A 72,089-nucleotide genomic window follows, 5' to 3' on the forward strand; every position below is an offset into this window, starting at 1 on the left:
AGACCGGATGATCAAAACATGGTCTTTCAACGGGTCCCTCTGAATCACTGTCGGTGCCCATCCATTCCTACCGTTCTTCTACATCTGCTAGCACCGTCTGTCCAGAGTCGCCGCGTTGTCCAACCAAGCCAGAGCCCATAATGACTTGTGGCTGTGCAGGTAAGCCTTGGTTCTTGAAGCCTCCGTCCGTCTCTTCGAGCCTGGGTGAAGCTTTCTGCAAGATGTCATGGCCGTCTCCAGCATCCCGGGTCATCCACTGGTTTCTCTAGGGAGCCGATCAACCGTCCTTCACCCAGAGTTGCATTGCATCACGAGGTCTTGAAAATCTTGTCTTAACCGGTCCTGGTTATTTAATCAACCTCGCATCACTCGTGTTATGCACTCAACCGAAATCCCGTCTACTCAAGCATAGCAATAAGAAATTTGTCGTCCCGGGGCCAAGTATCGGGGTTGTTGTGTGCCTACCACATGATACTACAACCTATACTAAAATTTCCAAGTACCTAAGCAGCATGCAATTGGGCAAAGAAAGGTGAAACTACCATGCATCGAAAAACATAGGAGATAGTATGATCAAAATGACTTGCCTTGATGATACTTGTCTTGATCGAGCGCTTCTAAGTAACAAGCTTCGCACTCCGGGTGATCTACCGATACAAACAAATACACACCATAAGCACTACAATCAAACAACAAGTAAAATAACATCACAAGTAAATAGTTGCTATGGCCTAAGTGGAAGAATTCACTATACGTCACTAAGGCAGAAACTTGTTTCTGTTAAAACCCCAAGTAAAAATATTTAATTTTTTTTGAACCTTATACCACAGTAAGATATAATCACTAGGAAGCAGTAGCAAAAAGAATCAAATCAAAATCATTTTTTAAACTCCTGGAATAAGAAAAACAAGGTTTAAACTAAATCTGATCTAATTCAAATTTGAAAATATCAAACATAGACAAATTATATGTTTTTACAAACTACAGACTAATTGTGATCTACTGGAACAAGTTTCAACTCCATTGGAATTCGGGATCAAAAGCAATGATCAAAACAAATTTGAAACTTTCTCTGTTTTGGAATTAAATAGAAAAAGAGAAAACAGATTCTAACACACAGTGGAAAACTAACACACGGCCGCAATGAAAAGAAAACTACCCGGCTCAGTTTAAGTGACAGAAAAACCGGTTCGGTTTTTTTGTAAGACCCGAAGGGGTATGCACATCTAATCTAACCCATTGATCTAAGATCCTACGGTGGAAAAAAACAACAAGGAGAAAACTAGAGGAGGGAGAGGCTCACCGTGGCTGAGAGGAGCTGGGCAGCTCCGGTGGCTGCTCCGGCGCGGGGGGGGGGGGGGGGGGTGGGGCTGGTCCCCGGCGGGGTGGTGTGGCGGAGGAGGGGGCACTCGGCTCCGGGGCATCGGGGAGGCAGCAGGGGAGGCGTCCGGGGCGACGGGGAGGCAGCAGGGGAGGCGTCCAGGGCGACGGGGAGGCAGCAACAATTTTTCTGCTGCTAGCTCGAAGGGGAGCTCCGGCGGCTGTGCGGGCATGGCGTGGTGGCTGGGCAGGGCGGCGTGGGGGTGGAACGGGGCGAGGGCGTCGTGGGGGTTCGGTTTTTATAGGGGGAGGGGGTGGCCGAGGAGGAAAGAAATCAAGGGCTGCCATGGAAGGTGCGAGCTCCTGGGAGAAAAGCAAGATCACGGGAGAATAGAGAAGGAAGGAAGAAGAAGAGGGAAGGAAAGAGAGAGAGAAAAAAAAAGAAAGAAAGAAAAGGGGAAAGAAAAAAAAGAAAGAAGAGGTGGCGTTGTGGGGGTCTCGTGCTGCGGATTGCTAGGGAATTTCCTGGCTTCCTGGCGATGGGGAGGCAGCAGAAATATCTCCCGCTTCCTTTTTTTATTTTTAACAGAAACGAAATGAAAGGAAACAAATAAAATAATTAATATAGGGTATTATATACCAAAATGATCACAAAAATATCCTCTACCCGATTAACATTTTTCCAAGGCAAAAATAAAAACTTAAAAAAATGTTTTTTTTCAGAAAAAAAATTCCTTATGCTATATTTTCTTTTTGCAGTTATTTTCACGATAAAACTTTGGCTTTCTTGGCTCAAAATATTTCAAAAATGCCTCACACTTTGGAGGGTCATTTTCCTCCGCTCTCTCTTGCGTGCAAGAGATTATTTCCCGGCACTTCTCGTGTGAAGAAAAAAATAGAAATGCAAAAGCAAAAGTCGAAAGAATTCAAATGCAAACTTTATTTAAATCAATATGCATAGATGCTTAGCTACAATGTAAAACCTTCCCAATTAGGAAAATTGGGATGTTACAGGAGCCCATTCGAACAGAACTCCGAGGTTAAGCGTGCTTGGCTTGGAGTAGTTCTAGGATGGGTGACCGACCGGGAAGTTGGTCCCGGGTGCGCATGAGTGAGGACAAAGTGCGCAGAAAAGACTAGTATTGATATGTGGGGCCAGTCTAGATCCCGCCAGGAGTAACGACCGCCGGCGGGTCTGTGCGGGGTGTTACACCTTGCTCCATTAAAGGCAACTACGTTACAACTGCTTTATTTGATCTTGGAGTCGGTGTTAGTGTTATGCCTCTCTCTCTTTATCGTAGGCTTGAATTGGATAAGTTGACACTCACTGAAATCTCTCTGCAAATGGCCGACAAATCATCTGCTTTCCCTATCGGCATTTGCGAGGATTTGCCAGTTGTGGTTGCAAATGTCACTATCTTAACAGACTTTGTTATTCTGATTCAAATAACGGACATTTGTTCCTAAAGAAACAATAATTCCTAACATATATAGATCAATGGAAAATAGCGTGATATGAGAGCAGCATTTTGGCTCCCAGACTCAGATGAGCCCTGGAGTGAACAGTACCATGATTTAAAATAGTAAACAAATCCAAAAACTCCAAAAAAATTGTCATGAAAGATGTTTAAGTGTGTGATGTCCATGCCAAATTCTGGATATCCTCGAGGATGATGCCATGGCGTTCATCCTTGGAAGACCCTTTTTAAACACTTGAGGGGCTGTTATAGATTGCAACAAAGGCAATGTCACTTTCCATGTCAATGGTAATGAGCATACGGTGCACTTTCCGAATAAACAATATCGAGTACATTGTGTTGGAATTATGCCCCAGAGGCAATAATAAATATAGTTATTATTATAATTCCTGTATCAAGATAATCGTTTATTGTCCATGCTATAATTGTATTGAATGAAGGCTCATTTACATGTGTGGATACATAGACAAAACACTGTCCCTAGCAAGCCTATAGTTGGCTAGCCAGTTGATCAAAGATAGTCAGTGTCTTCTGACTATGAACAAGGTGTTGTTGCTTGATAACTGGATCACATCATTAGGAGAATCACGTGATGGACTAGACCCCAATTAATAGATGTAGCATGTTGATCGTGTCATTTTGTTGCTACTGTTTTCTGTGTGTCAAGTATTTGTTCCTATGACCATGAGATCATATAACTCACTAACACCGGAGGAATACTTTGTGTGTATCAAACGTCGCAACGTAACTGGGTGACTATAAAGATGCTCTACAGGTATCTCCGAAGGTGTTCGTTGAGTTAGTATGGATCAAGACTGGGATTTGTCACTCCGTGTGACGGAGAGGTATCTCGGGGCCCACTCGGTAATACAACATCACACACAAGCCTTGCAAGCAATGTGACTTAGTATAAGTTGCGGGATCTTGTATTGCGGAACGAGTAAAGAGACTTGCCGGTAAACGAGATTGAAATAGTTATGCGGATAATGACGATCGAATCTCAGGAAAGTAACATACCGAAGGACAAAGGGAATGACATACGGGATTATATGAATCCTTGGCACTGAGGTTCAAACGATAAGATCTTCGTAGAATATGTAGGATCGAATATGGGCATCTAGGTCCCGCTATTGGATATTGACCGAGGAGTTTCTCGGGTCATGTCTACATAGTTCTCGAACCCGCAGGGTCTCCACACTTAAGGTTCGACGTTGTTTTATGCGTATTTGAGTTATATGGTTGGTTACCAAATGTTGTTCGGAGTCCCGGATGAGATCACAGACGTCACAAGGGTTTCTAGAATGGTCCAGAAACGAAGATTGATATATAGGATGACCTCATTTGATTACCGGAAGGTTTTCGGAGTTACCGGGAATGTACCGGGAATGACGAATGGGTTCCGGGAGTTCACCGGGGGGGAGCAACCCACCCCGGGGAAGCCCATAGGCCTTGAGGGTGGCGCACCAGCCCTTAGTGGGATGGTGGGACAGCCCAAAAGGACCCTATGCGCATTGGAAGAAAAATCAAAGAGAAAAAGAAAAAAAAGGGGAGGTGGGAAAGGAAAGAAGCACTCCACCCACCAAACCAAGTAGGACTCGGTTTGGGGGGGGGGAGACCTTCCCCCCTTGGCTCGGCCGACCCCCTTGGGGCTCCTTGAGCCCCAAGGACTCCCCCTCTCCCACCTATATATACGGAGGTTTTAGGGCTGATTTGAGACGACTTTTCCACGGCAGCCCGACCACATACCTCCACGGTTTTTCCTCTAGTTCACGTTTCTGCGGAGCTCGGGCGGAGCCCTGCTGAGACAAGATCATCACCAACCTCCGGAGCGCCGTCACGCTGCCGGAGAACTCTTCTACCTCTCCGTCTCTCTTGCTGGATCAAGAAGGCCGAGATCATCGTCGAGCTGTACGTGTGCTGAACGCGGAGGTGCCGTCCGTTCGGCACTAGATCGTGGGACTGATCGCGGGATAGTTCGTGGGGTGGACCGAGGGACGTGAGGACGTTCCACTACATCAACCGCGTTCACTAACGCTTCTGCTGTGCGGTCTACAAGGGTACGTAGATCACTCATCCCCTCTCGTAGCTGGACATCACCATGATAGGTCTTCGTGCGCGTAGGAAATTTTTTGTTTCCCATGCGACGTTCCCCAACAGTGGCATCATGAGCTAGGTTCATGCGTAGATGTCTTCTCGAGTAGAACACAAAAGTTTTTGTGGGTGGTGATGTGCGTTTTGCTGCCCTCCTTAGTCTTTTCTTGATTCGGCGGTATTGTTGGATTGAAGCGGCTTGGACCGACATTACTCGTACGCTGACGAGAGACTGGTTTCATCGCTACGAGTTACCCCGTTGCTCAAAGATGACTGGCAAGTGTCAGTTTCTCCAACTTTAGTTGAATCGGATTTGACCGAGGAGGTCCTTGGATGAGGTTAAATAGCAACTCATATATCTCCGTTGTGGTGTTTGCGTAAGTAAGATGCGATCCTACTAGATACCCATGGTCACCACGTAAAACATGCAACAACAAAATTAGAGGACGTCAAACTTGTTTTTGCAGGGTATGCTTGTGATGTGATATGGCCAACGATGTGATGTGATATATTGGATGTATGAGATGATCATGTTGTAATAGATAATATCGACTTGCACGTCGATGGTACGGCAACCAGCAGGAGCCATAGGGTTGTCTTTATACTAACGTTTGTGCTTGCAGATGCGTTTACTATTTTGCTAGGATGTAGCTTTAGTAGTAATAGCATGAGTAGCACGACAACCCCGATGGCGACACGTTGATGGAGATCATGGTGTGGCGCCGGTGACAACAAGATCGTGCCGATGCTTGGTGATGGAGATCAAGGAGCACGTGATGATGGCCATATCATGTCACTTATGAATTGCATGTGATGTTAATCCTTTTATGCACCTTATTTTTCTTAGAACGACGGTAGCATTATAAGGTGATCTCTCACTAAACTTTCAAGACGAAATTGTGTTCTCCCTGACTGTGCACCGTTGCTACAGTTCGTCGTTTCGAGACACCACGTGATGATCGGGTGTGATAGACTCAACGTTCACATACAACGGGTGCAAAACAGTTGCGCACGCGGAACACTCGGGTTTAGCTTGACGAGCCTAGCATGTGCAGACATGGCCTCGGAACACATGAGACCGAAAGGTCGATCATGAATCATATAGATGATATGATTAGCATAGGGATGCTTACCACTGAAACTATACTCAACTCACATGATGATCAGTCTTGAGCTAGTGTAAGTGGATCATGAACCACTCAAATGACTAGTGAGATGTAATTTTTGAGTGGGAGTTTAGCGAATAATTTGATTAAGTTAAACTCTAATTATCTTGAACATAGTCTAAGTCCACTTTGAATATATTTGTGTTGTAGATCATGGCTCACGCGACAATCACCCTGAATTTTAATACGTTCCTAGAGAAAGCTAAGTTGAAAGATGATGGAAGCAACTTTGTAGACTGGGCTCGTAATCTTAAGCTAATCTTACAAGCTGGGAAGAAGGATTATGTCCTTAATGCTGCGCTAGGAGATGAACCACCCGCTACGGCTGATCAGGATGTTAAGAACGCTTGGTTAGCACGTAAGGAGGACTACTCAGTAGTTCAATGTGCAGTCTTGTATGGCTTAGAACCGAGACTTCAACGTCGCTTTGAGCGTCATGGAGCATTTGAGATGTTCCAGGAGTTGAAGTTTATCTTTCAGAAGAACGCCCGGATCGAGAGGTATGAGACCTCCGATAAATTCTATGCTTGCAAGATGGAGGAGAACTCGTCTGTCAGTGAACATGTGCTCAAAATGTCTGGGTACTCAAACCGTCTAGCTGAGCTGGGAATTGAACTCCCGCAAGAGGCTATCACTGATAGAATCCTTCAATCACTGCCGCCAAGCTATAAAGGCTTTGTGGTGAACTACAACATGCAAGGGATGAACAAGTCACCCGGCGAGTTTTTTGCGATGCTGAAAGTCGCAGAGTCTGAACTCCGTAAAGAGCATCAAGTGTTGATGGTGAATAAGACCACTAGTTTCAAGAGAAACAGCAAAGGCAAGAAGGGCAATTCAAAGAAGAGCGGCAAGCTTGTTGCCAATCCGACGAAGAAACCCAAAGCTGGACATAAGCCTGAAACAGAGTGTTACTATTGCAAGGGTATGGGTCACTGGAAGCGCAATTGCCCCAAGTATCTGGCAGATAAGAAGGCGGCCAAAGAAAAATCAGGTATATTTGATATACATGTTATTGATGTGTACTTAACCGGCTCTCGTAGTAGTGCCTGGGTATTCGATACCGGTTCTGTTGCTCATATTTGCAACTCGAAACAGGAACTGCGGAATAGACGAAGGCTGGCGAAACATGAAGTGACGATGCGCATAGGAAATGGTTCCAAGGTTGATGCAATCGCCGTCGGCACAGTTTCACTTCAGTTACCATCAGGATTAGTTATGAACTTGAATCATTGTTATTTAGTGCCTGCGTTGAGCATGAACATTACATCTAGATCTTGTTTATTGTGAGACGGTTACTGTTTTAAGTCAGAGAATAATGGTTGTTGTATTTCTATGAGTAACATCTTTTATGGTCATGCACCCAATGTGAGAGGATTGTTCATATTGAATCTTGATAGCGATACACACATACATAACATTGAGACCAAAGAGTTATAGCGCCATATTTTTGTGGCACTGCCGCTTAGGTCATATTGGTGTAAAGCACATGAAGAAACTCCATGCCGATGGACTTTTGGAGTCACTTGACTTTGATTCACTTGACACGTGCGAACCATGCCTCATGGGCAAGATGACTAAAACTCCGTTCTCCGGAACAATGGAGCGTGCAAGTGACTTGTTGGAAATCATACATACCGATGTGTGTGGTCCGATGAGCGTAGAGGCACGCGGCGGATATCGTTATTTTCTCACCTTCACTAACGATTTGAGTAGATATGGTTATGTCTACTTGATGAAGAACAAGTCTGAAACATTTGAAAAGTTCAAGCAATTTCGGAGTGAAGTTGAAAATCATCGTAACAAGAAGATCAAGTTCCTACGGTCTGATCGTGGGGGTGAATATCTGAGTTTCGAGTTTGGTGCTCAGTTAATACAATGTGGAATTGTTTCACAGTTGACACCGCCTGGAACACCACATCGTAATGGTGTGTCCGAACGTCGTAATCGTACTTTATTAGAGATGGTGCAATCTATGATGTCTCTTACCGATTTTCCGTTATCGTTTTGGGGTTATGCATTAGAAACAGCTGCATTCACTTTAAATAGGGCACCATCAAAATCCGTTGAGACGGCGCCATACGAACTGTGGTATGGCAAAAGGCCAAAGTTGTCGTTTCTTAAAGTTTGGGGATGTGATGTTTATGTCAAAAAGCTTCAGCCTGAAAAGCTGGAACCCAAAGCGGAAAAGTGCATCTTCATAGGTTACCCAAAAGAGATAGTTGGGTACACCTTCTATCTCAAATCCGAGGGCAAAGTGTTTGTTGCTAAAAACAGAGTTTTCTCGAGAAGGAGTTTCTCTCGAGAGAATTGAGTGGGAGGAAGATAGAACTTGACGAGGTTGTCGAACCTCTCATCCCTCTGGATGGTGGCGCAGGGCAAGGGGAAACCTCTGTCATTGCGACGCCTGTTGAGGAGGAAGTTAATGATGATGATCATGAAACTCCAGTCCAAGTTTCTGTCGAACCACCCAGGTCGACGAGACCACATGCTGCTCCAGAGTGGTACGGTAATCCCGTCTTATCAATCATGTTGTTGGACAACAATGAACCTGCAAATTATGAAGAAGCAATGGTGGGCCCAGATTCCAACAAATGGCTAGAAGCCATGAAGTCCGAGATAGGATCCATGTATGAGAACAAAGTGTGGACTTTGGAGGTACTACCTGAGGGCCGCAAGGCTATTCAGAACAAATGGATCTTTAAGAGGAAGACGGACACTGACGGCAATGTGACCGTTTATAAAGCTCGACTTGTGGCAAAGGGTTTTTCACAAGTTCAAGGAGTTGACTACGATGAGACATTCTCACCCGTAGCGATGCTTAAGTCCGTCAGAATCATGTTAGCAATAGCTGCATTTTTCGATTATGAAATCTGGCAGATGGATGTCAAAACGGCGTACCTTAACGGTTTCCTTAAGGAAGAATTGTATATGATGCAACCCGAAGGTTTTGTCAATCCTAAGAATGCTAACAAGGTGTGCAAGCTCCAGCGATCCATTTATGGACTGGTGCAAGCATCTCGGAGTTGGAACAAACGCTTTGATGAGGTGATCAAAGCATTTGGCTTTATACAAGTGGTTGGAGAATCTTGTATTTACAAGAAAGTGAGTGGGAGCTCTGTGGCGTTTCTAATATTATATGTGGATGACATATTGTTGATTGTAAACAACGTAGAGTTTTTGGAGAGCATAAAGGATTACTTGAATAAAAGTTTCACTATGAAGGACCTAGGAGAAGCTCCTTACATTCTAGGCATTAAGATCTATAGGGATAGATCAAAACGCCTGATAGGACTTTCACAATGCACATACCTTGATAAAGTTTTGAAGAGGTTCAAAATGGAACAGTCCAAGAAGGGGTTCTTGCCAGTTTTACAAGGTACGAGATTGAGTAACACTCAGTGCCTAGCAACTGATGAGGATAGAGAGCATATGCGCTCCGTCCCCTATGCTTCAGCCATAGGTTCTATCATGTATGCAATGCTGTGCAGTAGACCGGACGTTAGCCTGGCCATAAGTATGGCAGATAGGTTCCAGAGTAATCCAGGAGTGGATCACTGGACAGCGGTCAAAAATATCCTGAAGTACCTGAAAAGGACTAAGGAGATGTTTCTCGTGTATGGAGGTGACGAAGAGCTCGCCGTAAAAGGTTACGTCGATGCAAGCTTTGTCACAGATCCGGACGACTCTAAGTCACAAACCGGATACGTATTTATTCTTAATGGGGGTGCGGTAAGCTGGTGCAGTTCCAAGCAAAGCGTCATAGCAGATTCTACATGTGAAGCGGAGTACATGGCTGCCTCGGAGGCGGCTAAGGAGGGTGTCTGGATGAAGTAGTTCATGACGGATCTTGGAGTGGTGCCAAGCGCACTGAATCCCATAACCTTGTTCTGTGACAACACGGGTGCCATTGCCTTAGCAAAGGAACCACGGTTTCACAAGAAGTCCAGACACATCAAACGACGCTTCAACCTCATCTACGACTACGTCGAAGGAGAGGACGTAAATATATGCAAAGTGCACACGAAACTGAATGTACCAGACCCGCTGACTAAACCTCTTCCACGGCCAAAGCATGATCAACACCAGAACTGTATGGGTGTTAGATTTATTACAATGTAATTCACATGATGATGTGAGGGCTAGATTATTGACTCTAGTGCAAGTGGGAGACTGTTGGAATTATGCCCTAGAGGCAATAATAAATATAGTTATTATTATAATTCCTGTATCAAGATAATCGTTTATTGTCCATGCTATAATTTTATTGAATGAAGACTCATTTACATGTGTGGATACATAGACAAAACACTGTCCCTAGCAAGCCTCTAGTTGGCTAGCCAGTTGATCAAAGATAGTCAGTCTCTTCTGACTATGAACAAGGTGTTGTTGCTTGATAACTGGATCACGTCATTAGGAGAATCATGTGATGGACTAGACCCAAACTAATAGACGTAGTATGTTGATCGTGTCATTTTGTTGCTACTATTTTCTGCGTGTCAAGTATTTGTTTCTATGACCATGAGATCATATAACTCACTAACACCGAAGGAATACTTTGTGTGTATCAAATGTCGCAACGTAACTGGGTGACTATAAAGATTCTCTACAGGTATCTCCGAAGCTGTTCGTTGAGTTAGTATGGATCAAGACTGGGATTTGTCACTCCGTGTGAGGGAGATGTAGTTCGGGGCCCACTCGGTAATACAACATCACACAGAAGCCTTGCAAGCAATGTGACTTAGTGTAAGTTGCGGGATCTTGTATTGCGGAACGAGTAAAGAGACTTGCCGGTAAACGAGATTGAAATAGGTATGCGGATACTGACGATCGAATCTCGGGCAAGTAACATACCGAAGGACAAAGGGAATGACATAAGGGATTATATGAATCCTTGGCACTGAAGTTCAAACGATAAGATCTTCGCAGAATATGTAGGATCCAATATGGGCATCCAGGTCCCGCTATTGGATATTGACCGAGGAGTCTCTCGGGTCATGTCTACATAGTTCTCGAACCCGCAGGGTCTGCACACTTAAGGTTCGACGTTGTTTTATGCGTATTTGAGTTATATGGTTGGTTACCGAATGTTTTTCGGAGTCCCGGATGAGATCACAGACGTCACGAGGGTTTCCGGAATGGTCCGGAAACGAAGATTGATTTATAGGATGACCTCATTTGATTACCGGAAATGTACCGGGAATGACGAATGGGTTCCGGGAGTTCACCGGGGGGGAGCAACCCACCCCGGGGAAGCCCATAGGCCTTGAGGGTGGCGCACCAACCCTTAGTGGGCTGGTGGGACAGCCCAAAAGGACCCAATGCGCATTGGAAGAAAAATCAAAGAAAAAAAGAAAAAAAAGGGGAGGTGGGAAAGGAAAGAAGGACTCCACCCACCAAACCAAGTAGGACTCGGTTTGGGGGGGGAGACCTTCCCCCCATGGCTCGGCCGACCCCCTTGGGGCTCCTTGAGCCCCAAGGCAAGGCTCCCCCTCTCCCACCTATATATACGGAGGTTTTAGGGCTGATTTGAGACGACTTTTCCACGGCAGCCCGACCACATACCTCCACGGTTTTTCCTCTAGATCACGTTTCTGCGGAGCTCGGGCGGAGCCCTGCTGAGACAAGATCATCACCAACCTCCGGAGCGCCGTCACGCTGCCGGAGAACTCTTCTACCTCTCCGTATCTCTTGCTGGATCAAGAAGGCCGAGATCATCGTCGAGCTGTACGTGTGCTGAACGCGGAGGTGCCGTCCGTTCGGCACTAGATCGTGGGACTGATCGCGGGATAGTTCGCGGGGCGGGTCGAGGGACGTGAGGACGTTCCACTACATCAACCGCGTTCAGTAACGCTTCTGCTGTACGGTCTACAAGGCTACGTAGATCACTCATCCCCTCTCGTAGATGGACATCACCATGATAGGTCTTCGTGCGCGTAGGAAAATTTTTGTTTCCCATGCGACGTTCCCCAACACATTGTATCAATGCTATCGAAAAAACTTCATCGATTCTTATTGGGAGCTTTGAATGCCCTATACCTCCTGTTAAGATGAAGTATGATTTGATTGTCGGGGATATGCACATCCCCATTGAGGTGACCTAGTGACTATTCGAAAATTGTCCGTTCTCTTTTGCGATTCGAAAATGTTTGTCAAGGAGACTTGATCAACCTCATTGACAAATTTCTTTCGATGACCATGAGATGGACGAATCGAGGAGTCACAAACCTTTGTTCCAAGCTTTCACCTTCGGTTGCTTAGTAGAAAAATGATAGATTTAGTTTAGTTTTCCCTATTTTCTGTTTTAGCGTCCCGTGGAAAAGTACCCCAAAAATAAAAGTTCTCCGGATGCCGTGAAAATCAAGTATGATTTTTTCTGGAATTTTTGAAAAATACTGAGACGAAGAGCTAGTCTGGGGGCTACACCAGTGGGCCACAAGCCCTGGAGGCGTGGGCACCCCCCTGGCCGCGCCACCCAGGCTTGTGGGGCCCACGTGCACCCCTCCACTCATTCTAGCTCCCATCTGCTTCTCCTACCTCTAGAAAAAATCGTTTCGCAGATCAAACCCGTGTTCTTGCTCTTCTTGCTGGGATTTTTGATCTCCTTGTGCAAAGCACCATTCACCAAACTGTTTTGGGGGAAATTGCTCCTTGGTAAGTGACTCCTCCATTGGTCCAATTAGTTTTTGCTCTAGTGCCTTATACGTCGCGTATTTTTGCTGCCATGGTGACCCTGTTCTTGAGCTTTGCATGCTAATTTTAGCTGGTCCCAAGTAGTTTTGATGCGTAATATGGCCTCTAGGCACTTGTGAGAGTAGTTGCTACGAATTTCGCTAGACCTTGTTCACTTTTCCTTAGAGTCGCTGAAAATTTCAGAAAAGGAAGATGTTCAGGAGGAACTAACATGGTGGTTCCTCTAGCAAAAGAGGTCCCCGTCTCGCGATTCGGGAGCCCGATCCTTACCAACCAAGGAACACACAGGTACAACCATGTGAATGGCCTTCTGATGAATTCATGATTGAGGCAGGTTTCAAAGACGAGTTTGATACACTTGTTCACAATGTAGGACTCGAAGAATTCATCTGCGATAAATGTGAACAATATGTTACTCTCACTGCCTCTTTTGTTCATAGATTCATATTTTCAGTTGGCCGTGACACATTCGTACTATTTGATCTCTATGACAAATCGTATACCATGGATTTAGAGGATTTCAATAGAATTTGCAAGATACCTATTTGGGGTAGTCTCAATGATCCTCCTAAATCTTCGGTTAGAGATTTTTTTCTCTGGTATAACTGTTGGAGAAACTAGAGATATTACGCAGGCTACCATGGGGAGCATTCATTTTCCTACCTTGCATTACTTTACCCTCTTCATAGGTCGATGCATTAATGGCAAGATTGAGCATTGTCACCTATACGCACCCAACCTTAGTATTCCTAAGAGCGCAGTAATGGGTGATAGAAGTTTCAACATGGGAGCTATAATAGCAAGGAGACTGAATAATAATGCTAATGAAGGGGATTTCTTTGGTGTGATCTATGCCACTCGCAGAGCAAATTTTCTTGGAGTACCCATCCGCGAAGGAGATCCCCCGCTCCATACAGCTTGCCTTGACCGCGCCGCTTTGACACGCTACCAGTTCCTTGAGAGGGATGATGAATCCCTCCTATACCGTTTAATATTTAACCGACAACTTGTTTTCCATATTACCCTTCCTGCTCCTACCTTCTTTGACTTTCAGGTAAAACGGAGATATTACATAAGTAGAGGAGAGGCAGAGGAGTATGACAGGGAGGCAAGGGCTGCTCATCTCCGTGAGTCAGCTATTCAGGCAGCACTCCCATATAACCCCCATTATGATTTTGGGTATCGCCCGGACCATCCTGGGTAGTAGACCAACTTAGGCCAAAAGCCTAAGCTTGGGGGAGTACGTGTTTCTCACCGACTTTAAATTCTTGCGTATGCTTTCACTTTGTTCGTCGGTGTTCACACTTTGCTACTGTATCATCCATGCTAGTTTATTTTCTTTTTCTCGTTTTCTTTTCGTGTGTCTGTCTAGTTTGAGAAAACCCAAAAAGATTTTCCTTTTCTTCTTTTTCTTGGTGGGAGCTTTCCCGTGTAAATAGTTTTCTTTTTCTTTGGGTCAAGGTAGAAGACCATGGTTACAATGTTTAGTGGCTCTCGCTTGCATATCTGTTTATCTATCAAAGAGCCATATTACTTTGTCTTCTCCTTTATGTTTACCTGCAGATTCCAGCTTAGTCCAATGCACGAGCACTCTTATTATTGTTCACATCATTCGGTCGTGCAAGTGAAAGGCAATAATGACAATATATGATGAAGTGATTGAGCCTGGAAAAGTTGGTATGAACTCGATCTATTTTGTTTTTGTAAATATGACTAGCTCATCGTTCCTGATTCAGCTTTGTTGTGAGAGAAACATGTTTGCAATGACAACTTAGATATCATAGTTTCTGATGCCATGCTTAATTAGCTAGGAGCTTATAATGGTTTGCCATGGTGTTCTTTTTGCGCAGAAATAAAAGTTCTCGGAATGACCTGAAAATTTAAGGAGAATTTTTGTGGAATATATGAAAAATACTGGCGCAAGAATCAGCGCAGGAAGTGGAGCGTGGAGTCCACAAGCCCACCAGGCGCGGGCTCCCGTGGCCGCGCCTGGCAGGCTTGTGGGGCCCACAAAACTCCACCGCTCCAAATCCAGCTCTATTTAGTCCGTTTCGCCCGGAAAAAAATCAGAGAGAAGAGTTCATCGCGTTTTACGATATGGAGGCGCCGCCACCTCCTGTTCTTCATCTGGAGGGCAGATCTGGAGTCCGTTCTGGGCTCCGGGGAGGGGAGATCGTCGCCATCGTCATCACCAACCTTCCTTCATCGCCAATTCCATGATGCTCTTCACCGTTCGTGAGTAATCTCATCGTAGGCTTGCTGGACGGTGATGGGTTGGATGAGATCTATCATGTAATCGAGTTAGTTTTGACGGGGATCCACTATGTTCTGAGATTGATGTTGCTACTACCTTGCCATGCTTAATGCTTGTCACTAGGGACCGAGTGCCATGATTTTAGATCTGAACCTATTATGTTGTCGCCAATATATGTGTGTTGTTGATCCTATCTTGCAAGTTGTAGTCACCTACTATGTGTTATGACCCGGCAACCCCGGAGTGACAATAGCCGGAACCACTCCCGGAGATGACCATAGTATGAGGAGTTCATGTATTCACCGAGTGTTAATGCGTTGGTCCGGTTCTTTATTAAAAGGATAACTTTAATATCTCGTAGTTTCCATTAGGACCGCGCTGCCATGGGAGGGATGGACAATAGTTGTCATGCAAGTTCTTTTCCCTAAGAAAGTATGATTACATACGGAATACATGCCTACATTACATTGACGAACTGGAGCTAGTTACTTATCTCTTCGTGTTATAACTGTTGCATGATGAATAGCATCCCGCATAATTATCCATCACCGATCCAATGCCTACGAGTCTTTTTCCACTGGTCCTTACTACGTTACTTTGTCGCTACTGCTATCACTGCTGCTACTGTTACTCTGTTCCTACTGTTGTTACTGTGCTGCTACTGCTGTCACTTTGCTGCTACTGGTTACTGTTTCTACTGCTACTATCATACTACCTTGCTATTGATACTTTGCTGCAGATACTAAATCTTTCAGGTGTGGTTGAATTGACAACTCAACTACTAATACTTGAGAATATTCTTTGGCTTCCCCTTGAGACGAATCAATAAATTTGGGCTGAATACTCTATCCTCGAAAACTATTGCGATCCCCTATACTTGTGGGTTATCAGTCTCTCAGGTCATGTCTTCATAGTTCTCGAACCCGCAGGGTATGCACACTTAAGGTTCGGTGATGTTTTAGTATAGTTGAGTTATATGTGTTGGTGACCGAAGGTTGTTCGGAGTGCCGGATGAGATCACGGACGTCAAGAGGGTTTCCGAAATTGTCTAGAAACGAAGATTGATATATAGGAAGTTGGTGTTTGGATTTCGGAAGGTTTTCGGGCATTGCCGGCAGTGTACCGGGAGTGACGAATGGGTTTCGGCGGCCCACTGGGTGGGCCCACCAGGCCCCAAGGGGTCCACATGGGTTCATTGGATGAGAAATAAGGCAAAATGGCTAACAAAGTCATCCAAGGAAATCCCATGGGGAAAAAGTTGAAAATCCAAAAGAGGTGGGAAATTAAGGAAGGAATCCTAATCCAACTGGAGTTGGAGGAGGACTCCTCCCTCCTCTAGTTCGGCCGTCACAAGGGAGCCTCCCTTGTGGCGCCAAGGCTGCCCCCTCCCTCCTCCTATATATGCTAGAGGTTTAGGGCTTTTAGACACACAACTTTTCCACGTGCAACTCAAACCTATACCTCGTAGTTCTACCTCTAGATCGGTTTTCTGCGGACCTCTGGTGGAGCCCTGCAGGAATAGATCATCACCATCACCGGCGCGCCATCACGCTACCGGAGAACTCATCTACTTCTCCATCTATCTTGCTGGATCAAGAAGGCGGAGATCGTCATCGAGTTGTACGTGTGCGGGACACGGAGGTGCCGTCCGTTTGGCACTTGATCGGAACGGATCGTGGGACGGATCGCGAGACGGTTATTGGGACGGATCGTGGGATGGTCCGTGGGACGAATTGTGAAGACGTACCACTACAGCAACCGCTTTTATTAACGCTTCCGCTTAGCGATCTACAAGGGTATGTGGATCCAATCTCCCTCTCATAGATGAACATCACCATGATAGGTCTTCGTGTGCGTAGGAAATTTTTTGTTTCCCATGCAACGTTCCCCAATAGTGGCACATGAGCTAGGTTCATGCGTAGATGTAATCTCGAGTAGAACACAAAAGTTTTTGTGGGGATTGATGTTCGATTTGCTGCCCTTCTTAGTCTTTTCTCGATTCGACGGTATTCTTGGATTGAAGCGGTCCGGACCAACATTACTCGTACGCTTAAGAGAGACCGGTTTCATCGACTAACGTGCAACTCGTTGCATAAAGATGACTGGCGGGTGCCTATTTCTTCAACTTTAGTTCAATTGGATTTGACCGAGGCGGTCCTTGGAGAGAGGTTAAATAGAAATTTGCACATCTCCGTTGTGGTTTTGCGTAAGTAAGATGCGATCATACTAGATACCCATAGCAACCACGTAAAACATGCAACAACAAATTATAGGACGTCTAACTTGCTTTTGCAGGGTATGCTTGTGATGTGATATAGAAAAAGACATGATGTGATATATTGGATGTATGAGATGATCATGTTGTAATAGTTAATATCGACTTGCACGTCGATGCTACGACAACCGGCAGGAGCCATAGGGTTGTCTTTAAACTAACATTTGTGCTTGCAGATGCGTTTACTATATTGCTAGGTTGTAGCTTTAGTAGTGATATCATATATAGCACGAAAACCTCGATGGCGGCACGATGATGGAGATCATGGTGTGGCGCCGGTGACGATGAAGATCATGCCGGTGCTTTGGTGATGGAGATCAAGAAGCACAAGATCATGACCATATCATGTCACTTATGAATTGCATGTGATGTTAATCCTTTTATGCACCTTATCTTGCTTAGAACGACGATATCATTATAAGGTGATCCCTCACTAAAATTTCAAGATAAAATTGTGTTCTCCCCGACTGTGCACCATTGCGACAGTTTGTCATTTTGAGACACCACGTGATGATCGGATGTGATAGACTCAACGCTCACATACAACGGGTGCAAAACAGTTGCACACGCGGAACACTCGGGTTAAACTTGACGAGCCTAGCATGTGTAGACATGGACTCGGAACGTAAGAGACCGAAAGGTCGAGCATGAATCGTATAGTTGATATGATTAGCATAGAGACGCTTACCACTGAAACTATACTCAACTCACGTGATGACCGGACTTGAGTTAGTGGATTTGGATCATGCACCACTCAAATGACTAGAGGGATGTATTTTTTGAGTGGGAGTTCTTAAGTAATATGATTAATTGAACTAATTATGATGAACATAGTTAAAAGGTATTTGCGAATTATGATGCAGCTTGCGCTATAGCTCTACTGTTTTTTATATGTTCCTAGAGAAAATTTAGTTGAAAGATGATAGTAGCAACTTTGCGGAATGAGTCCGTAAAACATAAACTAGTGGAAAACGGGCCTTTGGCCTAGACACTTAGTCCCAGCCTACCTCTGGGCCGGGACTAAAGGCCCGGCCACGTCGCCCCAAATCGCAATGCCTCCCACGAGGCTTTGGTCCCGGCCCGTAAGGAGCCTTTAGTCCCGGTTTGTGTCTCAAACCGGGACTAAAGGGCTACGCGGTGTGCAGCCCGCATGTGCGCCACCTTCAGTCCCGGTTTGTGTCTCAAACTGGGACTAAAGTCTTGTGCCTATATATAGCACATCCCCCCTCTCCCCTCTTCCTTGCATTTTTCTTGGCTGGAAGAGTGTGGGTGTGTGCTAGCTCTCCATTTTTTTGATGCACTACAGGTGTTTGTTGAAATGTGTGTTAGAGCGATGCCGCTTCAGTTCACCGAACACAACTACGATATGAGATGCCCGAGCCATGCTTAAACCTCTTCCTCTTTATTTCTACTTATTCTAAAAGGTTAGCAACTATATTTCCTCGTTTAGACCGTGCAGTACTAATTTTTAGGATCGTAATTGTATTTGATATACTGTCGTATAACGTAGATGAGCCATGCATGGATGTACGGTGATCGACGCACAACCGCTTACAGAGAAGGCGTGCATTCTTTTCGAGATGCAACCGATGCGAACAAGCATGGTGGTGGCTATATGTTTTGTCCATGTGTTGAATGTCGGAATGAGAAGGATTACACTTCCTCAAGAGTCATTCAGAGCCACCTGCTTCGGTCCGGTTTTATGTCGGGCTATAATGATTGTACCAAGCACAGAGAAAGAGGAGTTATGATGGAAGACGACGATGAAGAAGAAGAGAACGATGATGACAACTACCGATCTATTATTCCTTGAGTATGCTGATACCGCAATGGAAGACAATGAAGAAGAAGATCAGGATGAAGAACGGGAACCAGATGAGCCCGCTGATGATCTTGGCCGGGTCATTTCTGATGCACGGCGAGGTTGCGACACAGAAAAGGAGAGGTTGCAGTTCGAGCAGATGTTACAGGACCACAACAAATTGTTGTACCCAACTTGTGAAGATGGCCAGAAGAAGCTGGGTAGCACACTGGAATTGTTGAAGTGGAAGGCAGAGACCGGTGTGACTGACTGGTCATTTGAAAAGTTGCTGGTACTAATGAAGAAGATGCTTCCAAGAAAGAACGAATTTCCCGCCAGCACGAACGAAGCAAAGAAGCTTGTCTGGCCGCTAGGATTAGATGTGCAGAAGATACATGCATGCCCTAATGACTGCATCCTCTACCGCGGTGAGAAGTACGAGAATATGGATAAATGCCCGGTATGCACTGCATTGCGGTATAAGATCAGAAAAGATGACCCTAGTGATATTGAGGGCGAGCCACCCAGGAAGAGGGTTCCTGCCTAGGTGATGTGGTATGCTCCTATAATACCACGGTTGAAACGTCTGTTCAGAAATAAAGATCATGCGAAGTTGTTGCGATGGCACATGGACGATCATATGAAAGACGATAAGTTGAGGCACACCGCTGATGGTCGGCAGTGGAGAAAAATCGAGAGAGAGTTCCTGAGATTTGCAGCTGACGCAAGGAACTTATGGTTAGGTCTGAGTACAGATGGCATGAATCCTTTTGGGGAGCAGAGTTGCAGTCACAGCACCTGGCCCGTTACTCTATGTATCTACAACCTTCCTCCTTGGTTGTGCATGAAGCGGAAGTTCATTATGATGCCAGTGCTTATCCAAGGTCCAAAGCAACCCGGCAACGATATTGATGTGTACCTAAGGCCATTAGTTGATGAACATTTACAGCTGTGGGCCGAACCAGGTGTACGTGTGTGGGATGAGCACAAACAAGAGGAATTTGACCTTCGAGCGTTGCTTTTCGTAACCATCAATGATTGGCCTGCTCTTAGTAACATTTCAGGACAGCCAAACAAGGGATAGAATGCATGCACGCACTGTTTGGATCAGACAGGAAGTATATATCTGGACAAATGTAGGAAGAATGTGTACCCGTACAATCGTCGTTTTCTTCCGCCCAAGCATCCCTTAAAGAAAAAAGGCAAGCATTTCAATGGCAAGGCAGAACCCCGGGGGAAGCCTGTCATCCGTACTGGTGCTGAAGTATTTGATGTGGTCCAATGTCTGGTCAGCTTTGAGTTGTTGTTCCCGCCATCCTTCTTCAGTATAATGACACACCTCCTAGTTCACCTAGTCGAAGAGATTAGAACTCTCGGTCCTGTGTTTCTACACAATATGTTCCCCTTCGATAGGTTCATGGGAGTCTTAAAGAAATATGTTCGTAACCGTGCTAGGCTAGAAGGAAGCATCTCCAAGGGCTATGGAACAGAGGAGGTCACTGAGTTTTGTGTGGACTTTCTTCCTGACCTTAAGCCGATTGGTGTTCTTGAATCTCGGTATGAGGGTAGGCTGACAGGAAAAGGCACACTAGGAAGGAAAGAAAAAGTATGTATGGACGGGCATTCTTTCTCTCAAGCACACTACACAGTTCTACACAATTCCACCATGGTGGCTCCGTATATTGTGAGACACAAGAATATTCTACGCTCCGAAAACCCGGGAAAGGTTGACTCTTGGATTAAAGGGGAACACAAGAAGACTTTCGGCAGTTGGTTGCAGACACATCTCATGAATGACGACACCGTTGGAGATCAGTTGTACTATTTGGCCAGGCCACCATCTTCGACTATATGTACTTTCCAAGGGTTTGAGATAAATGGGAATACATTTTACACGGTTGCCCAAGATAAAAAGAGCACCAACCAAAATAGTGGTGTCCGCTTTGATGCAACAGACGAGAATGGGTACTGTTTGGAAACATATTATAGGTACATAGAGGAGATATGGGAACTTGACTACGGAACTACTTTTAAGATCCCTTTGTTTCGGTGCAAATGGGTGAAGCTGACAGGAGGCGGGGTAGTTGTAGACCAAAAGTACGGCATGACAACAGTGGATCTCAACAATCTTGCGTACATGGACAAACCATTTGTCCTAGCCAATGATGTCGCTCAGGTTTTCTATGTGAAGGACATGTCTACAAAAACAAGAAAAAGAAATCAGCAAAACAAGATATCGTCCGATGAGCCAAAACGCCACATAGTTCTTTCAGGGAAAAGAAACATCGTGGGAGTAGATGACAAGACAGACATGTCAGAAGATTATAATAAGTTTCATGAAATTCCGCCCATCAAAGTGAAAACTGACCCAAGCATCCTACTGAATGATGAAGATTCTCCATGGCTACGACCCAGAAGAAAACAGAAATAATAGATAGGAATATTGGTGCAATAATGTAATAATGTATTAAATCTTTTATGTATACATGTATGGAATGTACTAAATTTCGAACACTTTTCATTTTCATAGTTTAGTCAAATTCTCAAATATGCAAAAAGAATTTTAATAAACCTTTGTAAGAGATGAGTTCTCGTTCGAAACGCTGATACTTCGAGAGAGATTGTCCGTTTTGTACATGAAGTGCATCCAGTTTTTGTCATAGCCCTCTCAACTTTTTAACACATGCTATGTGGGTGAAATGATGATAGCATGCCAACTTTCAACATTTTCAGAGTTCATTTGTAGTGCTTTTCAATTTCAGGGTCAACTAGCTCAAAAAAATAAGTAAATGCACGAAGAATACCAAGTGAAGTCAGAAATTTTTGAAATTTTGTGATGTGCCTTTGTATGGTGCATTTTGAACACACAAAAAGTATGGAGTTCAAATATGTTCAAAAAAATGAAATCCCTTTGTAAGAGATGAGGTCTCGTTCGAAACGCTGATACTTCGAGAGAGATTTCCGTTTTGTACACGAAGTGCATCCAATTTTTGTCATAGCCCTCTCAACTTTTTAACACATCCTATGTGGGTGAAATGATGATAGCATGCCAACTTTCAACATTTTCACAGTTCATTTGTAGTGTTTTTCAATTTCAGGGTCAACTAGCTCAAAAAAATAAGTAAATGCTCGAAGAATACCAAATGAAGTCAGAAATTGTTGAAATTTTGGGATGCGCCTTTGAATGGTGAATTTTGAACACACAAAAAGTATGGAGTTCAAATATGTTCAAAAAAATGAAATCCCTTTGTAAGAGATGAGTTCTCGTTCGAAACCCTAATACTTCGAAAGTGATTGTCCATTTTGTACACGAAGTGCATCCAGTTTTTGTCGTAGCCCTCTCAACTTTTTAACACGTGATATGTGGGTGAAATGATGATAGCATGCCAACCTTCAACATTTTCACAGTTCATTTGCAGTGCTTTTGAATTTCAGGGTCAACTAGCTCAAAAAAAATAAGTAAATGCACGAAATATACCAAATGAAGTCAGAAATTGTTGAATTTTGTGATGTGCCTTTGAATGGTGCATTTTGAACACACAAAAAGTATGGAGTTCGAATATGTTCAAAAAAAATGAAATCCCTTTGTAAGAGATGAGTTCTCGTTCGAAACGCTGATACTTCGGGAGAGATTGTCCGTTTTGTACACGAAGTGCATCCAGTTTTTGTCATAGCCCTCTCAAGTTTTTAACACATGCTATGTGGGTGAAATGATGATAGCATGCCAACTTTCAACATTTTCACAGTTCATTTGTAGTGTTTTTCAATTTCAGGGTCAACTAGCTCACAAAAATAAGTAAATGCTCGAAGAATACCAAATGAAGTCAGAAATTGTTGAAATTTTGGGATGCGCCTTTGAATGGTGAATTTTGAACACACAAAAATTATGGAGTTCAAATAAGTTCAAAAAAATGAAATCCCTTTGTAAGAGATGAGTTCTCGTTCGAAACCCTAATACTTCGAGAGTGATTGTCCATTTTGTACACGAAGTGCATCCAGTTTTTGTCGTAGCCCTCTCAACTTTTTAACACGTGATATGTGGGTGAAATGACGATAGCATGCCAACCTTCAACATTTTCACAGTTCATTTGCAGTGCTTTTCAATTTCAGGGTCAACTAGCTCAAAAAAAAAAAATAAGTAAATGCACGAAATATACCAAATGAAGTCAGAAATTGTTGAATTTTGTGATGTGCCTTTGAATGGTGCATTTTGAACACACAAAAAGTATGGAGTTCAAATATGTTCAAAAAAAATGAAATCCCTTTGTAAGAGATGAGTTCTCGTTCGAAACGCTGATACTTCGAGAGAGATTGTCCGTTTTGTACACGTAGTGCATCCAGTTTTTGTCATAGCCCCCTCAACTTTTTAACACATGCTATGTGGGTGAAATGATGATAGCACGCCAACTTTCAACATTTTCACAGTTCATTTGTAGTGTTTTTCAATTTCAGGGTCAACTAGCTCAAAAAAATAAGTAAATGCTCGAAGAATACCAAATGAAGTCAGAAATTGTTGAAATTTTGGGATGCGCCTTTGAATGGTGAATTTTGAACACACAAAAAGTATGGAGTTCAAATAAGTTCAAAAAATGAAATCCCTTTGTAAGAGATGAGTACTCGTTCGAAACCCTAATACTTCGAGAGTGATTGTCCATTTTGTACACGAAGTGCATCCAGTTTTTGTCGTAGCCCTCTCAACTTTTTAACACGTGCTATGTGGGTGAAATGATGATAGCATGCCAACTTTCAACATTTTCAGAGTTCATTTGTAGTGCTTTTCAATTTCAGGGTCAACTAGCTCAAAAAAATAAGTATATGCACGAAATATACCAAATTAAGTCAGAATTTGTTGAAATTTTGTGATGTGCCTTTGAATGCTGCATTTTGAACACACAAAAAGTATGGAGTTCAAATAAGTTCAAAAAAATGAAATCCCTTTGTAAGAGATGCGTTCTCGTACGAAACCCTGATACTTCGAGAGAGATTGTCCGTTTTGTACACGAAGTGCATCCAGTTTTTGTGGTAGCCCTCTCAACTTTTTAACACATGCTATGTGGGTGAAATTATGATAGCATGCCAACGTTCAACATTTTCAGAGTTCATTTGTAGTGCTTTTCAATTTCAAGGTCAACTAGCTCAAAAAAAAAAAGTAAATGCACGAAATATACCAAATTAAGTCAGAATTTGTTGAAATTTTGTGATGTGCCTTTGAATGGTGCATTTTGAACACACAAAAAGTATGGAGTTCAAATAAGTTCAAAAAAATGAAATCCCTTTGTAAGAGATGCGTTCTCGTACGAAACCCTCATACTTCGAGAGAGATTGTCCGTTTTGTACACGAAGTGCATCCAGTTTTTGTCGTAGCCCTCTCAACTTTTAAACACATGCTATGTGGGTGAAATAATCATAGCATGCCAACTTTCAACATTTTCAGAGTTCATTTGTAGTGCTTTTCAATTTCAGGGTCAACTAGCTCAAAAAAAATAAGTAAATGCACGAAATATACCAAATGAAGTCAGAAATTGTTGAATTTTGTGATGTGCCTTTGAATGGTGCATTTTGAACACACAAAAAGTATGGAGTTCAAATATGTTCAAAAAAATGAAATCCCTTTGTAAGAGATGAGTTCTCGTTCGAAACGCTGATACTTCGAGAGAGATTGTCCGTTTTGTACACGAAGTGCATCCAGTTTTTGTCATAGCCCTCTCAACTTTTTAACACATGCTATGTGGGTGAAATGATGATAGCATGCCAACTTTCAACATTTTCACAGTTCATTTGTAGTGTTTTTCAATTTCAGGGTCAACTAGCTCAAAAAAATAAGTAAATGCTCGAAGAATACCAAATGAAGTCAGAAATTGTTGAAATTTTGGGATGCGCCTTTGAATGGTGAATTTTGAACACACAAAAAGTATGGATTTCAAATAAGTTCAAAAAAATGAAATCCCTTTGTAAGAGATGAGTTCTCGTTCGAAACCCTAATACTTCGAGAGTGATTGTCCATTTTGTACACAAAGTGCATCCAGTTTTTGTCGTAGCCCTCTCAACTTTTTAACACGTGATATGTGGGTGAAATGATGATAGCATGCCAACCTTCAACATTTTCACAGTTCATTTGCAGTGCTTTTCAATTTCAGGGTCAACTAGCTCAAAAAAAATAAGTAAATGCACGAAATATACCAAATGAAGTCAGAAATTGTTGAATTTTATGATGTGCCTTTGAATGGTGCATTTTGAACACACAAAAAGTATGGAGTTCAAATAAGTTTAAAAAAAATGAAATCCCTGTGTAAGAGATGAGTTCTCGTTCGAAACCCTGATACTTCGACAGAGATTGTCCGTTTTGTACACGAAGTGCATCCAGTTTTTGTCGTAGCCCTCTCAACTTTTTAACACATGCTATGTGGGTGAAATGATGATAGCATGCCAACTTTCAACATTTTCAGAGTTCATTTGTAGTGCTTTTCAATTTCAGGGTCAACTAGCTCAAAAAAATAAGTAAATGCACGAAATATACCAAATTAAGTCAGAATTTGTTGAAATTTTGTGATGTGCCTTTGAATGGTGCATTTTGAACACACAAAAAGTATGGAGTTCAAATAAGTTCAAAAAAATGAAATCCCTTTGTAAGAGATGCGTTCTCGTACGAAACCCTCATACTTCGAGAGAGATTGTCCGTTTTGTACACGAAGTGCATCCAGTTTTTTTGGTAGCCCTCTCAACTTTTTAACACATGCTATGTTGGTGAAATGATGATAGCATGCCAACCTTCAACATTTTCAGAGTTCATTTGTAGTGCTTTTCAATTTCAGGGTCAACTAGCTCAAAAAAAATAAGTAAATGAACGAAATATACCAAATTAAGTCAGAAATTGCTGAAATTTTGTGATGTGCGTTTGAATGGTGCATTTTGAACACACAAAAAGTATGGAGTTCAAATAAGTTCAAAAAAATGAAATCCCTTTGTAAGAGATGAGTTCTCGTTCGAAACCCTAGTACTTCGAGAGTGATTGTCCATTTTGTACACGAAGTGCATCCAGTTTTTGTCGTAGCCCTCTCAACTTTTTAACACGTGATATGTGGGTGAAATGGTGATAGCATGCCAACCTTCAACATTTTCACAGTTCATTTGGAGTGCTTTTCAATTTCAGGGTCAACTAGCTCAAAAAAAATAAGTAAATGCACGAAATATACCAAATGAAGTCAGAAATTGTTGAATTTTATGATGTGCCTTTGAATGGTGCATTTTGAACACACAAAAAGTATGGAGTTCAAATAAGTTTAAAAAAATGAAATCCCTGTGTAAGAGATGAGTTCTCGTTCGAAACCCTGATACTTCGAGAGAGATTGTCCGTTTTGTACACGAAGTGCATCCAGTTTTTGTCGTAGCCCTCTCAACTTTTTAACACATGCTATGTGGGTGAAATGATGATAGCATGCCAACTTTCAACATTTTCAGAGTTCATTTGTAGTGCTTTTCAATTTCAGGGTCAACTAGCTCAAAAAAAAATAAGTAAATGCACGAAATATACCAAATTAAGTCAGAATTTGTTGAAATTTTGTGATGTGCCTTTGAATGGTGCATTTTGAACACACAAAAAGTATGGAGTTCAAATAAGTTCAAAAAAATGAAATCCCTTTGTAAGAGATGCGTTCTCGTACGAAACCCTCATACTTCGAGAGAGATTGTCCGTTTTGTACACGAAGTGCATCCAGTTTTTTTGGTAGCCCTCTCAACTTTTTAACACATGCTATGTTGGTGAAATGATGATAGCATGCCAACCTTCAACATTTTCAGAGTTCATTTGTAGTGGTTTTCAATTTCAGGGTCAACTAGCTCAAAAAAAATAAGTAAATGAACGAAATATACCAAATTAAGTCAGAAATTGCTGAAATTTTGTGATGTGCGTTTGAATGGTGCATTTTGAACACACAAAAAGTATGGAGTTCAAATAAGTTCAAAAAAATGAAATCCCTTTGTAAGAGATGTGTTCTCGTTCGAAACCCTGATACTTCGAGAGAGATTGTCCGTTTTGTACACGAAGTGCATCCAGTTTTTGTTGCAGCCCTCTCAACTTTTTAACACATGCTATGTGGGTGAAATGATGATAGCATGCCAACTTTCAACATTTTCAGAGTTCATTTGTAGTGCTTTTCAATTTCAGGGTCAACTAGCTCAAAAAGAATAAGTAAATGCACGAAATATACCAAATTAAGTCAGAAATTGTTGAAATTTTGTGATGTGCCTTTGAATGCTGCATTTTGAACACACAAAAAGTATGGAGTTCAAATAAGTTCAAAAAAATGAAATCCCTTTGTAAGAGATGCGTTCTCGTACGAAACCCTCATACTTCGAGAGAGATTGTCCGTTTTGTACACGAAGTGCATCCAGTTTTTGTCGTAGCCCTCTCAACTTTTTAACACATGCTATGTGGGTGAAATGATCATAGCATCCCAACTTTCAACATTTTCAGAGTTCATTTGTAGTGCTTTTCAATTTCAGGGTCAACTAGCTCAAAAAAAATAAGTAAATGCACGAAATATACCAAATGAAGTCAGAAATTGTTGAATTTTGTGATGTGCCTTTGAATGGTGCATTTTGAACACACAAAAAGTATGGAGTTCAAATATGTTCAAAAAAATGAAATCCCTTTGTAAGAGATGAGTTCTCGTTCGAAACGCTGATACTTCGAGAGAGATTGTCCGTTTTGTACAGGAAGTGCATCCAGTTTTTGTCATAGCCCTCTCAACTTTTTAACACATGCTATCTGGGTGAAATGATGATAGCATGCCAACTTTCAACATTTTCACAGTTCAGCTGTAGTGTTTTTCAATTTCAGGGTCAACTAGCTCAAAAAAATAAGTAAATGCTCGAAGAATACCAAATGAAGCCAGAAATTGTTGAAATTTTGGGATGCGCCTTTGAATGGTGAATTTTGAACACACAAAAAGTATGGAGTTCAAATAAGTTCAAAAAATGAAATCCCTTTGTAAGAGATGAGTTCTCGTTCGAAACCCTAATACTTCGAGAGTGATTGTCCATTTTGTACACGAAGTGCATCCAATTTTTGTCGTAGCCCTCTCAACTTTTTAACACGTGATATGTGGGTGAAATGATGATAGCATGCCAACCTTCAACATTTTCACAGTTCATTTGCAGTGCTTTTCAATTTCAGGGTCAACTAGCTCAAAAAAAATAAGTAAATGCACGAAATATACCAAATGAAGTCAGAAATTGTTGAATTTTGTGATGTGCCTTTGAATGGTGCATTTTGAACACACAAAAAGTATGGAGTTCAAATAAGTTTTAAAAAAATGAAATCCCTGTGTAAGAGATGAGTTCTCGTTCGAAACCCTGATACTTCGAGAGAGATTGTCCGTTTTGTACACGAAGTGCATACAGTTTTTGTCGTAGCCCTCTCAACTTTTAACACATGCTATGTGGGTGAAATGATGATAGCATGCCAACTTTCAACATTTTCAGAGTTCATTTGTAGTGCTTTTCAATTTCAGGGTCAACTAGCTCAAAAAAAATACGTAAATGCACGAAATATACCAAATTAAGTCAGAATTTGTTGAAATTTTGTGATGTGCCTTTGAATGGTGCATTTTGAACACACAAAAAGTATGGAGTTCAAATAAGTTCAAAAAAATGAAATCCCTTTGTAAGAGATGAGTTCTCGTACGAAACCCTCATACTTCGAGAGAGATTGTCCGTTTTGTACACGAAGTGCATCCAGTTTTTGTTGCAGCCCTCTCAACTTTTTAACACATGCTATGTGGGTGAAATGATGATAGCATGCCAACTTTCAACATTTTCAGAGTTCATTTGTAGTGCTTTTCAATTTCAGGGTCAACTAGCTCAAAAAGAATAAGTAAATGCACGAAATATACCAAATTAAGTCAGAAATTGCTGAAATTTTGTGATGTGCGTTTGAATGGTGCATTTTGAACACACAAAAAGTATGGAGTTCAAATAAGTTCAAAAAAATGAAATCCCTTTGTAAGAGATGCGTTCTCGTACGAAACCCTCATACTTCGAGAGAGATTGTCCGTTTTGTACACGAAGTGCATCCAGTTTTTGTCGTAGCCCTCTCAACTTTTTAACACATGCTATGTGGGTGAAATGATCATAGCATCCCAACTTTCAACATTTTCAGAGTTCATTTGTAGTGCTTTTCAATTTCAGGGTCAAGTAGCTCAAAAAAAATAAGTAAATGCACGAAATATACCAAATGAAGTCAGAAATTGTTGAATTTTGTGATGTGCCTTTGAATGGTGCATTTTGAACACACAAAAAGTATGGAGTTCAAATAAGTTCAAAAAAATGAAATCCCTTTGTAAGAGATGAGTTCTCGTTCGAAACGCTGATACTTCGAGAGAGATTGTCCGTTTTGTACACGAAGTGCATCCAGTTTTTGTCATAGCCCTCTCAACTTTTTAACACATGCTATCTGGGTGAAATGATGATAGCATGCCAACTTTCAACATTTTCACAGTTCAGCTGTAGTGTTTTTCAATTTCAGGGTCAACTAGCTCAAAAAAAATAAGTAAATGCTCGAAGAATACCAAATGAAGCCAGAAATTGTTGAAATTTTGGGATGCGCCTTTGAATGGTGCATTTTGAACACACAAAAAGTATGGAGTTCAAATATGTTCAAAAAAAATGAAATCCCTTTGTAAGAGATGAGTTCTCGTTCGAAACGCTGATACTTCGAGAGAGATTGTCCGTTTTGTACAGGAAGTGCATCCAGTTTTTGTCATAGCCCTCTCAACTTTTTAACACATGCTATGTGGGTGAAATGATGATAGCATGCCAACTTTCAACATTTTCACAGTTCAGCTGTAGTGTTTTTCAATTTCAGGGTCAACTAGCTCAAAAAAATAAGTAAATGCTCGAAGAATACCAAATGAAGCCAGAAATTGTTGAAATTTTGGGATGCGCCTTTGAATGGTGAATTTTGAACACACAAAAAGTATGGAGTTCAAATAAGTTCAAAAAATGAAATCCCTTTGTAAGAGATGAGTTCTCGTTCGAAACCTTAATACTTCGAGAGTGATTGTCCATTTTGTACACGAAGTGCATCCAGTTTTTGTCGTAGCCCTCTCAACTTTTTAACACGTGATATGTGGGTGAAATGATGATAGCATGCCAACCTCCAACATTTTCACAGTTCATTTGCAGTGCTTTTCAAATTCAGGGTCAACTAGCTCAAAAAAAATAAGTAAATGCACGAAATATACCAAATGAAGTCAGAAATTGTTGAATTTTGTGATGTGCCTTTGAATGGTGCATCTTGAACACACAAAAAGTATGGAGTTCAAATAAGTTTAAAAAAAATGAAATCCCTGTGTAAGAGATGAGTTCTCGTTCAAAACCCTGATACTTCGAGAGAGATTGTCCGTTTTGTACACGAAGTGCATCCAGTTTTTGTCGTAGCCCTCTCAACTTTTTAACACATGCTATGTGGGTGAAATGATGATAGCATGCCAACTTTCAACATTTTCAGAGTTTATTTGTAGTGCTTTTCAATTTCAGGGTCAACTAGCTCAAAAAAAATAAGTAAATGCACGAAATATACCAAATTAAGTCAGAATTTGTTGAATTTTGTGATGTGCCTTTGAATGGTGCATTTTGAACACACAAAAAGTATGGAGTTCAAATAAGTTTTAAAAAAATTAAATCCCTGTGTAAGAGATGAGTTCTCGTTCGAAACCCTGATACTTCGAGAGAGATTGTCCGTTTTGTACACGAAGTGCATACAGTTTTTGTCGTAGCCCTCTCAACTTTTTAACACATGCTATGTGGGTGAAATGATGATAGCATGCCAACTTTCAACATTTTCAGAGTTCATTTGTAGTGCTTTTCAATTTCAGGGTCAACTAGCTCAAAAAAAATACGTAAATGCACGAAATATACCAAATTAAGTCAGAATTTGTTGAAATTTTGTGATGTGCCTTTGAATGGTGCATTTTGAACACACAAAAAGTATGGAGTTCAAATAAGTTCAAAAAAATGAAATCTCTTTGTAAGAGATGTGTTCTCGTTCGAAACCCTGATACTTCGAGAGAGATTGTCCGTTTTGTACACGAAGTGCATCCAGTTTTTGTTGCAGCCCTCTCAACTTTTTAACACATGCTATGTGGGTGAAATGATCATAGCATGCCAACTTTCAACATTTTCAGAGTTCATTTGTAGTGCTTTTCAATTTCAGGGTCAACTAGCTCAAAAAAAATAAGTAAATGCACGAAATATACCAAATTAAGTCAGAAATTGTTGAATTTTGTGATGTGCCTTTGAATGGTGCATTTTGAACACACAAAAAGTATGGAGTTCAAATAAGTTCAAAAAAATGAAATCCCTTTGTAAGAGATGAGTTCTCGTTCGAAACCCTGATACTTCGAGAGAGATTGTCCGTTTTGTACACGAAGTGCATCCACTTTTTGTTGCAGCCCTCTCAACTTTTTAACACATGCTATGTGGGTGAAATGATGATAGCATGCCAACTTTCAACATTTTCAGAGTTCATTTGTAGTGCTTTTCAATTTCAGGGTCAACTAGCTCAAAAAGAATAAGTAAATGCACGAAATATACCAAATTAAGTCAGAAATTGTTGAAATTTTGTGATGTGCCTTTGAATGGTGCATTTTGAACACACAAAAAGTATGGAGTTCAAATAAGTTCAAAAAAATGAAATCCCTTTGTAAGAGATGCGTTCTCGTACGAAACCCTCATACTTCGAGAGAGATTGTCCGTTTTGTACACGAAGTGCATCCAGTTTTTGTCGTAGCCCTCTCAACTTTTTAACACATGCTATGTGGGTGAAATGATCATAGCATCCCAACTTTCAACATTTTCAGAGTTCATTTGTAGTGCTTTTCAATTTCAGGGTCAAGTAGCTCAAAAAAAATAAGTAAATGCACGAAATATACCAAATGAAGTCAGAAATTGTTGAATTTTGTGATGTGCCTTTGAATGGTGCATTTTGAACACACAAAAAGTATGGAGTTCAAATAAGTTCAAAAAAATGAAATCCCTTTGTAAGAGATGAGTTCTCGTTCGAAACGCTGATACTTCGAGAGAGATTGTCCGTTTTGTACACGAAGTGCATCCAGTTTTTGTCATAGCCCTCTCAACTTTTTAACACATGCTATCTGGGTGAAATGATGATAGCATGCCAACTTTCAACATTTTCACAGTTCAGCTGTAGTGTTTTTCAATTTCAGGGTCAACTAGCTCAAAAAAAATAAGTAAATGCTCGAAGAATACCAAATGAAGCCAGAAATTGTTGAAATTTTGGGATGCGCCTTTGAATGGTGAATTTTGAACACACAAAAAGTATGGAGTTCAAATATGTTCAAAAAAAATGAAATCCCTTTGTAAGAGATGAGTTCTCGTTCGAAACGCTGATACTTCGAGAGAGATTGTCCGTTTTGTACACGAAGTGCATCCAGTTTTTGTCATAGCCCTCTCAACTTTTTAACACATGCTATGTGGGTGAAATGATGATAGCATGCCAACTTTCAACATTTTCGCAGTTCATTTGTAGTGTTTTTCAATTTCAGGGTCAACTAGCTCAAAAAAATAAGTAAATGCTCGAAGAATACCAAATGAAGTCAGAAATTGTTGAAATTTTGGGATGCGCCTTTGAATGGTGAATTTTGAACAGACAAAAAGTATGGAGTTCAAATAAGTTCAAAAAATGAAATCCCTTTGTAAGAGATGAGTACTCGTTCGAAACCCTAATACTTCGAGAGAGATTGTCCGTTTTGTACACGAAGTGCATCCAGTTTTTGTCGTAGCCCTCTCAACTTTTTAACACGTGATATGTGGGTGAAATGATGATAGCATGCCAACCTTCAACATTTTCACAGTTCATTTGCAGTGCTTTTCAATTTCAGGGTCAACTAGCTCAAAACAAATAAGTAAATGCACAAAATATATCAAATGAAGTCAGAAATTGTTGAATTTTGTGATGTGCCTTTGAATGGTGCATTTTGAACACACCAAAAGTATGGAGTTCTAATAAGTTTAAAAAAAATGAAATCCCTGTGTAAGAGATGAGTTCTCGTTCGAAACCCTGATACTTCGAGAGAGATTGTCCGTTTTGTACACGAAGTGCATCCAGTTTTTGTCGTAGCCCTCTCAACTTTTTAACACATGCTATGTGGGTGAAATGATGATAGCATGCCAACTTTCAACATTTTCAGAGTTCATTTGTAGTGCTTTTCAATTTCAGGGTCAACTAGCTCAAAAAAAATAAGTAAATGCACGAAATATACCAAATTAAGTCAGAATTTGTTGAAATTTTGTGATGTGCCTTTGAATGGTGCATTTTGAACACACAAAAAGTATGGAGTTCAAATAAGTTCAAAAAAATGAAATCCCTTTGTAAGAGATGCGTTCTCGTACGAAACCCTCATACTTCGAGAGAGATTGTCCGTTTTGTACACGAAGTGCATCCAGTTTTTTTGGTAGCCCTCTCAACTTTTTAACACATGCTATGTTGGTGAAATGATGATAGCATGCCAACCTTCAACATTTTCAGAGTTCATTTGTAGTGCTTTTCAATTTCAGGGTCAACTAGCTCAAAAAAAAAAGTAAATGAACGAAATATACCAAATTAAGTCAGAAATTGCTGAAATTTTGTGATGTGCGTTTGAATGGTGCATTTTGAACACACAAAAAGTATGGAGTTCAAATAAGTTTAAAAAAATGAAATCCCTTTGTAAGAGATGTGTTCTCGTTCGAAACCCTGATACTTCGAGAGAGATTGTCCGTTTTGTACACGAAGTGCATCCAGTTTTTGTTGCAGCCCTCTCAACTTTTTAACACATGCTATGTGGGTGAAATGATGATAGCATGCCAACTTTCAACATTTTCAGAGTTCATTTGTAGTGCTTTTCAATTTCAGGGTCAACTAGCTCAAAAAGAATAAGTAAATGCACGAAATATACCAAATTAAGTCAGAAATTGTTGAAATTTTGTGATGTGCCTTTGAATGGTGCATTTTGAACACACAAAAAGTATGGAGTTCAAATAAGTTCAAAAAAATGAAATCCCTTTGTAAGAGATGCGTTCTCGTACGAAACCCTCATACTTCGAGAGAGATTGTCCGTTTTGTACACGAAGTGCATCCAGTTTTTGTCGTAGCCCTCTCAACTTTTTAACACATGCTATGTGGGTGAAATGATCATAGCATCCCAACTTTCAACATTTTCAGAGTTCATTTGTAGTGCTTTTCAATTTCAGGGTCAAGTAGCTCAAAAAAAATAAGTAAATGCACGAAATATACCAAATGAAGTCAGAAATTGTTGAATTTTGTGATGTGCCTTTGAATGGTGCATTTTGAACACACAAAAAGTATGGAGTTCAAATATGTTCAAAAAAAATGAAATCCCTTTGTAAGAGATGAGTTCTCGTTCGAAACGCTGATACTTCGAGAGAGATTGTCCGTTTTGTACACGAAGTGCATCCAGTTTTTGTCATAGCCCTCTCAACTTTTTAACACATGCTATGTGGGTGAAATGATGATAGCATGCCAACTTTCAACATTTTCACAGTTCAGCTGTAGTGTTTTTCAATTTCAGGGTCAACTAGCTCAAAAAAATAAGTAAATGCTCGAAGAATACCAAATGAAGTCAGAAATTGTTGAAATTTTGGGATGCGCCTTTGAATGGTGAATTTTGAACACACAAAAAGTATGGAGTTCAAATAAGTTCAAAAAATGAAATCCCTTTGTAAGAGATGAGTACTCGTTCGAAACCCTAATACTTCGAGAGTGATTGTCCATTTTGTACACGAAGTGCATCCAGTTTTTGTCGTAGCCCTCTCAACTTTTTAACACGTGATATGTGGGTGAAATGATGATAGCATGCCAACCTTCAACATTTTCACAGTTCATTTGCAGTGCTTTTCAAATTCAGGGTCAACTAGCTCAAAACAAATAAGTAAATGCACAAAATATATCAAATGAAGTCAGAAATTGTTGAATTTTGTGATGTGCCTTTGAATGGTGCATTTTGAACACACCAAAAGTATGGAGTTCTAATAAGTTTAAAAAAAATGAAATCCCTGTGTAAGAGATGAGTTCTCGTTCGAAACCCTGATACTTCGAGAGAGATTGTCCGTTTTGTACACGAAGTGCATCCAGTTTTTGTCGTAGCCCTCTCACCTTTTTAACACATGCTATGTGGGTGAAATGATGATAGCATGCCAACTTTCAACATTTTCAGAGTTCATTTGTAGTGCTTTTCAATTTCAGGGTCAACTAGCTCAAAAAAAATAAGTAAATGCACGAAATATACCAAATTAAGTCAGAATTTGTTGAAATTTTGTGATGTGCCTTTGAATGGTGCATTTTGAACACACAAAAAGTATGGAGTTCAAATAAGTTCAAAAAAATGAAATCCCTTTGTAAGAGATGCGTTCTCGTACGAAACCCTCATACTTCGAGAGAGAGTGTCCGTTTTGTACACGAAGTGCATCCAGTTTTTTTGGTAGCCCTCTCAACTTTTTAACACATGCTATGTTGGTGAAATGATGATAGCATGCCAACCTTCAACATTTTCAGAGTTCATATGTAGTGCTTTTCAATTTCAGGGTCAACTAGCTCAAAAAAAAATAAGTAAATGAACGAAATATACCAAATTAAGTCAGAAATTGCTGAAATTTTGTGATGTGCGTTTGAATGGTGCATTTTGAACACACAAAAAGTATGGAGTTCAAATAAGTTCAAAAAAATGAAATCCCTTTGTAAGAGATGTGTTCTCGTTCGAAACCCTGATACTTCGAGAGAGATTGTCCGTTTTGTACACGAAGTGCATCCAGTTTTTGTTGCAGCCCTCTCAACTTTTTAACACATGCTATGTGGGTGAAATGATGATAGCATGCCAACTTTCAACATTTTCAGAGTTCATTTGTAGTGCTTTTCAATTTCAGGGTCAACTAGCTCAAAAAGAATAAGTAAATGCACGAAATATACCAAATTAAGTCAGAAATTGTTGAAATTTTGTGATGTGCCTTTGAATGGTGCATTTTGAACACACAAAAAGTATGGAGTTCAAATAAGTTCAAAAAAATGAAATCCCTTTGTAAGAGATGCGTTCTCGTACGAAACCCTCATACTTCGAGAGAGATTGTCCGTTTTGTACACGAAGTGCATCCAGTTTTTGTCGTAGCCCTCTCAACTTTTTAACACATGCTATGTGGGTGAAATGATCATAGCATCCCAACTTTCAACATTTTCAGAGTTCATTTGTAGTGCTTTTCAATTTCAGGGTCAACTAGCTCAAAAAAAATAAGTAAATGCACGAAATATACCAAATGAAGTCAGAAATTGTTGAATTTTGTGATGTGCCTTTGAATGGTGCATTTTGAACACACAAAAAGTATGGAGTTCAAATATGTTCAAAAAAATGAAATCCCTTTGTAAGAGATGCGTTCTCGTACGAAACGCTGATACTTCGAGAGAGATTGTCCGTTTTGTACAGGAAGTGCATCCAGTTTTTGTCATAGCCCTCTCAACTTTTTAACACATGCTATCTGGGTGAAATGATGATAGCATGCCAACTTTCAACATTTTCACAGTTCAGCTGTAGTGTTTTTCAATTTCAGGGTCAACTAGCTCAAAAAAATAAGTAAATGCTCGAAGAATACCAAATGAAGCCAGAAATTGTTGAAATTTTGGGATGCGCCTTTGAATGGTGAATTTTGAACACACAAAAAGTATGGAGTTCAAATAAGTTCAAAAAATGAAATCCCTTTGTAAGAGATGAGTTCTCGTTCGAAACCCTAATACTTCGAGAGTGATTGTCCATTTTGTACACGAAGTGCATCCAATTTTTGTCGTAGCCCTCTCAACTTTTTAACACGTGATATGTGGGTGAAATGATGATAGCATGCCAACCTTCAACATTTTCACAGTTCATTTGCAGTGCTTTTCAATTTCAGGGTCAACTAGCTCAAAAAAAATAAGTAAATGCACAAAATATACCAAATGAAGTCAGAAATTGTTGAATTTTGTGATGTGCCTTTGAATGGTGCATTTTGAACACACAAAAAGTATGGAGTTCAAATAAGTTTTAAAAAAATGAAATCCCTATGTAAGAGATGAGTTCTCGTTCGAAACCCTGATACTTCGAGAGAGATTGTCCGTTTTGTACACGAAGTGCATACAGTTTTTGTCGTAGCCCTCTCAACTTTTAACACATGCTATGTGGGTGAAATGATGATAGCATGCCAACTTTCAACATTTTCAGAGTTCATTTGTAGTGCTTTTCAATTTCAGGGTCAACTAGCTCAAAAAAAATACGTAAATGCACGAAATATACCAAATTAAGTCAGAATTTGTTGAAATTTTGTGATGTGCCTTTGAATGGTGCATTTTGAACACACAAAAAGTATGGAGTTCAAATAAGTTCAAAAAAATGAAATCCCTTTGTAAGAGATGCGTTCTCGTACGAAACCCTCATACTTCGAGAGAGATTGTCCGTTTTGTACACGAAGTGCATCCAGTTTTTTTGGTAGCCCTCTCAACTTTTTAACACATGCTATGTTGGTGAAATGATGATAGCATGCCAACCTTCAACATTTTCAGAGTTCATTTGTAGTGCTTTTCAATTTCAGGGTCAACTAGCTCAAAAAAAAAAGTAAATGAACGAAATATACCAAATTAAGTCAGAAATTGCTGAAATTTTGTGATGTGCGTTTGAATGGTGCATTTTGAACACACAAAAAGTATGGAGTTCAAATAAGTTTAAAAAAATGAAATCCCTTTGTAAGAGATGTGTTCTCGTTCGAAACCCTGATACTTCGAGAGAGATTGTCCGTTTTGTACACGAAGTGCATCCAGTTTTTGTTGCAGCCCTCTCAACTTTTTAACACATGCTATGTGGGTGAAATGATGATAGCATGCCAACTTTCAACATTTTCAGAGTTCATTTGTAGTGCTTTTCAATTTCAGGGTCAACTAGCTCAAAAAGAATAAGTAAATGCACGAAATATACCAAATTAAGTCAGAAATTGTTGAAATTTTGTGATGTGCCTTTGAATGGTGCATTTTGAACACACAAAAAGTATGGAGTTCAAATAAGTTCAAAAAAATGAAATCCCTTTGTAAGAGATGCGTTCTCGTACGAAACCCTCATACTTCGAGAGAGATTGTCCGTTTTGTACACGAAGTGCATCCAGTTTTTGTCGTAGCCCTCTCAACTTTTTAACACATGCTATGTGGGTGAAATGATCATAGCATGCCAACTTTCAACATTTTCAGAGTTCATTTGTAGTGCTTTTCAATTTCAGGGTCAACTAGCTCAAAAAAAATAAGTAAATGCACGAAATATACCAAATGAAGTCAGAAATTGTTGAATTTTGTGTTGTGCCTTTGAATGGTGCATTTTGAACACACAAAAAGTATGGAGTTCAAATATGTTCAAAAAAAATGAAATCCCTTTGTAAGAGATGAGTTCTCGTTCGAAACGCTGATACTTCGAGAGAGATTGTCCGTTTTGTACACGAAGTGCATCCAGTTTTTGTCATAGCCCTCTCAACTTTTTAACACATGCTATGTGGGTGAAATGATGATAGCATGCCAACTTTCAACATTTTCGCAGTTCATTTGTAGTGTTTTTCAATTTCAGGGTCAACTAGCTCAAAAAAATAAGTAAATGCTCGAAGAATACCAAATGAAGTCAGAAATTGTTGAAATTTTGGGATGCGCCTTTGAATGGTGAATTTTGAACAGACAAAAAGTATGGAGTTCAAATAAGTTCAAAAAATGAAATCCCTTTGTAAGAGATGAGTACTCGTTCGAAACCCTAATACTTCGAGAGTGATTGTCCATTTTGTACACGAAGTGCATCCAGTTTTTGTCGTAGCCCTCTCAACTTTTTAACACGTGATATGTGGGTGAAATGATGATAGCATGCCAACCTTCAACATTTTCACAGTTCATTTGCAGTGCTTTTCAATTTCAGGGTCAACTAGCTCAAAACAAATAAGTAAATGCACAAAATATATCAAATGAAGTCAGAAATTGTTGAATTTTGTGATGTGCCTTTGAATGGTGCATTTTGAACACACCAAAAGTATGGAGTTCTAATAAGTTTAAAAAAAATGAAATCCCTGTGTAAGAGATGAGTTCTCGTTCGAAACCCTGATACTTCGAGAGAGATTGTCCGTTTTGTACACGAAGTGCATCCAGTTTTTGTCGTAGCCCTCTCAACTTTTTAACACATGCTATGTGGGTGAAATGATGATAGCATGCCAACTTTCAACATTTTCAGAGTTCATTTGTAGTGCTTTTCAATTTCAGGGTCAACTAGCTCAAAAAAAATAAGTAAATGCACGAAATATACCAAATTAAGTCAGAATTTGTTGAAATTTTGTGATGTGCCTTTGAATGGTGCATTTTGAACACACAAAAAGTATGGAGTTCAAATAAGTTCAAAAAAATGAAATCCCTTTGTAAGAGATGCGTTCTCGTACGAAACCCTCATACTTCGAGAGAGAGTGTCCGTTTTGTACACGAAGTGCATCCAGTTTTTTTGGTAGCCCTCTCAACTTTTTAACACATGCTATGTTGGTGAAATGATGATAGCATGCCAACCTTCAACATTTTCAGAGTTCATATGTAGTGCTTTTCAATTTCAGGGTCAACTAGCTCAAAAAAAAATAAGTAAATGAACGAAATATACCAAATTAAGTCAGAAATTGCTGAAATTTTGTGATGTGCGTTTGAATGGTGCATTTTGAACACACAAAATGTATGGAGTTCAAATAAGTTCAAAAAAATGAAATCCCTTTGTAAGAGATGTGTTCTCGTTCGAAACCCTGATACTTCGAGAGAGATTGTCCGTTTTGTACACGAAGTGCATCCAGTTTTTGTTGCAGCCCTCTCAACTTTTTAACACATGCTATGTGGGTGAAATGATGATAGCATGCCAACTTTCAACATTTTCAGAGTTCATTTGTAGTGCTTTTCAATTTCAGGGTCAACTAGCTCAAAAAGAATAAGTAAATGCACGAAATATACCAAATTAAGTCAGAAATTGTTGAAATTTTGTGATGTGCCTTTGAATGGTGCATTTTGAACACACAAAAAGTATGGAGTTCAAATAAGTTCAAAAAAATGAAATCCCTTTGTAAGAGATGCGTTCTCGTACGAAACCCTCATACTTCGAGAGAGATTGTCCGTTTTGTACACGAAGTGCATCCAGTTTTTGTCGTAGCCCTCTCAACTTTTTAACACATGCTATGTGGGTGAAATGATCATAGCATCCCAACTTTCAACATTTTCAGAGTTCATTTGTAGTGCTTTTCAATTTCAGGGTCAACTAGCTCAAAAAAAATAAGTAAATGCACGAAATATACCAAATGAAGTCAGAAATTGTTGAATTTTGTGATGTGCCTTTGAATGGTGCATTTTGAACACACAAAAAGTATGGAGTTCAAATATGTTCAAAAAAAATGAAATCCCTTTGTAAGAGATGAGTTCTCGTTCGAAACGCTGATACTTCGAGAGAGATTGTCCGTTTTGTACAGGAAGTGCATCCAGTTTTTGTCATAGCCCTCTCAACTTTTTAACACATGCTATGTGGGTGAAATGATGATAGCATGCCAACTTTCAACATTTTCACAGTTCATTTGTAGTGTTTTTCAATTTCAGGGTCAACTAGCTCAAAAAAATAAGTAAATGCTCGAAGAATACCAAATGAAGCCAGAAATTGTTGAAATTTTGGGATGCGCCTTTGAATGGTGAATTTTGAACACACAAAAAGTATGGAGTTCAAATAAGTTCAAAAAATGAAATCCCTTTGTAAGAGATGAGTTCTCGTTCGAAACCCTAATACTTCGAGAGTGATTGTCCATTTTGTACACGAAGTGCATCCAGTTTTTGTCGTAGCCCTCTCAACTTTTTAACACGTGATATGTGGGTGAAATGATGATAGCATGCCAACCTCCAACATTTTCACAGTTCATTTGCAGTGCTTTTCAAATTCAGGGTCAACTAGCTCAAAAAAAATAAGTAAATGCACGAAATATACCAAATGAAGTCAGAAATTGTTGAATTTTGTGATGTGCCTTTGAATGGTGCATCTTGAACACACAAAAAGTATGGAGTTCAAATAAGTTTAAAAAAAATGAAATCCCTGTGTAAGAGATGAGTTCTCGTTCAAAACCCTGATACTTCGAGAGAGATTGTCCGTTTTGTACACGAAGTGCATCCAGTTTTTGTCGTAGCCCTCTCAACTTTTTAACACATGCTATGTGGGTGAAATGATGATAGCATGCCAACTTTCAACATTTTCAGAGTTTATTTGTAGTGCTTTTCAATTTCAGGGTCAACTAGCTCAAAAAAAATAAGTAAATGCACGAAATATACCAAATTAAGTCAGAATTTGTTGAATTTTGTGATGTGCCTTTGAATGGTGCATTTTGAACACACAAAAAGTATGGAGTTCAAATAAGTTTTAAAAAAATTAAATCCCTGTGTAAGAGATGAGTTCTCGTTCGAAACCCTGATACTTCGAGAGAGATTGTCCGTTTTGTACACGAAGTGCATACAGTTTTTGTCGTAGCCCTCTCAACTTTTTAACACATGCTATGTGGGTGAAATGATGATAGCATGCCAACTTTCAACATTTTCAGAGTTCATTTGTAGTGCTTTTCAATTTCAGGGTCAACTAGCTCAAAAAAAATACGTAAATGCACGAAATATACCAAATTAAGTCAGAATTTGTTGAAATTTTGTGATGTGCCTTTGAATGGTGCATTTTGAACACACAAAAAGTATGGAGTTCAAATAAGTTCAAAAAAATGAAATCTCTTTGTAAGAGATGCGTTCTCGTACGAAACCCTCATACTTCGAGAGAGATTGTCCGTTTTGTACACGAAGTGCATCCAGTTTTTTTGGTAGCCCTCTCAACTTTTTAACACATGCTATGTTGGTGAAATGATGATAGCATGCCAACCTTCAACATTTTCAGAGTTCATTTGTAGTGCTTTTCAATTTCAAGGGTCAACTAGCTCAAAAAAAATAAGTAAATGAACGAAATATACCAAATTAAGTCAGAAATTGCTGAAAATTTTGTGATGTGCCTTTGAATGGTGCATTTTGAACACACAAAAAGTATGGAGTTCAAATAAGTTCAAAAAAATGAAATCCCTTTGTAAGAGATGCGTTCTCGTACGAAACCCTCATACTTCGAGAGAGATTGTCCGTTTTGTACACGAAGTGCATCCAGTTTTTGTCGTAGCCCTCTCAACTTTTTAACACGTGATATGTGGGTGAAATGATCATAGCATGCCAACTTTCAACATTTTCAGAGTTCATTTGTAGTGCTTTTCAATTTCAGGGTCAACTAGCTCAAAAAAAATAAGTAAATGCACAAAATATATCAAATGAAGTCATAAATTGTTGAATTTTGTGATGTGCCTTTGAATGGTGCATTTTGAACACACAAAAAGTATGGAGTTCAAATAAGTTTAAAAAAAAATGAAATCCCTGTGTAAGAGATGAGTTCTCGTTCAAAACCCTGATACTTCGAGAGAGATTGTCCGTTTTGTACACGAAGTGCATCCAGTTTTTGTCGTAGCCCTCTCAACTTTTTAACACATGCTATGTGGGTGAAATGATGATAGCATGCCAACTTTCAACATTTTCAGAGTTTATTTGTAGTGCTTTTCAATTTCAGGGTCAACTAGCTCAAAAAAAATAAGTAAATGCACGAAATATACCAAATTAAGTCAGAATTTGTTGAATTTTGTGATGTGCCTTTGAATGGTGCATTTTGAACACACAAAAAGTATGGAGTTCAAATAAGTTTTAAAAAAATTAAATCCCTGTGTAAGAGATGAGTTCTCGTTCGAAACCCTGATACTTCGAGAGAGATTGTCCGTTTTGTACACGAAGTGCATACAGTTTTTGTCGTAGCCCTCTCAACTTTTTAACACATGCTATGTGGGTGAAATGATGATAGCATGCCAACTTTCAACATTTTCAGAGTTCATTTGTAGTGCTTTTCAATTTCAGGGTCAACTAGCTCAAAAAAAATACGTAAATGCACGAAATATACCAAATTAAGTCAGAATTTGTTGAAATTTTGTGATGTGCCTTTGAATGGTGCATTTTGAACACACAAAAAGTATGGAGTTCAAATAAGTTCAAAAAAATGAAATCTCTTTGTAAGAGATGCGTTCTCGTACGAAACCCTCATACTTCGAGAGAGATTGTCCGTTTTGTACACGAAGTGCATCCAGTTTTTTTGGTAGCCCTCTCAACTTTTTAACACATGCTATGTTGGTGAAATGATGATAGCATGCCAACCTTCAACATTTTCAGAGTTCATTTGTAGTGCTTTTCAATTTCAAGGGTCAACTAGCTCAAAAAAAATAAGTAAATGAACGAAATATACCAAATTAAGTCAGAAATTGCTGAAAATTTTGTGATGTGCCTTTGAATGGTGCATTTTGAACACACAAAAAGTATGGAGTTCAAATAAGTTCAAAAAAATGAAATCCCTTTGTAAGAGATGCGTTCTCGTACGAAACCCTCATACTTCGAGAGAGATTGTCCGTTTTGTACACGAAGTGCATCCAGTTTTTGTCGTAGCCCTCTCAACTTTTTAACACGTGATATGTGGGTGAAATGATCATAGCATGCCAACTTTCAACATTTTCAGAGTTCATTTGTAGTGCTTTTCAATTTCAGGGTCAACTAGCTCAAAAAAAATAAGTAAATGCACAAAATATATCAAATGAAGTCATAAATTGTTGAATTTTGTGATGTGCCTTTGAATGGTGCATTTTGAACACACAAAAAGTATGGAGTTCAAATAAGTTTAAAAAAAAATGAAATCCCTGTGTAAGAGATGAGTTCTCGTTCGAAACCCTGATACTTCGAGAGAGATTGTCCGTTTTGTACACGAAGTGCATCCAGTTTTTGTCGTAGCCCTCTCAACTTTTTAACACATGCTATGTGGGTGAAATGATGATAGCATGCCAACTTTCAACATTTTCAGAGTTCATTTGTAGTGCTTTTCAATTTCAGGGTCAACTAGCTCAAAAAAAATAAGTAAATGCACGAAATATACCAAATTAAGTCAGAATTTGTTGAAATTTTGTGATGTGCCTTTGAATGGTGCATTTTGAACACACAAAAAGTATGGAGTTCAAATAAGTTCAAAAAAATGAAATCCCTTTGTAAGAGATGCGTTCTCGTACGAAACCCTCATACTTCGAGAGAGATTGTCCGTTTTGTACACGAAGTGCATCCAGTTTTTGTCGTAGCCCTCTCAACTTTTTAACACATGCTATGTGGGTGAAATGATCATAGCATCCCAACTTTCAACATTTTCAGAGTTCATTTGTAGTGCTTTTCAATTTCAGGGTCAACTAGCTCAAAAAAAATAAGTAAATGCACGAAATATACCAAATGAAGTCAGAAATTGTTGAATTTTGTGATGTGCCTTTGAATGGTGCATTTTGAACACACAAAAAGTATGGAGTTCAAATATGTTCAAAAAAAATGAAATCCCTTTGTAAGAGATGAGTTCTCGTTCGAAACGCTGATACTTCGAGAGAGATTGTCCGTTTTGTACAGGAAGTGCATCCAGTTTTTGTCATAGCCCTCTCAACTTTTTAACACATGCTATGTGGGTGAAATGATGATAGCATGCCAACTTTCAACATTTTCACAGTTCATTTGTAGTGTTTTTCAATTTCAGGGTCAACTAGCTCAAAAAAATAAGTAAATGCTCGAAGAATACCAAATGAAGCCAGAAATTGTTGAAATTTTGGGATGCGCCTTTGAATGGTGAATTTTGAACACACAAAAAGTATGGAGTTCAAATAAGTTCAAAAAATGAAATCCCTTTGTAAGAGATGAGTTCTCGTTCGAAACCCTAATACTTCGAGAGTGATTGTCCATTTTGTACACGAAGTGCATCCAGTTTTTGTCGTAGCCCTCTCAACTTTTTAACACGTGATATGTGGGTGAAATGATGATAGCATGCCAACCTCCAACATTTTCACAGTTCATTTGCAGTGCTTTTCAAATTCAGGGTCAACTAGCTCAAAAAAAATAAGTAAATGCACGAAATATACCAAATGAAGTCAGAAATTGTTGAATTTTGTGATGTGCCTTTGAATGGTGCATCTTGAACACACAAAAAGTATGGAGTTCAAATAAGTTTAAAAAAAATGAAATCCCTGTGTAAGAGATGAGTTCTCGTTCAAAACCCTGATACTTCGAGAGAGATTGTCCGTTTTGTACACGAAGTGCATCCAGTTTTTGTCGTAGCCCTCTCAACTTTTTAACACATGCTATGTGGGTGAAATGATGATAGCATGCCAACTTTCAACATTTTCAGAGTTTATTTGTAGTGCTTTTCAATTTCAGGGTCAACTAGCTCAAAAAAAATAAGTAAATGCACGAAATATACCAAATTAAGTCAGAATTTGTTGAATTTTGTGATGTGCCTTTGAATGGTGCATTTTGAACACACAAAAAGTATGGAGTTCAAATAAGTTTTAAAAAAATTAAATCCCTGTGTAAGAGATGAGTTCTCGTTCGAAACCCTGATACTTCGAGAGAGATTGTCCGTTTTGTACACGAAGTGCATACAGTTTTTGTCGTAGCCCTCTCAACTTTTTAACACATGCTATGTGGGTGAAATGATGATAGCATGCCAACTTTCAACATTTTCAGAGTTCATTTGTAGTGCTTTTCAATTTCAGGGTCAACTAGCTCAAAAAAAATACGTAAATGCACGAAATATACCAAATTAAGTCAGAATTTGTTGAAATTTTGTGATGTGCCTTTGAATGGTGCATTTTGAACACACAAAAAGTATGGAGTTCAAATAAGTTCAAAAAAATGAAATCTCTTTGTAAGAGATGCGTTCTCGTACGAAACCCTCATACTTCGAGAGAGATTGTCCGTTTTGTACACGAAGTGCATCCAGTTTTTTTGGTAGCCCTCTCAACTTTTTAACACATGCTATGTTGGTGAAATGATGATAGCATGCCAACCTTCAACATTTTCAGAGTTCATTTGTAGTGCTTTTCAATTTCAAGGGTCAACTAGCTCAAAAAAAATAAGTAAATGAACGAAATATACCAAATTAAGTCAGAAATTGCTGAAAATTTTGTGATGTGCCTTTGAATGGTGCATTTTGAACACACAAAAAGTATGGAGTTCAAATAAGTTCAAAAAAATGAAATCCCTTTGTAAGAGATGCGTTCTCGTACGAAACCCTCATACTTCGAGAGAGATTGTCCGTTTTGTACACGAAGTGCATCCAGTTTTTGTCGTAGCCCTCTCAACTTTTTAACACGTGATATGTGGGTGAAATGATCATAGCATGCCAACTTTCAACATTTTCAGAGTTCATTTGTAGTGCTTTTCAATTTCAGGGTCAACTAGCTCAAAAAAAATAAGTAAATGCACAAAATATATCAAATGAAGTCATAAATTGTTGAATTTTGTGATGTGCCTTTGAATGGTGCATTTTGAACACACAAAAAGTATGGAGTTCAAATAAGTTTTAAAAAAAATGAAATCCCTGTGTAAGAGATGAGTTCTCGTTCAAAACCCTGATACTTCGAGAGAGATTGTCCGTTTTGTACACGAAGTGCATCCAGTTTTTGTCGTAGCCCTCTCAACTTTTTAACACATGCTATGTGGGTGAAATGATGATAGCATGCCAACTTTCAACATTTTCAGAGTTTATTTGTAGTGCTTTTCAATTTCAGGGTCAACTAGCTCAAAAAAAATAAGTAAATGCACGAAATATACCAAATTAAGTCAGAATTTGTTGAATTTTGTGATGTGCCTTTGAATGGTGCATTTTGAACACACAAAAAGTATGGAGTTCAAATAAGTTTTAAAAAAATTAAATCCCTGTGTAAGAGATGAGTTCTCGTTCGAAACCCTGATACTTCGAGAGAGATTGTCCGTTTTGTACACGAAGTGCATACAGTTTTTGTCGTAGCCCTCTCAACTTTTTAACACATGCTATGTGGGTGAAATGATGATAGCATGCCAACTTTCAACATTTTCAGAGTTCATTTGTAGTGCTTTTCAATTTCAGGGTCAACTAGCTCAAAAAAAATACGTAAATGCACGAAATATACCAAATTAAGTCAGAATTTGTTGAAATTTTGTGATGTGCCTTTGAATGGTGCATTTTGAACACACAAAAAGTATGGAGTTCAAATAAGTTCAAAAAAATGAAATCTCTTTGTAAGAGATGCGTTCTCGTACGAAACCCTCATACTTCGAGAGAGATTGTCCGTTTTGTACACGAAGTGCATCCAGTTTTTTTGGTAGCCCTCTCAACTTTTTAACACATGCTATGTTGGTGAAATGATGATAGCATGCCAACCTTCAACATTTTCAGAGTTCATTTGTAGTGCTTTTCAATTTCAAGGGTCAACTAGCTCAAAAAAAATAAGTAAATGAACGAAATATACCAAATTAAGTCAGAAATTGCTGAAAATTTTGTGATGTGCCTTTGAATGGTGCATTTTGAACACACAAAAAGTATGGAGTTCAAATAAGTTCAAAAAAATGAAATCCCTTTGTAAGAGATGCGTTCTCGTACGAAACCCTCATACTTCGAGAGAGATTGTCCGTTTTGTACACGAAGTGCATCCAGTTTTTGTCGTAGCCCTCTCAACTTTTTAACACGTGATATGTGGGTGAAATGATCATAGCATGCCAACTTTCAACATTTTCAGAGTTCATTTGTAGTGCTTTTCAATTTCAGGGTCAACTAGCTCAAAAAAAATAAGTAAATGCACAAAATATATCAAATGAAGTCATAAATTGTTGAATTTTGTGATGTGCCTTTGAATGGTGCATTTTGAACACACAAAAAGTATGGAGTTCAAATAAGTTTAAAAAAAAATGAAATCCCTGTGTAAGAGATGAGTTCTCGTTCGAAACCCTGATACTTCGAGAGAGATTGTCCGTTTTGTACACGAAGTGCATCCAGTTTTTGTCGTAGCCCTCTCAACTTTTTAACACATGCTATGTGGGTGAAATGATGATAGCATGCCAACTTTCAACATTTTCAGAGTTCATTTGTAGTGCTTTTCAATTTCAGGGTCAACTAGCTCAAAAAAAATAAGTAAATGCACGAAATATACCAAATTAAGTCAGAATTTGTTGAAATTTTGTGATGTGCCTTTGAATGGTGCATTTTGAACACACAAAAAGTATGGAGTTCAAATAAGTTCAAAAAAATGAAATCCCTTTGTAAGAGATGCGTTCTCGTACGAAACCCTCATACTTCGAGAGAGATTGTCCGTTTTGTACACGAAGTGCATCCAGTTTTTTTGGTAGCCCTCTCAACTTTTTAACACATGCTATGTTGGTGAAATGATGATAGCATGACAACCTTCAACATTTTCAGAGTTCATTTGTAGTGCTTTTCAATTTCAGGGTCAACTAGCTCAAAAAAAAATAAGTAAATGAACGAAATATACCAAATTAAGTCAGAAATTGCTGAAATTTTGTGATGTGCGTTTGAATGGTGCATTTTGAACACACAAAAAGTATGGAGTTCAAATAAGTTTAAAAAAATGAAATCCCTTTGTAAGAGATGTGTTCTCGTTCGAAACCCTGATACTTCGAGAGAGATTGTCCGTTTTGTACACGAAGTGCATCCAGTTTTTGTTGCAGCCCTCTCAACTTTTTAACACATGCTATGTGGGTGAAATGATGATAGCATGCCAACTTTCAACATTTTCAGAGTTCATTTGTAGTGCTTTTCAATTTCAGGGTCAACTAGCTCAAAAAGAATAAGTAAATTTACGAAATATACCAAATTAAGTCAGAAATTGTTGAAATTTTGTGATGTGCCTTTGAATGGTGCATTTTGAACACACAAAAAGTATGGAGTTCAAATAAGTTCAAAAAAATGAAATCCCTTTGTAAGAGATGCGTTCTCGTACGAAACCCTCATACTTCGAGAGAGATTGTCCGTTTTGTACACGAAGTGCATCCAGTTTTTGTCGTAGCCCTCTCAACTTTTTAACACATGCTATGTTGGTGAAATGATGATAGCATCCCAACTTTCAACATTTTCAGAGTTCATTTGTAGTGCTTTTCAATTTCAGGGTCAACTAGCTCAAAAAAAATAAGTAAATGCACGAAATATACCAAATGAAGTCAGAAATTGTTGAATTTTGTGATGTGCCTTTGAATGGTGCATTTTGAACACACAAAAAGTATGGAGTTCAAATATGTTCAAAAAAAATGAAATCCCTTTGTAAGAGATGAGTTCTCGTTCGAAACGCTGATACTTCGAGAGAGATTGTCCGTTTTGTACAGGAAGTGCATCCAGTTTTTGTCATAGCCCTCTCAACTTTTTAACACATGCTATGTGGGTGAAATGATGATAGCATGCCAACTTTCAACATTTTCACAGTTCATTTGTAGTGTTTTTCAATTTCAGGGTCAACTAGCTCAAAAAAATAAGTAAATGCTCGAAGAATACCAAATGAAGCCAGAAATTGTTGAAATTTTGGGATGCGCCTTTGAATGGTGCATTTTGAACACACAAAAAGTATGGAGTTCAAATAAGTTCAAAAAATGAAATCCCTTTGTAAGAGATGAGTTCTCGTTCGAAACCCTAATACTTCGAGAGTGATTGTCCATTTTGTACACGAAGTGCATCCAGTTTTTGTCGTAGCCCTCTCAACTTTTTAACACGTGATATGTGGGTGAAATGATGATAGCATGCCAACCTTCAACATTTTCACAGTTCATTTGCAGTGCTTTTCAATTTCAGGGTCAACTAGCTCAAAAAAAAAAAGTAAATGCACGAAATATACCAAATGAAGTCAGAAATTGTTGAATTTTGTGATGTGCCTTTGAATGGTGCATCTTGAACACACAAAAAGTATGGAGTTCAAATAAGTTTAAAAAAAAATGAAATCCCTGTGTAAGAGATGAGTTCTCGTTCGAAACCCTGATACTTCGAGAGAGATTGTCCGTTTTGTACACGAAGTGCATCCAGTTTTTGTCGTAGCCCTCTCAACTTTTTAACACATGCTATGTGGGTGAAATGATGATAGCATGCCAACTTTCAACATTTTCAGAGTTCATTTGTAGTGCTTTTCAATTTCAGGGTCAACTAGCTCAAAAAAAATAAGTAAATGCACGAAATATACCAAATTAAGTCAGAATTTGTTGAAATTTTGTGATGTGCCTTTGAATGGTGCATTTTGAACACACAAAAAGTATGGAGTTCAAATAAGTTCAAAAAAATGAAATCCCTTTGTAAGAGATGCGTTCTCGTACGAAACCCTCATACTTCGAGAGAGATTGTCCGTTTTGTACACGAAGTGCATCCAGTTTTTTTGGTAGCCCTCTCAACTTTTTAACACATGCTATGTTGGTGAAATGATGATAGCATGCCAACCTTCAACATTTTCAGAGTTCATTTGTAGTGCTTTTCAATTTCAGGGTCAACTAGCTCAAAAAAAAATAAGTAAATGAACGAAATATACCAAATTAAGTCAGAAATTGCTGAAATTTTGTGATGTGCGTTTGAATGGTGCATTTTGAACACACAAAAAGTATGGAGTTCAAATAAGTTTAAAAAAATGAAATCCCTTTGTAAGAGATGTGTTCTCGTTCGAAACCCTGATACTTCGAGAGAGATTGTCCGTTTTGTACACGAAGTGCATCCAGTTTTTGTTGCAGCCCTCTCAAGTTTTTAACACATGCTATGTGGGTGAAATGATGATAGCATGCCAACTTTCAACATTTTCAGAGTTCATTTGTAGTGCTTTTCAATTTCAGGGTCAACTAGCTCAAAAAGAATAAGTAAATTTACGAAATATACCAAATTAAGTCAGAAATTGTTGAAATTTTGTGATGTGCCTTTGAATGGTGCATTTTGAACACACAAAAAGTATGGAGTTCAAATAAGTTCAAAAAAATGAAATCCCTTTGTAAGAGATGCGTTCTCGTACGAAACCCTCATACTTCGAGAGAGATTGTCCGTTTTGTACACGAAGTGCGTCCAGTTTTTGTCGTAGCCCTCTCAACTTTTTAACACATGCTATGTTGGTGAAATGATGATAGCATCCCAACTTTCAACATTTTCAGAGTTCATTTGTAGTGCTTTTCAATTTCAGGGTCAACTAGCTCAAAAAAAATAAGTAAATGCACGAAATATACCAAATGAAGTCAGAAATTGTTGAATTTTGTGATGTGCCTTTGAATGGTGCATTTTGAACACACAAAAAGTATGGAGTTCAAATATGTTCAAAAAAAATGAAATCCCTTTGTAAGAGATGAGTTCTCGTTCGAAACGCTGATACTTCGAGAGAGATTGTCCGTTTTGTACAGGAAGTGCATCCAGTTTTTGTCATAGCCCTCTCAACTTTTTAACACATGCTATGTGGGTGAAATGATGATAGCATGCCAACTTTCAACATTTTCACAGTTCATTTGTAGTGTTTTTCAATTTCAGGGTCAACTAGCTCAAAAAAAGTAAGTAAATGCTCGAAGAATACCAAATGAAGCCAGAAATTGTTGAAATTTTGGGATGCGCCTTTGAATGGTGCATTTTGAACACAAAAAAAGTATGGAGTTCAAATAAGTTCAAAAAATGAAATCCCTTTGTAAGAGATGAGTTCTCGTTCGAAACCCTAATACTTCGAGAGTGATTGTCCATTTTGTACACGAAGTGCATCCAGTTTTTGTCGTAGCCCTCTCAACTTTTTAACACGTGATATGTGGGTGAAATGATGATAGCATGCCAACCTTCAACATTTTCACAGTTCATTTGCAGTGCTTTTCAATTTCAGGGTCAACTAGCTCAAAAAAAATAAGCAAATGCACGAAATATACCAAATGAAGTCAGAAATTGTTGAATTTTGTGATGTGCCTTTGAATGGTGCATCTTGAACACACAAAAAGTATGGAGTTCAAATAAGTTTAAAAAAAATGAAATCCCTGTGTAAGAGATGAGTTCTCGTTCGAAACCCTGATACTTCGAGAGAGATTGTCCGTTTTGTACACGAAGTGCATCCAGTTTTTGTCGTAGCCCTCTCAACTTTTTAACACATGCTATGTGGGTGAAATGATGATAGCATGCCAACTTTCAACATTTTCAGAGTTCATTTGTAGTGCTTTTCAATTTCAGGGTCAACTAGCTCAAAAAAAAAAAGTAAATGCACGAAATATACCAAATTAAGTCAGAATTTGTTGAAATTTTGTGATGGGCCTTTGAATGGTGCATTTTGAACACACAAAAAGTATGGAGTTCAAATAAGTTCAAAAAATGAAATCCCTTTGTAAGAGATGCGTTCTCGTACGAAACCCTCATACTTCGAGAGAGATTGTCCGTTTTGTACACGAAGTGCATCCAGTTTTTTTGGTAGCCCTCTCAACTTTTTATCACATGCTATGTTGGTGAAATGATGATAGCATGCCAACCTTCAACATTTTCAGAGTTCATTTGCAGTGCTTTTCAATTTCAGGGTCAACTAGCTCAAAAAAAATAAGTAAATGAACGAAATATACCAAATTAAGTCAGAAATTGCTGAAATTTTTGTGATGTGCCTTTGAATGGTGCATTTTGAACACACAAAAAGTATGGAGTTCAAATAAGTTCAAAAAAATGAAATCCCTTTGTAAGAGATGAGTTCTCGTACGAAACGCTGATACTTCGAGAGAGATTGTCCGTTTTGTACACGAAGTGCATCCAGTTTTTTTGGTAGCCCTCTCAACTTTTTAACACATGCTATGTTGGTGAAATGATGATAGCATGCCAACCTTCAACATTTTCAGAGTTCATTTGTAGTGCTTTTCAATTTCAGGGTCAACTAGCTCAAAAAAAATAAGTAAATGAACGAAATATACCAAATTAAGTCAGAAATTTCTGAACTTTTTGTGATGTGCCTTTGAATGGTGCATTTTGAACACACAAAAAGTATGGAGTTCAAATAAGTTCAAAAAAATGAAATCCCTTTGTAAGAGATGCGTTCTCGTACGAAACCCTCATACTTCGAGAGAGATTGTCCGTTTTGTACACGAAGTGCATCCAGTTTTTGTCGTAGCCCTCTCAACTTTTTAACACATGCTATGTGGGTGAAATGATCATAGCATGCCAACTTTCAACATTTTCAGAGTTCATTTGTAGTGCTTTTCAATTTCAGGGTCAACTAGCTCAAACAAAAAATAAGTAAATGCACGAAATATACCAAATGAAGTCAGAAATTGTTGAATTTTGTGATGTGCCTTTGAATGGTGCATTTTGAACACACAAAAAGTATGGAGTTCAAATATGTTCAAAAAAAATGAAATCCCTTTGTAAGAGATGAGTTCTCGTTCGAAACCCTAATACTTCGAGAGAGATTGTCCGTTTTGTACACGAAGTGCATCCAGTTTTTGTCATAGCCCTCCCAACTTTTTAACACATGCTATGTGGGTGAAATGATGATAGCATGCCAACTTTCAACATTTTCACAGTTCATTTGTAGTGTTTTTCAATTTCAGGGTCAACTAGCTCAAAAAAATAAGTAAATGCTCGAAGAATACCAAATGAAGTCAGAAATTGTTGAAATTTTGGGATGCGCCTTTGAATGGTGAATTTTGAACACACAAAAAGTATGGAGTTCAAATAAGTTCAAAAAAATTAAATCCCTTTGTAAGAGATGAGTTCTCGTTCGAAACCGTGATACTTCGAGAGAGATTGTCCGTTTTGTACACGAAGTGCATCCAGTTTTTTTGGTAGCCCTCTCAACTTTTTAACACATGCTATGTGGGTGAAATGATGATAGCATGCCAACCTTCAACATTTTCAGAGTTCATTTGTAGTGCTTTTCAATTTCAGGGTCAACTAGCTCAAAAAAAATAAGTAAATGAACGAAATATACCAAATTAAGTCAAAAATTGTTGAAATTTTGTCATGTGCGTTTGAATGGTGCATTTTGAACACACAAAAAGTATGGAGTTCAAATAAGTTCAAAAAAAGAAATCCCTGTGTAAGAGATGAGTTCTCGTTCGAAACCCTGATACTTCGAGAGAGATTGTCCGTTTTGTACACGAAGTGCATCCAGTTTTTGTCGTAGCCCTCTCAACCTTTTAACACATGCTATGTGGGTGAAATGATGATAGCATACCAACTTTCAACATTTTCAGAGTTTATTTGTAGTGCTTTTCAATTTCAGGGTCAACTAGCTCAAAAAAAATAAGTAAATGCACGAAATATACCAAATTAAGTCAGAATTTGTTGAATTTTGTGATGTGCCTTTGAATGGTGCATTTTGAACACACAAAAAGTATGGAGTTCAAATAAGTTAAAAAAATGAAATTCCTTTGTAAGAGATGAGTTCTCGTTCGAAACCCTATTGCAAAAAGAATTTTAATAAACATAGTTTTTAATTGAAAATAACAAAATAGTTAATAGTTTGGATAGTCAAAATAATTAATTTTGAAAATAGAAAATAGTTTTGAATTATTTATTCAATTTCAAACACTTTTCATTATCATAGTTTTGTCAAATTCTCAAATATGCAAAGAGAATTTTAATAAACATAGTTTTTAATTGAAAATAACAAAATAGTTAATAGTTTGGATAGTCAAAATAATTAATTTTGAAAATAGAAAATAGTTTTGAATTATTTATTCAATTTCAAACACTTTTCATTATCGTAGTTTTGTCAAATTCTCTAATACGCAAAAAGAATTTTAATAAACATAGTTTTTAATTGAAAATAACAAAATGGTTAGTAGTTTGGATAGTCAAAATAATTAATTTTGAAAATATAAAATAGTTTTGAATTATTTATTCAATTTCAAACACTTTTCATTATCATAGTTTTGTCCAATTCTCAAATATGCAAAAAGAATTTTAATAAACATAGTTTTTAATTGAAAATAACAAAATAGTTAATAGTTTGGATAGCCAAATTGATTAATTTGGAAAATAGAAAATAGTTTTGAATTATTTATTCAATTTCAAACACTTTTCATTATCATAGTTTTGTCAAATTCTCAAATATGCAAAAACAATTTTAATAAACATAGTTTTTAATTGAAAATAACAAAATAGTTAATTTTGAAAATAGAAAAAAATTTGAAACTATATGAGAATTTATAAAGAAAATTAAACCTAAATTCAAAGTGACCTCACTTTGAATTGAGGTTTCATTTTCTCCATAATTTCAAATATAGTTTCAATTTTTAAATTTACAGTCAGTTTAGGCCGTAAGCCTGCTTTAGAGAGGAGCTCGATGGAGATGCTGCGACGGGGCTTATAAACTAGTGTTAGTCCCCCTCGTTGGACGAGGTGGGAATAAACTTATAGTGCAGCCAGTGGAGGGGCTTTAGTCCCGGGTGGAGCCACGACCCGGGACTAAAGCCCCTCGCCTGCCAGCACGGGCCTTTAGTCCCGGGTCGTGGCTCCAACCGGGACTAAAGGGTGTCTTTAGTCCCGGCTCGAGCCTCGACCCGGGACTAAAGGCACCTGCTTCCTGCCTTTTGGTGTGCCGAAAAAGGGCCTTTAGTCCTGGGTCGTGGCTCCACCCGGGACTAAAGGGTGTCTTTAGTCCCGGTTCGAGCCACGAACCGGGACTAAAGGTCCACCTATATAAGCGGGAGTTAGAAAATTTCCAACCCAAATCGCATTTCGTTCTCTCCTTCTTCCTCGTTCTCCTGCCCGGCGCGGCACATCGACGAACTCGACGACGTCGTTAGGCTGCCCGCCGTCCTCCTCACCGCCGCCTGCCGTCCTCCTCGCCGTAGCTGGCGTCCTCCTCGCTGCTGCCTGCCGTCCTCCTCGCCGTCGTCGACGCCTCCGGCCGGTAAGCCCCCCGCCCCTTCCTCCCCAATGCTTCGGCCGGTAGAAGAAAATAAGAAAAAGGAGAAGAAAAGAAGAAAAAGGAGAAGAAAAGAAGAAAAAGGAGAAGAAAAGAAGAAAAAGGGAAGAAAGGGAGAAAAAGGAGAAGAAAGGAAGAAAAAGGAGAAGAAAGGAAGAAAAAGGAGAAGAAAAGAAGAAAAAGGAGAAGAAAGGAAGAAAAAGGAGAAGAAAGGAAGAAAAAGGAGAAGAAAAGAAGAAAAAGGGAAGAAAAGAAGAAAAAGAAAAAGATTTTTTTTGTCATTTAATTCCTATTGTTATTAGGTTTGTGCTAGATTATTAGGGTTAGTAATATTTAGAATTAGGTTAGGGTTACAAGAAGAAGAAAGACGAACAAAAATAAGAAAATAAGATTAGGAAAAAGGAAAATAAGAAGAGGAGGAGAAGAAAAGAAGAAAAAGGAGAATAAGAAGAGGAGGAGAGGAGAAGAAGAGGAAAAATAGAAGAAGAGGAGAAGTAGAAGAAGAGAAGTTGAAGATGAAGCGGAGAAGAAAATAAGAAAGAAGAAGAAGAAGAAGAAGAAGAAGACATTTCTATGTATATAGATGCTTAATTAGTGTTTCTTAGATTATTGCTTAATTTTGCTATTGTATATGCTTAAGTGTTAAGAGTTTAATTTTGCTATTGTATATGCTTAAGTGTTAATAGTTTATTTTTAGAAAGAAAATTAATAGAACTAGTTTATTTTTTTAGTTCATTTTACGATGCCTATCCCGCATCCTCGTCGTCGACTCGGCGGAGGACACCTGCTTGATCAGAGGGGCCATGTCTGGGACTGGGCTCCGCCCGGCTGGTATTGGGAGGTGCTACCTTCCAGGGGGCGTAGGTTGGTGAGGAGCGAGCCCGTTGTTGACCCGATCCTTGTTTGGTGGCGGTCGCGTGGGCGAGTGACGGTGTCGAGGCTTCCGGATACCGCGGAGGTGGTACGTCACCATGTCAGCGAGGAGGATGAGCACGTCCGTCGCTACATGGTTGCGTTGGAGGGCAGGTTCGAGCATACCCGGCAGGTTCTTCGGGGATCTCACTGGAGCTATGATCCTGTGATGGTTCCTTCTCTTTGGGTGTCCACCGCCCGCGACGATACCCGTCGGGCGCTACGGTTCTAGCTGTATCAGTGATGCTATATGTATGATAGTATTTGAGGAGTATTAGTGATAATATTCGACGATGTATGGACAAAAGAGATGATGTAGTTTTGCTTATAATTGAATGCATGCTAATTTGAATACTACTTTATTTTACGATTTGGTTTTTCTTATTGAATGCTCAAATTGGAAAAGTACTCCTACTTTGAATACTATGCAGAAATCTAGGAGTCCCGGGTGGAGCCACGACCCGGGACTAAAGTTGTTTTGGAACGGAGTTCCTGATAGAATAATTCTTTTTTGGTACAAAGTTCAACAAAGTCCTTTGACACTAGACAATGTGACATATAGAAGGGTAGATGAGATCAGGAAAAATAGGATCATTTTCTACACATCTAGAATGTCGCCATTTTGTTAAATCCTTAAAGGTTAAGAGAATCCGTTAGACATATTTTAGAGTTTAGGTTCTAGCCAAGACCCGGGACTAAAGGTCCTCCTATATAATACGACACTTCGAAGTTTCCAACCCCTCTTATATAGTTTGTTAATTTATTAGTTAATCAAATGTCCGTTTTTTGCAGAACTATGGATCCACATATCAGGAACCTCGAAGAGGAAGAACTGCTCGAAGATATAATCAAAGACGGCCCCGACGTTGAACCAGCTAAATCTCCGTCGTCATATCTAAACCCCTCCGGATATGGAATGGAGGTCGACCGACACGAAGATGAAGCCGATGGGGCAGGAGATAGGTCCAATGACGGAGAAGGTGATAGCTCCACTGATGGAGAAGCCGGTGGAGAAGCCGGTGGAGAAATAATAAAGTCCGGCGAGGTATATATATGAAGTTCGACAATCACTTGTAATATGTGAAAAATATTGGAGAGCTCTATATTGTATGCATGTACATTCATTTGACGAATGTTTCTCCCTCTTAGGCGTGCACATCGAGCACAGCTACGAAACGAGGCCCGACTAGAAAGTTGGATGCACGGACGCATTACACCTTTGAGGTGATATTGCCTACGGGCGAACCCAAGCTTCCTAAGAATGCTGCTGACACATTCAAGAAGCAATGCAGAGTTCTCGTTAGGGATCACGTCCCGATCAGTGTTCAGGAGTGGAACAAGCGCAAAGGGGCAGCCGATAGTAACTATGTCACCGAAAGGTACAAAGATAATCTTTGGAATGATCTCATGTCACATTTCAACTTGCCAGAATGCGAGAATGAAGACGCCGCAGACAAACTGAGGGCCAAAGCCAAGCAGTGGACTCTAAAGAAGATGGCCGAACTGTTCCGTAGCTGGAAGAAGAAGCTATGGAAAAACTATCTGAAGACAAAGAAAGTGCCAGTATTCGAGGGGTATCTAGCCAAACAGGCGAATCACTGGAAGGCATTTCAAGAGTACAAGGAGTCAGAAGATGCCCAGGCATTATCAGAAAAGAACAAGAAAAATGCTGACAAGAAGAAATATCACCACAAGCTGGGGCCAGGGGGCTATGAGACTGCCATCCCAAAGTGGGATAAGAAAGAGCAATATCTCCTAGCTAAAGTTATCATACCTGAACCACTCCGTGATGAGTGGGAATTGAGAGCAAGAAATTGGTTCCTTGCGCATGGTGGTTCGTACGACGAAGAAACAGGGGACCTCATGTGCAGTGACGGTCTTAGGATACCCAGGGAGAATTGGAAAAAGATAGTGAAAGAAATTAAGGAGGGAAAAAGAAAGTTCACTGCAGATAGAGAGAAAGATTTGCTCACACTGGTCCTCAGCAATGACGAACATGGAGGACGAACGCGAGGCTTCGGTCCTTCTTACCCGTGGTGGCTTGTGTTCGCCAGAGACCAAGACACTTACAGAAGCCGAGCGAGAGCAAAGAAGCGGCAGCAGGATGAGGAGAATGACAAGTTCAACCAGTTGCTTGCCAGGATTAACGAGCAACAGAAGCAGATTGATGAGCTTAGAGGAGTAGCGCGCGAGGAAGATCCTGCACTTGATATTACCGGCGCCCCATCTAAGCGGAAAAGCAGCGTGGCTGGATCTGAGGCCCCGCCCGACGATGCACGAAGAATGATAGGGAGCGGTCCCGGCTACCCCGTGGATGGAATCAAGGAGTCAACATCATGTGAACTCAATCAGAAATTCAAGAACATATCCATGAAGGTGGCCGTCGGACAAGCTTTACCTTCTGGCCCTGATGCACGCTGGCATGGCCATGAGATTCCAGCTGGCTTTGCTAAAGTCAGGGTGGATGAAATCATGGCGGGGTTTCATGATATGGAGCTCGACATAGCTGGACCCGAAGATGAGAGGACACTCGGATAAGTACTGGGTGGAGTCATCCTATGGGACAAGAACTACATCAAGCTTCCAGGCTCGGCCCCAAGGACAACACCGCCTCCGAGTCGTCGCAGGTCACCTACACCTCCATTACCTCCAAGCCCTCCACATGACGTCGGCCAGTACAACACGAGTCCATCTCGATCACCGCCGCCGGACATGGGTCGTCCGTCTCCGCCGCCGCCCGCTCCGGATACTAAGCGGAAGCGTGCCAGCAAGAACGGTCCGCCGATGATTTCTAAGCGACGAAGCCCCCCAAAGCGCAAACTGTCGCCCCTCCCAAAGTTACCTGATGCTAATCTTCCTATCAGACTTTATGATCGTACACCCGAGGAAAACGCCAGGATAGCAAAGGAACATCATGATGCGCAGATGAAAAAGAAGGAACCTGAGGCCCGCCCGGAATACACCGAGAAGCAAATAGCATTTGCAAAATACTTCACGACCCTTCCATCACAGTATGACTTACACCATAAGCCTGATGACTATACACGCACATTGCAGAAGGAAGTGAAAAAGAGAAGATCACGTGCAAGTGCAAGTGGGAGCAAATCAAGTTCAACTACAAGCAAAAAAAGATCAGACGTTCCTCAGCTTGGACAACAGGCCAAACAGTCGATCCCATCCCTCAGGGTGTTACCCGAGAATGTCCCCCCTCCGGTGCAAGGGCAAGATTTGGAATTAGCAAAGAAGTGGGTGGATGAATGGGGTATCCTAGTTGAAGACATTCTGGCTTCCCAAGACGATAGGTTACCCAAGGCTGTGGTTGCCCCTAAGCCACAGTTTGTCATGGGAGCGCCTTTGGTCAGCAAAGATGATCTCCCAACAAATATGCTTACTTGCATACATGGTACTTAAGTGAATCAAAGAATGGGAGAACGATGATCGTGGTGAGTGTCCCACGGGAGTACTACGGCCGCCCCGAAGAAATCCATATCGACTTTGATGAACTCTTCCAGATGTACAATGCCGACGCCCTCGACAAATCGCTTATGAGTTTCTATTGTTTGTAAGTTTTTCAATTCTTTGTCTACATATAACTTGTTTAGTTATTTCAATTCATTTTCTATATATAACTTGTACTTTATTATGCAGAATGAAGATTCTGGATTGTAAAAATAGGAACATCCTAAATATTGGGTTTATTGACCCAGATAAAATACATATAGCGACGCTAACTGATAAACCCAAGGAGATGGAGGAAAACCATCTAAGGTTTCTAACAGATCAAAATTTCTGTGACCACATACTGTTTCCATACAACTTCAGGTGAGGGTATTTACTCTGTTGTGCCCATTCACTTATAAGTGTAATTGATAAGTTACTGAGACACACACACACACACAGACACACGCATATATATATATATACACGTGTAGCTTCCATTGGATTCTGTTGGACATTCAAATTGATAAGGGAAGAGTTGATTCCTTCGACCCATTATCGAGACCCTTGGAACAGTTCCAAAGCCTGCAGGACATGCTCCAAGGGTAATTTCAATCATTCTTGCACTCTATCGGTCTCTTTCGATGATTTTCTGATATATCAATTAATGAAAAACTTAGCAAATCATTATCCTTGTCGTGCAGGGTTTGGAAGTGGTTCAAGTGCGTGACTCTCGGTATCGAGCCTGAGAAGCTGACCTTTAGAGCGGCTCAGGTAAGTAGTAGTATGATATACTTCTATTTTCAATACATTTATGATGCTAGATTATTATTTTGATTATATATATTCTATTATCGTAAAGTGCGACCAGCAGCCACGGGGGACGCATCTATGCAGATACTATGTTTGCGAGACCATTCGCACGTTTACCTCTGAGCACAAGGATCACAGATTCGACGTAAGCAATGAACATTCACACCTCTATTTTTACCCGTCATTCTTTGTTATCATGATTGATATTCATATTCATCTCCTCTTCTTATATAGTACACGACCATGAGGGAGAAGTCCCTACCAGAGCAACGCGTGATTGCTGTTGCAGAGGAGCTTGCAACCTTTCTGAGGACGGAAGCTATAGATGAAAAAGGATGATTTAGTGTAGCTAGGGGCCATTACTGATGTTGGTCCATGTAATCGAATAGACGGGCTCTAGTCCCGATAATTCAGATCTCCATATAATTGTATATATATGCTCGCTTGTAAGATAAGTTAATCTTATATATATATGCATAATTATTTCTATTTAGAATTATATCAAAACTAATTCCCGAACACCAAACGAGGCATCACATTAATCTCCCGAACACCTAAACCGTAAAACCCTAAAACCCAAAAATAAACAAAATCTGAAACTCTTTAGTCCCGGTCCGTGTTACGACCCGGGACTAAAGGGCCTGCCCGTGAGGGCGCTCCGAGGCGCCCACGTGGAGCACCTTTGGTCCCGGCTTGGAACAGGGCCGGTGAACCGGGACTATAGCCCCTTATGGGTCGGGGCTATAGGCCATGTCCCCACTAGTGATACGATTGTCCTGATTGCTGCGCAGAAGGCTTATGTCCTTAACGCACCACTCGGTGTGCTGCACCTCTAGCGTCGTCTGTGGATGTTGCGAACATCTGACATACACGTTTTTGATGACTACGTAATAGTTCAGTGTGTAATACTTAATGGCTTAGAAGCAAGGCACCGAAGACGTTTTGAAACTTCATGGAACATGAGAGATGTTCTAAGAGATGAAATGGAGATTTCATGCTCGTGCCCTTGTTGATAGGTATGAGAACTCCGACAAGATTCTTTATCTACAAAGTAAAGGATAAAAGATCAATCTTTGAGCATGTGCTCAGATTATCTGAGTACAACAATCAGTTGAGTCAAGTGGGAGTTAATCTTCCAGATGAGATAGTGATGGTTCTCCAAAGTCACTGCCACCAAGCTGCTAGAGCTTCGTGATGAACTATAACATATCAAGGATAGATATGATGATCCTTGAGCGATTCGCAATGTTTGACACTGCGAAAGTAGAAATCAAGAAGGAGCATCAATTGTTGATGGTTAGTAAAACCACTAGCTTCAAGAAGGGCAAGGGCTAGAAGGGATACTTCATGAAACGACAAACCAGTCGCTGCTCTAATGAAGAAACCCAAGACTGTACCCAAACCCGAGACTAAGTGCTTCTGTTATGAGGGGAACGGTCAGTGAGGCGGAGCTACCCTAGATACTTGGTAGATGAGAAGGCTAGCGAAGTTGACAGAAGTATATTTGATATACATGATATCGATGTGTACTTTACTAGTACTCCTGGTAGCACGAGGGTATTAGATACCGGTTCGGTTGCTAAGTGATTAGTAACTCGAAATAAAAGCTATGGAATAAACGGAGACTAGCTAAAGGCGAGGTGACGATACGTGTTGGAAATGTTTCCAAGGTTGATGTGATCAAAACATCGCACGCTCCCTCTACCATCAGGACTGGTGTTAAACCTAAATAATTGTTATTTTGTGTTTGCGTTGAGCATGAATATGATTGGATCGTGTTTATTTCCATACAATCATTCATTTAAATAGAATAATGGTTATTCTATTTGCTTGAATAGTTACCTTCAATGGTTTACTGAATCTCGATCGTAATGCTACACATGTTCATAATATTGATGCCAAAAGATACAAAATAATAATTATAGTACCACTTACTTGTGGCACTGCCACTTGAGTCATGTTGGTGTAAAACGCATGAAGAAACTCCATGCAGATGGATCATTTGGACTCAATTGATTTTGAATCACTTGAGACATGCAAATCATACCACATGGAACAAGAAAGTAACTTGGTGGAAGTAATGCATTTTTGATGTGTGCAGTCCAATTAGTGATGAGGCACGCAGTGGATATCGTTATGTTCTTACTTCACTGACGATTTGAGTAGATACATGAGTATTTACTTGATGAATCACAAAGTCATAAATATTGAAAAGTTCAAATCTATTTCAGAGTGAAGATCGTCGTGAGAACAGGATGAACTATCTACGACATGATCATAGAGATGAATATCTGAGTTGCGAGTTTTGGTACACAGTTAAGACAATGTGGAAAATGTTTCGCAAATCATGCCACCTAGAACACCATAGTGTGATGGTGTGTCCAAACGTCATAGGTGCGCCCTATTTGATATGGTGCATACTATGATGTTTCTTATCGAATTACCACTATCGTTTATGGGTTATGCATTAGAGACAATCGCATTCACTTTAAATAGGGCACCGTGTATTTCCGTTGAGATGACACAATATGAACTATGGATTGGAGAAACCTGAGCTGTCATCTCTTGAAAGTTTGGGGCTACGACGCTTATGTGAAAAAGTTTGAGTCTGATAAGCTTGAACTCAAAGCGGATAAATGCATCTTCATAGGATATCCAAAATAGTTGGGTACATCTCCTATCTCAGATCCGGAAGAAAAGTGTTTGTTTTTAGAAACGAGTCCTTTCTCGAGGAAAGGTTTATCTCGAAAGAATTGAGTGGGAGGGTGGTGGAACTTGATGAGGTTATTGAACCGTCACCTCAACCAGTGTGTAGAAGGGCACAGGAAATTGTTCCTGTGGCGCCTACACCAATTGAAGTGGAAACTGATGATGGTGATCATTAAGCTTCGTATCAAGATACTACAAACCTTGTAGGTCGACAAGGTCGCGTACTACTAGAGAGTGGTACGGTAACCCTGTCTTGGAGGTCATGTTGTTGAACAACGATGAACCTACGAGCTATGGAGAAGTGATGGTGGGCCTGATTCCGACAAATGGTTGGAGGCCATGAAATCCGAGAGAGGATCCGTGTATAAAACAAAGTGTAGACTTTGGAAGAACTACTTAATGGTCGTAAGACTATTAAGTACGTATGGATTTTAAAAGGAAGACACACGATGATGGTGAAAACTCACCGTTAAGAAAAGCTCGACTTGTCGCAAAGATGTTTCCGACAAATTCAAAGAGTTGACTATGATGAGACTTTCTCACTCGTGGCGATGCTAAAAGTCTGTTAGAATTATTTTAGCAGTTGCTACATTATTTATGAAATATTGCACATGGGATGTCAAAACAGTGTTTCCTCGACAGTTTCCTTGAGGAAAGGTTGTATGTGATACAACCAGAAGGTTTTGTCGATCCTAAGGATGCTAACAAGTATGCAAGCTGCAGCGATCCTTCTATGGTCTGGTGCAAGCATCTCGGAGTTGGAATATAGGCTTTGATGAGATGATCAAAGCTTTTGGGTTTATACAAGGTTTATGAGAAACTTGTATTTCCAAGGAAGTGAGTGGGAGCACTATAGAATTTCCGATAAGTATATGTGGTTGACATATTGTTGACCGGAAGTAATGTAGAATTTCTGTAAAGCATAAAGGGTTGTTTGAAAGGAGTTTTTCAAAGGAAAAACTGGATAGAGCTACTTGAACATTGAGCATCAAGATCTATAGAGATAGATCAAAATGCTTAATAGAAATTTCAATGAAATGCATGCCTTCACAAGTTTTTGAAGGAGTTCAAAATAGATCTGCGGAGAAGGAGTTCTTGGTTGTGTTGTAAGGTGTGAATTTGAGTAAAACTCAAAAGCCTGACCATGACAGAAGAAAGAGAAAGGACAAAGGTCATCCACTTGCCTTAGCCGTAGGCTCTAAAGTATGTCGAGCTGTGTACCGCACCTGATGTGTGCCTTGCCATGAGTCTGTCAAGGGGTACAAAGAGTGATCCAGGATTGAATCACTGAACATCGGTCAAAGTTATCCTTATAACTAATGAACTAAGGAATTTTTCTTGATTATGGAGGTGGTTAAAGAGTTCATCGTAAAGGGTTACGTCGATGCAAGCTTTAACACTAATCCGAATAAACTCTGATTAGTAAAATAGATTCGTATAGTAGAGTAGACATTTGGAATATTTCCAACTAGCACGTAGTAGCAGCGTCTATAAGATGACATAAATATTTGTAAAGCACACACAGATCTAAAAGGTTCAGAACCGTTGACTAAAACCTCTCTCACAAGCAAGACGTGATCAAAGCACTATATGGGTGTTGGATTCGTTAAAACCACATAGTGATGTGAACTAGATTACTGACTCTAGTGCAAGTGGGAAACTATTGGAAATATGCCGTAGAGGCAATAATAAATTAGTTATTATTATATTTCTTTGTTCCTGATAATCGTTTATTATCCATGCTATAATTGTATTGATTGGAAACTCAAATACATGTGTGGATACATAGACAAAACACTGTCCCTAGTAAGCCTCTAGTTGACTAGCTCGTTGATCAAAAATGGTCATGGTTTCCTGACCATAGACAAGTGTCGTCACTTGATAACGGGATCACATCATTGGGAGAATGATGTGATGGACAAGACCCAAACTATAAACGTAGCATATGATCATGTCAGTTTATTGTTACTGTTTTCTGCATGTCGATGTATCTCTTCCTATGACTATGAAATCATGCAACACCCGGACACTGGAGGAATACCTTGTGGGTTATCAAACATTGCAATGTTATTGGGTGACTATAAACATGCTCTATAGGTATCTCCAAAGGTGTCTGTTGGGTTGGCATGGATCAAGACTGGGATTTGTCACTCCGTGTGACGGAGAGGTATCTCGGGGCCCACTCGGTAAGACAACATCACAACAAGCCTTGCAAGCAATGTGACTAAGGAGTTAGTTACGGGATCTTGCATTACGGAACGAGTAAAGAGACTTGCTGGTAACGAGATTGAACTAGGTATACAGATACCGACGATCGAATCTCGGGCAAGTAACATACTGAAGGACAAAGGGAATGTATACGGGATATATATGAATCCTTGATATAGAGGTTCAACCGATGGAGATCTTCGTAGAATATGTGGGAGTCAATATGGACTTCCAGGACCCGCTATTGGTTATTGACCGGAGAGTGTCTCAGGTCATGTCTTCATAGTTCTCGAACCCGCAGGGTCTGCACACTTAAGGTTTGGTGACATTTTAGTATAGTTGAGTTATATGTGTTGGTGACTGAAGGTTGTTCGGAGTCCCGGATGAGATCACGGACGTCAAGAGGGTTTCCGGAATTGTCCGGAATGGAAGATTTATATATAGGAAGTTGGTGTTTGGTTTTCAGAAGGTTTTCGGGCATTGCCGGCAGTGTACTCGGAGTGACGAATGGGTTTCGACGGCCCACTGGGTGGGCCCACCACGCCCCAAGGGGTCAACTGTTGAAAATATGCCCTAGAGGAAATAATAAATTAGTTATTATTATATTTCTTTGTTCATGATAATATTTATTATCAATGCTATAATTGTATTGATTGGAAACACAGTGCATGTGCGGATACAGAGACAAAACACTGTCCCTAGTAAGCCTCTAGTTGACTAGCTCGTTGATCAAAGATGGTCAAGGTTTCCTGACCATAGGCAAGTGTTGTCACTTGATAACGGGATCACATCATTAGGAGAATCATGTGATGGACTAGACCCAAACTAATAGACGTAGCATGTTGATCGTGTCATTTTGTTGCTACTGTTTTCTGCGTGTCAAGTATTTGTTCCTATGACCATGAGATCATATAACTCACTGACCCCGGAGGAATGCTTTGTGCGTATCAAACGTCGCAACGTAACTGGGTGACTATAAAGATGCTCTACAGGTATCTCCGAAAGTGTTCGTTGAGTTCGTATGGATCGAGACTGGGATTTGTCACTCCGTGTGACGGAGAGGTATCTCGGGGCCCACTCAGTAATACAACATAACGCACAAGCCTTGCAAGCAATGTGACTTAGTGTAAGTTGCGGGATCTTGTATTAAGGAACGAGTAAAGAGACTTGCCGGTAAACGAGATTGAAATAGGTATGCGGATACTGACGATCGAATCTCGGGCAAGTAACATACCGAAGGCCAAAGGGAATGACATACGGGATTATACGAATCCTTGGCACTGAGGTTCAAACGATAAGATGTTCGTAGAATATGTAGGATCCAATGTGGGAATCCAGGTCCCGCTATTGGATATTGACCGAGGAGTCACTCGGGTCATGTCTACATAGTTCTCGAACCCGCAGGGTCTGCACACTTAAGGTTCGACGTTGTTTTATGCGTATTTGAGTTATATGGTTGGTTACCAAATGTTGTTCGGAGTCCCGGATGAGATCACGGACATCACGAGGGTTTCCGGAATGGTCCGAAAGTGAAGATTGATATATAGGATGACTTCATTTGGTTACCGGAAGGTTTTCGGGCATTACCGGTAATGTACCGGGAATGACGAATGGGTTCCGGATCTTCACCGGGAGGGGGGATCACCCACCCGGGAGGGCCCAAGGACCTTGGGGGTGGCACACCAAGTAGGTGGGATCAGCCCAAGGCTGTCTTCCGCAAGAGAAAGAAAAAAAATCAAAAGAAGAGAAAGAAAAAAAAGGAAAGGTGGGAAAAGAGAGAAGGACTCCACCTTCCAATCCTAGTTGGACTAGGATTGGAGGAGGACTCCTCCTCCCCTTGGTGGCGCAGCCTTTGGGGCTCCTTGAGCCTCAAGGCAAGCCTTCCATCCCTCCTCCTATATATATATGGAGCAATTAGGGCTGATTTGAGACAACTTTTTCAAGGCAGCCCGACCACATACCTCCACGGTTTTACCTCTAGATCACGTGTCTCCGGAGCTCGGGCGCAATCCTGCCGAGATTAGATCATCACCAACCTCCGGAGCACCGTCACGCTGCCGGAGAACTCATATACCTCTCCGTCTATCTTGCTGGATCAAGAAGGCCGAGATCATCATCAAGCTGTACGTGTGCTGAACGCGGAGGTGCCGTCCGTTTGGCACTAGATCGTGGGACGGATCGCGGGACGGTTCCTGGGACGATTCGCGGGGCGGATCGAGGGACGTGAGGACGTTCCACTACATCAACCGCGTTCACTAACGCTTCTGCTGTGCGATCTACAAGGGTACGTAGATCGGAAATCCCCTCTCGTAGATGGACATCACCATTATAGGTCTTCGTGCGCGTAGGAAATTTTTTGTTTCCCATGCGACGTTCCCCAACAGTGGCATCATGAGCTAGGTTCATGCGTAGATGTAATCTCGAGTAGAACACAAAATTTTTTGTGGGCGGTGATGTGCGTCTTGCTGCCCTCCTTAGTGTTTTCTTGATTCCGTGGTATTGTTGGATTGAAGCGGCTCGGACCGACATTACTCGTACGCTTACGAGAGACTGGTTTCATCGGTACGATTAACTCCGTTGCTCAAAGATGACCGGTGAGTGTCGGTTTCTCCAACTTTAGTTGAATCGGATTTGACCGAGGAGGTCCTTGGATGAGGTTAAATAGCAATTCATACATCTCCGTTGTGGTGTTTGCGTAAGTAAGATGCGATCCTACTAGATACCCATGGTCACCACGTAAAACATGCAACAACAATTAGAGGACGTCTAACTTGTTTTTGCAGGGTATGCTTGTGATGTGATATGGCCAACGATGTGATGTGATATATTGGATGTATGTGATGATCATGTTGTAATAGTTAATATCGACTTGCACGTCGATGGTACGGCAACCGGCAGGAGCCATAGGGTTGTCTTTAAACTAACATTTGTGCTTGCAGATGCGTTTACTATATTGCTAGGACGTAGCTTTAGTAGTAATAGCATGAGTAGCACGACAACCCCGATGGCGACACGTTGATGGAGATCATGATGATGGAGATCATGGTGTGACGCCGGTGACAAGAAGATCGTGCTGGTGCTTTGGTGATGGAGATCAAGAAGCACATGATGATGGCCATATCATGTCACTTATGAATTGCATGTGATGTTAATCCTTTATGCACCTTATTTTGCTTAGAACGACGGTAGCATTATGAGGTGATCTCTCACTAAAATTTCAAGATGATATTGTGTTCTCCCGACTGTGCACCGTTGCGACAGTTCTTCGTTTCGAGACACCACGTGATGATCGGGTGTGATAGACTCAACGTTCACATACAATGGGTGCAAAACAGTTGCACACGCGGAACACTCGGGTTAAGCTTGACGAGCCTAGCATGTGCAGACATGGCCTCGGAACACATGAGACCGAAAGGTCGAGAATGAATCATATAGTTGATATGATTAGCATAGAGATGCTTACCACTGAAACTATTCTCGACTCACATGATGATCGGACTTGAGATAGTGGATTTGGATCATGTACCACTCAAATGACTAGAGAGATGTACTTTTTGAGTGGGAGTTCTTAAGTAATATGATTAATTGAACTAATTTTCATGAACATAGTCTAGTGGTCTTTGCGAATTATGATGTAGCTTGCGCTATAGCTCTACTGTTTTTATATGTTCCTAGAGAAAATTTAGTTGAAAGTTGATAGTAGCAAACTTTGCAGTGGATTGCCCTCGTTGCTGCGCAGAAGGCTTATGTCCTTAATGCACCACTCGGTGTGCTGCACCTCGAGCGTCGTCTGTGGATGTTGTGAACATCCGACATACACGTTTCTGATGACTACACTATAGTTCAGTACAAAATACTTAATGGCTTAGAAGCAAGGCGCCAAAGACGTTTTGAAACGTCACGGAACATAAGAGATGTTCTAAAGAGATGAAATTGTGATTTCATGCTTGTGCCCTTGTTAAGAGGTACGAGACCTCTGACAAGATTCTTTGTCCACAAAGTAAGGGAGAAAAGCTCAATCGTTGAGCGTGTGCTCAGATTATCTGAGTACGACAATCGCTTGAATCAAGTGGGAGTTAATCTTCCAGATGAGATAGTGATGGTTCTCCAAAGTCACTACCACCAAGCTGTGAGAGCTTCGTGATGAACTATAACATATCAAGGATAGATACAATGATCCTTGAGCAATTCGCGATGTTTGACACTGCAAAAGTAGAAATCGAGAAGGAGCATCAATAGTTGATGGTTAGTAAAACCACTAAGTTTCAAGAAAGGCAAGGGCTAGAAGGGATACTTCGTGAAACGGCAAAACAATTGCTGCACTAATGAAGAGACCCAAGATTAAACCCAAACCCGAGACTAAGTGCTTCTGTAATGAGGGGAACAGTCACTGAGGCGGAGCAACTCTAGATACTTGGTAGATAAGAAGGCTGGCAAAAGTCGAAAGAAGTATATTTGATATACATGATGTTGATGTGTACATTACTAGTACTCCTAGTAGCACGAGGGTATTGGATACCGGTTCGGTTGCTGAGTGATTAGTAACATGAAATGAAAGCTACGGCATAAACGGAGACTAGCTAAAGGCGAGATGACGATACGTGTTGGAAGTGTTTCCAAGGTTGATATGATCAAACGTCGTACGCTCCCTCTACCATCGGGATTGGTGTTAAACCTAAATAATTGTTATTTGGTGCTTGCGTTAAGCATGAACATGATTGGACCGTGTTTATTGCAATACGATTATTCATTTAAAGAGAATAATGGTTACTCTATTTGCTTGAATAATCACCTTCAACGGTTTATTGAATCTCTATTGTAGTGTTACACATGTTCATGATATTGGTGCCAAAAGATACGAGGTAATGATGATAGTACCACTTACTTGTGGCACTTCCGCTTGAGTCATGTTGGTATAAATTGCATGAAGAGGCTCCATGCTGATGGATCTTTATACTCACTTGATTTTGAATCACTAGTGACATGCAAATCACACCACATGAGTAAGGCCTTGTTTTCATTGAGATGAAACAAGATAGTAACTTGTTGGAAGTGATACATTTTGATTTATGCAGTCCAATGGGTGCTGAGGCACGCAGTGGATGTCATTATGTTCTTACTTAAATGACGATTTGAGTAGATACAAGAGTATTTACTTAATGAATCACAAGTCTGAAATATTGAAAAGTTCAATTCTGTTTCGGAGTGAAGTTCGTCGTAACAAGAGGATAAACTTTCTACGATATGATCATAGAAATGAATATCTGAGTTACGAGTTTTGGTACGCAATTAAGACAATGTGGAAATTGTTTCGCAGTTCATGCCACCTGGAACATCATAATATCATGATGTGTCTGAACGTCATAGCCACGGACTATTTGGTATGGTGCATGCTATGATGTCTCTTATCGAATTACCACTATCGTTTATGGGTTATGCATTAGAGATAACCGCATTCACTTTAAATAGGGCACCGCGTATTTCCGTTGAGATGACACAGTATAGACTGAGGTTTAGAGAAATCTAAACTGTCGTTTCTTGAAAGTTTGCGGCTTCGACACTTATGTGAAAAAGTTTCAGTGTGATAAACTCGAACCCAAAGCGGATAAATGCATCTTCATAGGATATCCAAAACAGTTGGGTACATCCCTTATCTCAGATCCGAAAGCAAAGTGTTTGTTTCTAGAAACGGATTCTTTCTCGAGGAAAGGTTTCTCTCGAAAGAATTGAGTGGGAGAGTGGTAGAACTTAATGAGGTTATTGAACCATCACTTCAACCAGTGTGTAGCAGGGCGCAGGAAGTTATTCCTGTGGCGCCTACACCAATTGAAGTGAAAGCTGATGATGGTGATCATCGAGCATCGGATCAAGTTACTACAAACCTCGTAGGTTGACAAGGTCGCGTACTACTGCAGAGTGGTACGGTAACCCTGTCTTGGAGGTCATGTTGTTGAGCAACAGTGAACCTATGAGTTATGGAGAAAGCAATGGAGGGCCCGGATTCCGACAAATGGCTGGAAGCCATGAAATCCGAGAGAGGATCCATGTATGAAAACAAAGTGTAGACTTTGGAAGAACTACTTGATGG

Source organism: Hordeum vulgare, chromosome 3H, assembly GCF_904849725.1.
Source record: "Hordeum vulgare subsp. vulgare chromosome 3H, MorexV3_pseudomolecules_assembly, whole genome shotgun sequence".
Taxonomy (NCBI): Eukaryota; Viridiplantae; Streptophyta; class Magnoliopsida; order Poales; family Poaceae; genus Hordeum; species Hordeum vulgare.